This window comes from Saccostrea echinata, unplaced genomic scaffold (assembly GCF_033153115.1).
Source record: "Saccostrea echinata isolate AGI-Se365-2 ecotype Australia unplaced genomic scaffold, CSIRO_AGI_Sech_v1 ptg000005l, whole genome shotgun sequence".
Lineage (NCBI taxonomy): Eukaryota > Metazoa > Mollusca > Bivalvia > Ostreida > Ostreidae > Saccostrea > Saccostrea echinata.
Window position 1 is genome coordinate 11,516,667 of NW_026889754.1, and position 72,089 is coordinate 11,588,755.

Here is a 72,089-nt window from a genome sequence, read left to right on the forward strand (position 1 = left end):
TGTGTGGCTTTATAGGCCATTGGGCTACAAAGGGATGCAACAAATGCATAAAAAAGTTTAAGGGTGGAGTAGGGGAGAAGAATTATGAGGGTTTTGATATCTCATCTTGGAAATTGAGAGATTTACAATCCCATAAAGAAATTGTCAACAAGATAGTTAAATGTAAAGCTAAAACAAGATTGAAAGAGAGTATATGGTAAGCTATTCTGAACAAGAGTATTTTGACCCAGTTAGAATGACCGTCATAGATCCCATGCATAACCTTTTTTAGCAAAAAAAATTTGACTCTGGAAAGATCACAAAATATTGATGCCTGATCATTTTGATGATATTCAAAACCAAATAGAAAAAGTACAGTGTCCATCTGATGTGGGAAAGTTTCCTAAAAAATTTTCTAGCAGTTTTGGATCTTTTAATGCTAACTAATTCAAAAATTGGACAATATTTTTTTCTATTTTGGCAGTGAATGGAATTTTACCTATTGATCATTTAGAGTACTGGAGGAAGTTTGTAATTGCTTGTAAATTACAAAGTTGGACTTCTTTGAAGAAAATCTATCGATCTTAATGTCTTCATCTGACACACAAATGTGAGATTGAAAAACTGGACCAACTGTGTCCTTACAAACAACATTCAATGAATTCAAATACCACAGTATTTTCATTACATAATCATCACTAATAATGTTTCGCAAACAGCATTTTTAATAAGAAAAGTAGCAGACATTCTACCAAATCTGATATTTGGAACAATTTTTTCCCCAAGTTTCTAAAACGTTTATTTATCCACTTTACTGTTAACAAAAAAGCTTCTCCTCATGAATACACAATGTATTTTGTTAAAACAGCAAATTAATCAAATCTATTGGATGCTGACAAAACATTTCATTTGCAGGACTCTTGGACAAAATGTTTCTGGCAAATTTGTCAATGTATGACAATGTGATAGCACAACATTTTTCAACCCAAATTTGTGTGCAATGTGTAAAACAATCAAAGCTTTATCAAAACATATGTACTGCTGGAGAAAATCTAAGGATTTCTTAGACAAATACAAAACATATATGAATATGTGAAATTGAGCTGCCTGTAACATATCCTCGACATTCAACCTCATGTTTGTACAGAAATTATATCAAGAAGGCAAGAAACCATGACAAAAAACTGCCGTTTGTGATTGGTTGGGATCCCAGTTTTCATTCGAACATGTTCTAAACCAATGGCTGTCCAGTATGAACAATGTCCTGTGTGCAGCCATGGTAAGTAAATCTAATAAGGGCATTTCTAAATCACACACCTCTTCCTTTACAAATGATACATTTTTGAAGAATATGGTGACTAAGAGAGATTAACAAAAATTCATCAAATTATTTTGCTGGAAATGTGTGAATTCTATGTAATATTTTTCTAAATTACATTTTATTTCACAAAAGCTAATAGTTATCTCCTAGACACATATTGCACTGATTTACCTTTTTGCACATACTTTCAAAAGAGGAACTATTTTCATATTAAAAAAAGGCTTTGATTGATTTAGTATACATATGACCTTTGGATGAATTATCAATATATGTTAGTCATTTCCGTACAAATATAAACTAGTCTTTAAAGCTTTGTTTGACAACAGAGTTTTAAATTCACCTTTCATTACCAATTTCTTTTTCATTCCAAATACAAGAAAACCCAGTGAATATGAAGTAACAGAATCAATCCACGGGTTCTTAAAAGTTAGAGGAACATCTCATCTCATCATAATATATGACGGTGTATAACTTTTAAACCCAAGATATAGTTCAACAAAATAAAGTGAATACATTCAATAATATACAAGTTTTTCTTGGAGTCCAAACTCTTCAAGTAATTTCAATAAAATTGGAATGTCATATGATACAATATTGTGACCAACAAGAACAAGGCGCTTATTTGATTTAAGAAAATTACCACTCGTCCAAAACGAATTCCTAATGGATCATCCGCAAGAGCAGTATGCACCTCATCTTTACGCATTTTCAAGAAAACTGTTTCTTTCAGTTCTTTAGGTAAACATTCTTAAAAATTTTCTTTTTCTGCACAGAAGTCTGAAACATTCTAAGAATTCTTCAGTTGATATTTATGGTTCAAAAGATAAAGTGGCAGCAGCTCCAGTGATTGACAAAAGTGAATCAAACATTTTCAATAAATTTTAAAACTTACTACGATTCTACACAGTTCTAGTATGGCAACAACTGCACAAGAAATCGCAAGAACTGAATACAGATACCGAGCGCTCTGGGGAAAGCTGGGTCAAGCCCAAGCTTAGCCAGATCGGTCATTGCTATAAAGAATGGAAAGCTGGGTCAAGCCGAAGCTTAGCCAGAGCGGTCATTGCTATAAAGAATCAATTCTTCACCAACTACCCTCTGAGCGTAGTAAAAATGAAATAAGAATAAATAAATATTGAAACGTAAGGAAAACCCTTAAATTCTCTGCTTTGGCAACTCAAGTACATTTTTCGGTTTCAAAGCATATAACAATGACACATTTATTAACGTATTTTTTCAAATACTTTACTAGAAACATGATTTCCAGGGTTGTCCTAAAAGGGAAAAAATATAACTTTCTTGGTCATTTTTAACTAACCGAAGGCTCAAGTGAGCTTTTCTGATCACTTTTTGTCCAGCGTCCGTCTTTCTGTAAACTTTTAACATTTTTGACTTCTCAAGAACCAAAGGGCCAATATCAACCAAACTTGCCACAAAGTATCCTAGGGTGAAGGGGGTTCAAGTTTGTTTAAATGAAGGGCCATGCCCTCTTCAAGGGGAGATAATAACGAATAAGTGAAAAATTAATAGCATCTTTAAAAATCTTCTCAAGAACTACAGGACCAGGAAAGATGAAACTCATGTGGAAGCATCCTCAGGTACTGTAGATTCAAGTGTGTTCAAATGATGACCTTTGGGGGTAGGACGGGGCCACAATGAAGAATCAAAGTTTTACGTAGAAATATAAAGGAAAGGTCTTTAAACATCTTCTTCTCAAGAACAGCAAAGCCATGATGTCATATTTATATGGAAGCATCCTCAGGTAGGGTAGATTTAAGTTTGTTCAAATCATGACCCCGGGGGTAGGGCGGGGTCACAACGGAGGATCAAGGTTTAAATAGATATATATAGGAAAAATCTTCTCAAGAACAGCAAGGTCATGATAAGTCATATTTATATGGAAGCATCCACAGGTAGTGTAGATCCAAGTTTGTTCAAATCATAACCCCGGGGGAAGGGTGGGGCCACAATGGAGGATCAAAGTTTTACATAGATATATATATAGGACAAATCTTTAAAAATCTTCTTCTCCAGAACAGCAAAACCATGATGAGTCATATTTTTATGAAAGCATCCTCAGGGTAGTGTAGATTCATGTTTTTTTTTTTAAATCACGACTCCAAGGGGTAGGGTGGGGCCACAATGGAGAATCAGTTTTACATAGAAAGATTAAGGAACATCTTTAAAAATCTTCTTCTCAAGAGCAGCAAAGCAATGATGAGTCATATTTATATGGAAGCATCCCTAGGTAGTGAAAATTCAAGTTTGTTCAAATCATGACCCCCTAGGGTAGGGCGGGGCAACAATGGAGGATCAAAGTTTTACAAAGAAATATATAGGAAAAATCTTCTCAAGAACAGCAAAGCCCTGATTGGTCATATTTATGGAAGCATCCGAAGGTAGTGTAGATTCAAATGTATTCAAATCTGGACCCCAAGGGGTTGCGCGGCTATGTTAAGGCTGTCCGAAGGCTTGATATGCATTGAAAATACGCTATTATATTTTGAGCTAGATTTTGATTTCAATTTGTAATCTATGTATACATGTGCAGTAAATTTGTGAAGAGAGTTTAATAACGTATTGAGAAAAAGCATATTTGTGATGTCACATGACTGTGTTGATCACGTGACGGACACTTACAAAATTTCCTAATTGTTGCACAAAAATCCCATCGGCACAAGTGAAAAACAAAATTATTGAGAATAGTTTGTTACATAAATCAATTAAACGTATTCTTGGGTATATATAAAATGCTGGGGGCAAGTCTGAGTTTTACTTCTTAAGAAAATATTTCACGAGAAATTCAACTTACCCACATACAAGGGGGCATTTTCCACTCTTCATCTCAATTTATACAAAATAGGATAAATTACATACGATCCCCCAGCAAAATTCAGTTAGAAGACACACTTCTCCAGTAGATTCACATAGAACATCTTCAGTTTATCTTTATTAATCACTTGTGCCAGTCTCATATATGCATGATTTATAAATTCTAACTCTGTTTACGGACGTTTAAGGGGGAGCGTTTCATATTCATTTTTTGTTATTGTCTTTATACGTAAATTATCAGAAAGAGAAATGAATAACGATATTGTATTGCAAATAATTACCATCATAACAGCACATAGAAACTTTAAACAACAATTCAGACACCTGATTAAACATCAACGTCGAAATAAAATCTACATGCCATGGGAAGGAATGTAAAAGTTATGACACTTTCCCCGTCATGACTGCTCAAGTTTGTAGTGACTTGACGTCATATTCTATTATGACGTCATATCTAGGTAGTTCAGAGAAGTAACAACGGCTGGTACACTGTGATATTTATCGGACAGCCTTATCCTAACCGCGTGGGTGGGGAAACGACTGTTGAACAACGTTTTACATAGAAATACATAACAAAAATTTTAAAAATCTTCTCAGGAACAGCAAAGCCCTGATTGATCATATTAATGTGGAAGCATCCTCAGGTAGTGTAGATTCTATTTTGTTCAAAACATGACCCCCGGGGTTAGGGTGTGGCCACAATGGAGGATCAAATTTTTAAATAGAAACATATAGGAAAATATCTTCTGATGAAGAACTGCAAAGCCATGGTTAGTCATTTTGATATGGAAGCATCATCAGGTAGTGTAGATTCAAGTTTTTTTTTTTAAATGATGACCCCTGGGGATAGGGTCGGGTTACAATGGGGGATCGAAAATTTTACATAGGAACATATAGGAAAATATCTTCTCAAGAACTGAAAATCATGTTCAGTTATTTTGATATGGAAGCATCCTCAGGAAGGAAGTGTAAATTCAATTTTGTTCAAATGATGACCCCTGGGATAGGGAGGAGCCACAATGGGGGATCTAATTTTTACAAAGGAATAAATGGGAATTTTTTTTTTATTTTCCCAAGTACAACAAAGCCTTTTGTTATATTGACATGGAGGCATCATCAGGTAGTCTAAAATTCAAGCCCCCCCCCCCCCGTAATCTTTTCATACTGAACTGATTTGTTCTTTTGCCTATCCAATGTGCTCAGGTGAGCGATGTGGCCCATGGGCCTCTTGTTCTTCAAGTCTTCTTCAGGGGGTTTTCTTTTTTCAGATGGAGTCCAGATCATACATCTGTCTGTGCCTAACAGATATGAAATATCATCCACATATACTTGAAGTAACCGAAGACAAAAAAAAAATATGCTAATAACAATAATTAAATCTGATCTCGACCTTGGTCTGAAACTCTGAATTGCCACATATATGGAGACTCTACTGTGTACAGCTCATAAATGAAGAAGTGCCAAATGTTATCCTCGGGTACAGACTGTCTACCAGTTGTTAAAATGAAATATGGAGTCTATATTATTTCTATTCAAGAACTTAGATAAAATAAGTGAAAAATCCAGTCTTGTTGACTCTCTTTAAGAATTAAAACAACAATTTTAAACGAACACAAGAGGGTTGAAACAGGAAATTGGACAAATTCTAAAAGCATAAGGGATTTCCAGAACTTAATTCCAAGATGAGAAGGTTTTGAAAACATAATGATTATAATTAGAAATTAGAATGTTTATTGCATTAGGGAATGAACAGTAAAATTTTATATAATGATATTGCTCTACTTAATGCCCCCCCCCCCCCCCCAACTGCTATGTCTGCCTACTCTGAACTTAAAACTACCTGGCACATTATTTTTTCGAGATCTGCTAACCCAGTCCTCTTCCTCAAGTATCTGGTTTCTCAGGCCCTGTAAATTCTAATGGCTCATCCTCTTTTGTCATTCCTTCAATGTACTCGGACCATGAGGTTTGTTTGAATTGAAGGGGATCATTAATTCCCCCGTGATCGTAGATTTAGGGGGTATTTTGGAATCAGTATATCCGTCTGTTTATAGACATAGTTTTGTCCCGAACTGTTCTCGGAGAGAGAAACATTCTGACCTGTTTAACTGATGTGCCCATTAGGACATCCCCTCTATGATTCTTTGTTTGTCTTTCTCTGAGTGTGACATATTCTCTTCCTGTCGAATCTGTGGAAACCGAGAAGTCCTCTTCCTGTAATTCTCTAATATTCTCACGTCCCGTTACAAAAATAATACATGTATTCAAATATTGTCTTTTTCTGTAGTCCTGCAGGGTTTTCTGTTGAAAATACTTTGTCATATAGCTTGGATAAATCTTCTGGTGTAATTAGCTCCTTCTGTTTTGATTCACCGAAAACATCTTTCTTCAGTTTAACGAGAACAGCCTTAAACATTTCATTGGAAGTTTTGTAAGCTTCGTCATTGATAATATCTTCTCTAATTGTTTTCAAAAAATGTTTCTGTAGTCCATAACGATGCGAAATATGGATTTCTTTGCATAAACTTCTCCGTAAACTCTCTTAGTTTCTAGGTAATTTTTTTTAGGTGACAGTTCAATGCATGATCTTTTTACAAACATTAACCTTTGTACAATTATACAATACCTAAAATAAACTGATTTTTACAACAAGATTTAATGTACATATTTTTATTAGTATTTTTTAACTGTTTTCATTTATTTTTAAATTTCAAGTCCGTCGGATGGGACGTTAAATGGTGGCCCAATTCAAGAATTGCAACCCCCTTGGCACGCTAAAGATCGTTTCTCTGGTTTTCGAAAAAGAGTAGGCTCATTGGGGGGGGGGGGGGCAGAGAAATCCTGAAACTTTCAAACCGTTCCTAGAATATTTAAATTCATACGCTGAAATATTGCCGACTCTGCGTAAAACAAAAATAATCAATAATTTCTTCCGATGAGAATGACATATTCATCAAAATTCATCTCTTTCTCAGCCACGTATGCCTTAAAAACTTCCAACGACGCTTTGATAATTCTTTTGGTTGTTAGCACTGTTACGAATATCCAATAATGTATCTAAATTTTTATCTGCTAGTGCCCCAAATCTAGAAATCGCCATTTTCAGATCTGATTCTGTTGTCATTTGCTAATAGTTAAGTGGTTCTTTTTCATTGATACGGTACCAGTTGACTCGTGTTCAGTCTCACTCGTGATTCATTTAAATTCAATAATGAATATTCATGAGTTTATTTGGAACATTTCTAAGTTTGTCCTAAGCTAAAAGAAAATAAGTGTGTATCTTTTCATCAAACCGACGAACTTTTTATCAGGGAATTGGCCTGCTTTGCAGGGAATCGGTCTTTTCACGGTGATTTTCAGGGAATCGGCAAAATATATCGATTTACTCTTATAAAACAGTAGAGGTATAACAAGAAGTCTGAGAGCCAATGCTCACTAGTAACACCCCCGCTTTGATGTGAATGTACACAAGTACAGTTAAGGACAGACACAAGGTTGAACAAGAAGTTGACATCAGATTCGTACAAAAATGAATCCCACCTTATTGCAGGCCCAAACGAGGAGTGTGCTAAAATTTCAAGCATCTGCAATTAGTAGTTCCTGAGAAAACTGCGACCAAAATTTGTTCTGGATGGTACGGACAGACACACGTACGGATAAACAGGAAGTTGACAGCGGATTCGTACTAAAATGAATCCCACCATATGGCATGCTTAAACAAAGAGTGTGCTAAAATTTCAAGCATCTGCAATTAGTAGTTCCTGAGAAAACTGCGACCAAAATTTGTTCTGGATGGTACGGACAGACACACGGATAAACAGAAAGTTGACAGCGGATTCGTACTAAAATTAATCCCACCATATGGCATGCTTAAACAAAGAGTGTGCTAAAATTTCAAGCATCTGCAATCGGTAGTTGCTGAGAAAACTGCAACCAAAATTTGTACGGACAGACACGCAGATAAACAGGAAGTTGAAATTTGTTGCTGAGAAAACTGTGACGAAAATTTTGTTACAAACAGACAGATACACAGACGGACGGACAGACAGAATGACAGACAGATACACAAGGGTAAAACAGTACACCCCCTTCTCCTTCGGAGCGGGGGTATAATAATATCCTTTAAACAATCTTAACTTTCACTTAATTTAGCAAAATAGTGATCATATTTTCAATGACTTTTTTGGACTTTGTCACACGGACAGATGATTTATACTTTTCCTAGCACAAGACAAATAAACCCTCTGTTTGATTTCTTTTGAAAGCTTGGGGGATATGTTCGTATTTCAGTCCACTTCCAGCAATCTTTGCTATTCCAACACTGATAATTCTCTGACTGATCAGAATTTGCAGGAGTGGTAAATTGGCATTTACTTCCTTGGATTATGCATGGGAATTCATTGCATACTGGAATGTGAAAGAGGATGATTTGGCCTCTGTACTATCGAACCTCACATCTTGCTGTTCCACTAGTGTTTGAAGTGCAACAACATCGCCCTTTGCATCATGACAAGCTGATTAAGGAAGGAACACAAAGATTCCTGCTTATATGATGACAAACCTGGTTTGGTTAATTTTAACAATGTTAAGTGTCCAGGAATCTGTCAACATTTTTTTTGGATTGTCTGATGTTGTTTAACCCTTTCTCTACCGGCACTTTTTTCAGACTAAATGATAATATTTTTAAAACTGATTTTAATATGTATTTACTATGATTATAGGTAGGTGTATGACATATCATTTTGTCAGGAATTTTTTAAAGAAAATTTTCTTACATATTTTGTCATGGTACCCCTTGACCTTAAAGACGTGTATGGGGTCAATGGTCAAATAAGTGCAGATTTTTCCCCTATTTTTTCTCTTAAATGTATATGTCAGGATCCTTCTCACTGGACTAGAGTCTAAAAAAGGAAATTCTAAGTGTATGTACTTATGTGCCTTCTAAAATACTACAAAAACATCACAATCAAATAATTCAATTTTATAGACAAATAGATAATTTTGGTTGCTAAGTAACAAAACTCTAGTACCAATTTAGAGCATAATTTGCCTTTCTGTCCCCATTCAACACAATTCAAACAAAATTACATAGCATATGGCTCGGCTTCATACCAAATAATTTCAAACATTATTTTTTAGACAGTTTTGGTACATTTTAACAACAAATATTATGGACATCTTTGAGAGAATTTGAAGGTCAAAGGTCATCAAGTGCAAAAAGTTTTTTTTTATATTTTCATCATTTTTAACCAATATATTCTATATCAATCATTACCATTTAATGGAAAAAATATTACAATAGAAAAGAGATTTCCCTAATATTGTTAATTTAGAATTAAGATAATTTAATCTCATATGAGTTAAAAGTTTTTGGTTGCTAAGCAGAACACTTTGGCAAACTTTATGTTTACTTACAAGAACAGTTGTAAAAAGAGTAGTCAGTTGGAAAGTTTTGAAAAATTACAGGATTGTCATTAAAACCCAGCATCAAATTTTTCCAGCACTAAAAAATCAATTGTTCAATCTCTTTTGGACAATATTTAGTTCTGTATTTACTCATTAACAAGACTGAATGAATGTATACATTTGCATTCACTTGTAATACAGTAACATCAGAAATATGTACATATTTTGTGTCGTGAAAAATATTATTATTAACTTTCTTTATATACATGACACACTGCTACAACAATGTTCATTGTACAGTGGAATACATCAGCAAGAAAATAATTGTTTACAATTTTCTTTTTCTACAAAATGTATCAGCACAGTTCCTTACAGGTTTCCCATCATTGCTGTGCCATTTTTTAAAACAATTTCTTTCCCTTGTCAAGCATTAAGGAACCTCAGAAGATGGACAGTAAATATAAGTTTTATAACTTGTACATTTCTTTTTCAAATAAATGGCTTCTGCATTACAATAAACACAATCCTTTCTTTTATCAAATACTTGTGGAATACATTCGTTGGTTGTATTTGACACAGAAACATTAGGTTTGTCCTTTAACCCCATAAGAGACAATGCAAGTACTTCACGAAACTCAAGCTGCCCAAAATTTGATGTACAATTTGAAAACTGATTTTCATGTGTTTTTCTAAATTCTTGAAATAGGATGAAATATATGGAGATAACGAACAGCATTCAAGCTCAAAAGTCCATTAATCAATACAAAATAGGAGCAGAGCAAACACGGACCTCCAAACATCAGAGGTGGGATCAGGTACCATGGAGGAGAGAGCATCCCCTGCCGACCGGTCACACCCGCCGTGTGCTCCTTGCCATGATCGGGAAATAACGGAAAAATCTGTCGACAATTCAGTGTGTAAATAATGGCCAAATTAGTGTGAAAAACGTCCGTCAGCATTTGACTCAATGATAAATTGTATTTGCTGACAAGGTCATTGTATCGACCATAGAACTTACGAAATGATGACTTTAAACGAGACAGCTGATATTCTTGTTTCATCAACTTATTTGTCAATAATTTACCTCGTTTTAGAAAAAAGACATACGTAGAGCATGCTCTTGCGTATCGAATCAACTGAGAGATATATACCCCGTATGCAGGTGATGAAGGTATATTGCTGCATAAGTAAGGGAAGTTGACGATTGAAAAGTTAAAAGTCATCACGTTTATCATAAAGCTTGGTTGTTAGATTACCATTAACGTCTTTTTCAAGTAAAATATCCAAATATGAAACAAATGTGTCAGACTCTGTGGTATCTTTTATCTCAAGTTCACAAGGATATATCGTATCGACATAAGAATGGAAATAGCCATTGTTAATTGACAATACGTCGTCGATATATCTAAATGTCGAGTTGAAGGCCACAGCAAGTGTTTTCTTCTTTTCACGTACAAGATTTTGGACAAATTCTGCTTCATATGAATACAAAAAAAGGTCTGCTAATAACGGGGCGCAATTGGTACCCATGGGAATTCCAATAGATTGTTGGAAGACCTGCCATAATATCAAGTAAATGAAAGAACAGTACTTTCCACCAGTGCAATTGCGTTCTAATATAAGAAGGATATTTACTAGTAAATTGATTTGACAAATCTACAGCTCCCATACATTTGTTATAATCTCTAGCTACAACAGGTTGTACAAGTTCTTTCTTAGCCCATGTTAATCTAGATTTCAATGTTCTATCACAAACAGTTGTGGCTGAACCTTGATGTAAAGATGACATAAATGTAACTACAATCTTTCCATTGAACAAAAACAAATTCATTTTCTCGATGCCATCTAAAATCACCTTGTCTTGCAACTTCTTCCCAACTTTTAACATCTTTCAATTCACTAGGAATAGATAAACTATTTGATTTTAACACACCAACAAGATAAACTTTCTTCTGTAACAGTTCTTTGCCAAGTGCAAATGAAGTGTAAAAACAATCTGTAAAAACTTTGTAACCTTGATCAAAAAAGATTTACAAAATGTCATAGTAACATTGAATGCAAGACCTTTTGTTTTATCCATAAATACTGTATTCTTCTTCCCCAAATATACAAAAAAAAATCAAAAGTATAACCGGTCATATTACAAGCAACAACCCAAAGCTTAATCCCAAATCGGACTGGCTTGTCTTTCACAAACTGTCTTATTCCGGAGTACTTGTGTTTTGAGGCCACCATTCTTTCGTCAACTGCTACTTCTCGAAAAGGCTGGAATAATTCTTTCAAAGTGTCTCGAACATGGTTAATTAGTGCCTGTATTCTAGTTAGTTTCTCTCCTGTTGTAAGGAAATATTTCTGAATGTGTTATCAAATTGAATGGGTAATTAAAAAAAAATAGTAAGGGAAGTTGAACATTTTGAAATTATACTGATTTTTTTTTTTTTTTTTTTTTTTTTTTTTTAATAAAATATGCACATCCACATCAAATGTAAGAATACCTTTGTCAATATCTGCTGGTGGGGTTACTTGGAGGAAGGACAAGATGGCCTAAAATCTGTTACGGGATATAATATCTTAAACGGGGTTGTTCATATACATTGGAGATGTTGACCAATACCTGTCTAGTGACTGGAACTTTACAACGGACATGTACATAATGATGCCAAAGAATCTGAGAAAGAGGATAATGAAATTCTAACATAATGCATCACCAGATTCCATCACATCCATTTTCTTCAAACTGAATTAGATCAATTATTTTCCAGCAAGTACTACATATGTTTACTTATTTATTTTCCATTGATCTTAGATTTTACTGAAATTTTGGTCAATGTAAACTACACAAAATCTGAATCATGAAACTTTTCTCAGACCTTTGGATATTGTTTGAAAGTGCACTGAAATAAATGAATTGTTGCACATACTAATCTTCACATACAATCACATAACCATATAATTTTTCTGAAGTAAGAGGATCCCAAGTCCCATGAGGAGAATTAGATGATCTCCCTCCTTTGTCTATAAGCATTTGGGAATGGTGGTTTGTTGCAACGCAGATTGAAAACACAATTGCCTCCGTTAAAAACAGTTTAAAAAAATCAGCAGGCTCCTTTAACATTCTGGCTCCAAATCTAAAATCAATAAAAATCAACATTAGTAAAAATAGTGAATGTACATGCAATAATCATGGTTCTAAATATGTTTCAGAAAAGCAAATGATTTTTCACAACTTTTGTAAATTTTAATTACTATAAACTTACTAAAATTACAATAGGTTCCTTTTTTAGCTCTACTGGTCAGAGACCAGAAGAGCTTATGCGATAGTAAGGTGTCCGTCGTCCGTGCGTCTGTCTGTCTGTCTGTCTGTCTGTCTGTCTGTCCGTCTGTCTGTAAACAATTTTTCAAAACGCTACTCCTCCTACAGTTTTGGTCCGATTTCAATATAACTTGGCACACAAGTAGACTACACTAAGATACATAATTTAGTGCATCGGTTTTTGATTTCGATGGACGGTGTTGCCATGGTTACTAAAAATAGAAATTTCTGTGAAATTCCTTTAAAACGCTACTCCTCCTACAGTTTTGGTCCGATTTCAATATAACTTGGCACACAAGTAGACTACACTAAGATACATAATTTAGTGCATCGGTTTTTGATTTCGATGGACGGTGTTGCCATGGTTACTAAAAATAGAAATTTCTGTGAAATTCCTTTAAAACGCTACTCCTCCTACAGTTTTGGTCCGATTTCAATATAACTTGGCACACAAGTAGACTACACTAAGATACACAATTTAGTGCATCGGTTTTTGATTTCGATGGACGGTGTTGCCATGGTTACTAAAAATAGAAATTTCTGTGAAATTCCTTTAAAACGCTACTCCTCCTACAGTTTTAGTCCGATTTCAGTATAACTTGGCACACAAGTAGACTACACTAAGATACATAACTTAGTGCATCGGTTTTTGATTTCGATGGACGGTGTTGCCATGGTTACTAAAAATAGAAATTTCTGTGAAATTCCTTTAAAACGCTACCCCCCCTACAGTTTTGGTCCGATTTCAATATAACTTGGCACACAAGTAGACTACACTTAGATACATAATTTAGTGCATCGGTTTTTGATTTCGATGGACGGTGTTGCCATGGTTACTAAAAATAGAAATTTCTGTGAAATTCCTTCAAAACGCTACTCCTCCTACAGTTTTGGTACGATTTCAATATAACTTGGCACACAAGTAGACTACACTAAGATACATAATTTAGTGCATCGGTTTTTGATTTCGATGGACGGTGTTGCCATGGTTACTAAAAATAGAAATTTCTGTGAAATTCCTTTAAAACGCTACTCCTCCTACAGTTTTGGTACGATTTCAATATAACTTGGCACACAAGTAGACTACACTAAGATACATAATTTAGTGCATCGGTTTTTGATTTCGATGGACGGTGTTGCCATGGTTACTAAAAATAGAAATTTCTGTGAAATTCCTTTAAAACGCTACTCCTCCTACAGTTTTGGTCCGATTTCAGTATAACTTGGCACACAAGTAGACTACACTAAGATACATAATTTAGTGCATCGGTTTTTTCAATTTCGATGGACGGTGTTGCCATGGTTACTAAAAATAGAAATTTCTGTGAAATTCCTTTAAAACGCTACTCCCCCTACAGTTTTGGTCCGATTTCAATATAACTTGGCACACAAGTAGACTACACTAAGATACATAATTTAGTGCATCGGTTTTTGATTTCGATGGACGGTGTTGCCATGGTTACTAAAAATAGAAATTTCTGTGAAATTCCTTTAAAACGCTACTCCCCCTACAGTTTTGGTCCGATTTCAATATAACTTGGCACACAAGTAGACTACACTAAGATACATAATTTAGTGCATCGGTTTTTGATTTCGATGGACGGTGTTGCCATGGTTACTAAAAATAGAAATTTCTGTGAAATTCCTTTAAAACGCTATTCCTCCTACAGTTTTAGTCCGATTCAATATAACTTGGCACACAAGTAGACTACACTAAGATACACAATTTAGTGCATCGGTTTTTGATTTCGATGGACGGTGTTGCCATGGTTACTAAAAATAGAAATTTCTGTGAAATTTCTTTAAAACGCTACTCCTGCTACAGTTTTAGTCTGCTTCTAATATAATTAGGCATACAAGAAGACTATACTAAGATACATAATTTATTGCATTGGTTTTTGAATTCGATGAACAGTGTTGCCATGGTTACTTAAAATAGAAATTTTTGTGAAATTCCCATTAAACGTTACTCCTCCTACAATTTTGGTCTGATTTCAATCTAATTTGGCACACAGTTAGAATACACTACGATACATAATATGTATTTCTGTTTTTTTTTATTTGGGTGAATGGTGTTGTCATGGTTACTAAAAATAGAAATTTCCGTGAAATACTTTCAAAAGGCTACTACTCCTAGTTTTCATTTGATTTCAGTATAACTTGTCACAAAAGTAGACTACATTAAGATACATAATTCTATTTATTGTTGCATGTTGCAATGTTTCAAATCCAAGTGCTACTTTTCTTTTGTTATACAAACAGACCAGTAGAGCTACAGTCTCATCAGAGACTTCTGGTTTACTTGAGTGCTTAATATTGCCAATTGACTCATTGGGTTCAAATTGGGAGAATATAAATTCTTGAGTGGATTGTAGCGCTCAAGTTTTCTTATGTGTTTAATTAATAAAAATAAAAGAGCGTTATAACATAATCTCTGCTTCTTACGAAATTACATGAAAATAAATTCCACCCTTTAATAAGAATCTACAGTTGTAGAAATTACAGAAATCTTTGAAATAAACTTGATAGAGTAATATTTATATTATAAAATACTAGGGATAAATATCATACACAAAGTAGAAACATGCAGCATGAAATATCTGTGTATCACATGTGGCCAGCAGTACTAATTACCCTGTCTGAGGATACAATCATAAAGCTGGGAGCCTCAGATGTGTATAATTTTTATTTTCTGAATTTCCAGTACTCTGGTAATCATACCATTAGCAGATAGATCACAGTAAAGCAATCGATTATTTCACCCCTTTGTTAATACCTCAGTAAACGTCCCAGCTGGACACCTGGCTCCCGTGCAGGGTGGAAAGAGGTGGTTCTTGGGTCAGGAGCACCTGTATCCTCCACGTCCTGGTCTTTCCAATTCATGTTGGGATTGGCAAGGGGTCATCACTTGCTGAGGAAGGTTGTGAGCTTTCAGCTGAAGACTGTGATGCTGACATCCTAAAATATTTATATTCCACATTTATTTTGCTTACAAACTACATATTTCAAAAAAATAATCAATTTTTTGGTTTTGTTAAGAGTGCGAGTTAATGTAATGTTCCGTTTTCATTTTATACATTGTTTGACCCCATACAAGATTCCCTCAACTCACATACTGTTATACACCAATGAAATATTAAGAGACTTCACACAAGAAACCTCATATATGGACAGATGGAGAAGGTGCAACCCAGTTCTTAGTTCAAAGATAAGGATTTTAATTATGTTTAAAAATTGCACAACCATTTTTCCTGAAAAAAAAAAACAAGAGGGGACTATTCTCTCTCAGAAGAGACCCATTTATGTTTGTTCTAGGGTCAGTTTACATTTTAAATTTCAAAATGATTTTATATGTTTAACACTTTAACTATGTTAACAGTGATTCATTTTGGTGTGCGTCATGCGTAAATTACGCATGAATTTTGCTCAGGACGCATTATTTCAATATATGTGCATCCCAATGGAAGCATTACCCAGATAGAAGGATGTTATTGGACCTTTGTTGGGCCAACAATGCTCCTTATGTTGGGCCACCGTATGCATTCAACATTGGGCCATCGGTAATTTGCTCATCGGCCCTTTATCAAACCAACTTGTTGGCTTATTGTTGGGCCAATGTAACAGTTAATATTGGGCCACTGTTGGGCCAATGTATTCTTTCAATATTGGGCAAACGTCATTTTTGTACAGTTGGGCCATTGTAAGCAATTAATGTTGGGCCAACGGTAATTTGCTCATCGGCCCTTAATCAAACCAACTTGTTGGCTTATTGTTGGGCCAATGTAACAGTTAATATTGGGCCACTGTTGGGCCAATGTATTCTTTCAATATTGGGCAAACGTCATTTTTGTACAGTTGGGCCATTGTAAGCAATTAATGTTGGGCCAACGGTAATTTGCTCATCGGCCCTTAATCAGACCAACTTGTTGGCTTATTGTTGGACCAACGAACGGATATTATTTAGCCATTGTTGGGCCACTTATTCTTTCAATATTGGGCAAACATCATTTTTGGGCCAACGTTGGTTTGTATCTTATTGGCTCTCCTACAGGACAACTCATTTGCTCTTCACTGGTTGGCCATTTGTCCTCAAAATTGAATAACAAACTATATATAATAAGGTTATACTAGTTTTGTAGTACAGTTTAATGGTAAAAGCCCTTTAATACTATATATGCTAGATTAATAGTTTAATACATATTCACAATATCTCATAGATGTTGATTGATTGATTGTATATTGTTTTACGTCCCATTCGAGAATTTTTCACTCATATAGAGACGTCACCATATACCGGTGAAGGGCTTCAAATTTTGACCTTTACTCGGCACTCAGGGCCATTGAGCAGTGAGGGATCTTTATCGTGCCAACGCCTGCCGTGACACGGGGCCTCGGTTTTTAAGGTCTCATCCGAAAGACCCGCAACTTTCACTTCAAAGTGCCGAGCGCATGGCGAAGGAACAGTTGCTACCTATTTTTTATCGACTTAGGTCTGTCGCGGCCGAGATTCGAACTCACGACCTCCCGATCACGAAGCGAGCGCTCTACCGACTGAGCTACCGTGAACGGTCAATATCTCATAGAATTACCATCACAAAGTATTGCATTGTACGTAGCTCTACATTAATTTAAAAAAAAACTGAGGAAAAAGAAGTCAAAATATAAAATTAAATTATAACATACTAGTATTTTATTGCTCAGTGCATGAAGAAAACATTAATAAAGAACAAAAATTTGATGCTCACTTGAAGCGATACATGTAGGGTTACATGACTGTATACTCCCTCTCTGATGTAAATTATGCACAAGTTCAGTAAATTGCAGGTATCAATAAGCACGTCTAAAAAATAAACAAAGCCCTCCTGTTCTTAAAATAATACTAAAATGAATCCCGCCACTTTGTTTACTTACACAAAAAAATGTTTCTGGCATCTGCATCGTGTTTGTTACCGACAAACAGACACAGAAAAGGGTAGATCTACTGGTATGTCACAGTATATAACAGAAAAAAGTTAGGCACTGCCACTTTCCATCTGATCCCTCTCCTAAGTCTCCTCTTCTCTCTCCCGAGTCTCCTCCTCCGCCTTCTTTTCTTCTCTGTCCGTTTCTTCCTCCCCCATCCCTGTCCTAGGCATACCTTAGCCATTCTTTGATTGTGTTCTCAATGTCTTTTTAGAATCTCCAGTAGCACTAAAATTGTAGTATTTGGTACTTACGATTACATTTACAAGTATTTACAAGTATATCACTATATGTTTAAGCTGTCAATTAAGGAATAACCGTCTTTTTTGTTTCATGGTGTGATTAAGCGATTAGCTTGCGTGATGAAGGCATTTATGCATAAAATTTCTACGCTTGACCATCATCATCACACCGATTTTGATTCAATGTTGCCCCATATAAATCATTATTCAAAGTAAAATACATGTATAGAAAATTTGTCGGTACACTGAACAAATTTTAAATGAAAGAACCCAATTTATGTTTTAGTACTGAATAATTTTTTTTTTTTAACTTCAACATGTTCAACATGTTTGATCATGTGCTCGACGTTAAGTGTATATAAGTAAAATGAGTGGTAGATTTCGGAAATTTATTCTACTAGACACAAATTTCAATCTAAATAAGGGGCAAATTATTTATTGTTTTAACTGTATCAAAACACATTTGTTATTTTATACTTTCATTTATTTTTCTTGTATAGAAACAATAAATTTAATCACTGATTATTTTGTTTTGACAAATTATAAGAATTTTAACAAGCCTTGTAAATTTATTTTAGCTAACTTGTATTTTCAAGTAGGATTGGTGGTAGATTTATTTCTGATTGTAGAGACGATCGGATTTGTCAATATACAGATTTGTAACAATTAAATGGTTATACACATTGACCCAATGTTGGTCCAATATATCGGGCCAACATTGGGCCAATGAGCAAAATGACACTGGGCCAACGTCATTTGCAAACATCGGCCCAATGTTCTTGTTGACGTTGGGCCAACATTGGCACAATGTCGCATTCATTGGACCAAATAGAAAATAGAGAAATAACACTCTACATTGGGCCAACGTTGGCCCAACATATCGGGCCAACATTTGGCCGATGAGCAAACTTACATTGGGCCAATGTCATTTGCCAACATTGGCCCAATGTAACCGATGACATTGGCCAAACGTTAGCATGCTATCTGGGACAGTGTTGACCCAACAGCACCTGGCCTCTGCACTTCCCCGTGTCTGATTTACACAGATTTGTACTCGACATCGTTTAAACTATAAACGTTAATTAAGCTGTGTCAAAGCAAACATATTATAAATACTTACAAAGTGGATGCAGATATGCAAGGTATCAGTCTCATTACGTTCGTGTCAGATTAAAAATGGCGCGGATATTACAAGTAGCCCGGATGTTGTCTGCCCATGATGCTCAGCCAGATTCATGGTATATTGGGCCAACTTGGGGCCGATACCAATCCCCCAACAAATGTTTTCTCTCATAATAATAGTTTAATGATATAACGCCAACAGTTAGCCCAACATTGGCCCCATTATACATAACCAACTATCAATATTCCATGTTGGACCACCGTTGGCCCAATAAAGGTAACCCAACAGCGATAATACAACCATAATGTAAGATTGGGCCAACGATGTTCTGCTATCTGGGTAAATTTATAAAATGTAAGGTATTATTTTAAATATTATTTCGGTGTAGTATGCTTCAAAACTTGGCCGATTGCATCATATATGCGATATGCATGAGCGATTTTAACAGGTACAAGGTTGCGAACAATAGGTCCGATTTCACACTTCACTGTTAAATTGCAGTTAACAATGTAACAATTGTTAGAAAAAGAAAGTTCAATTTAATCTGCTGTGGAACATTTCAGATGCGTATATTGTATTTTAGCTGTAATTTCATTAATTACAGTACCGACCGGACACAACCTAACACCAGAGCGAACCCAAAGCGCACCCCGGGTTCGCTTCCTGGGTTCGCTCGGGGTCCGCTGCGGGTCCGCTTTCAGAAAATTTGGGACCGCTCTGGGTGCGCTTCGGGTTCGCTTTGCGTTCGCTCGGGGTCAGCTCTGGGTCCGCTAGAGCGAACCCGGCGTTCGCTTTCCGGGTTCGCTTTACGCACTCATGCGTGAAGCGGACCCCGCTTCAATCTTGCCGCCAGTAAGCCCCGCCCCTTGTATATTCCAAATACAGTAGTGAAATCGATCATTACTGTTTTGATGGCGATCGAAACATGTACAAGTTTGTAAGTGATAATATGGAGAACGTTGATAAATTTTCAAGAATTTCACCGTACATTCGACGTAGAATTATCACTTTTATTTTTCTTAACTTACAAGCCAAGTATATCTCGAAAGAAGAAGAAGAAAAGGTGTTAAATTTATTTTCGATATATCGGACGGAGTGAAATTGATAAGATTATCTTAATAAAAAAAAGCGTTCAAATTCATTTGTTGACATTATTCATGCGTTTTAAAATAAGTTGGAACTTCCAATTGTAATTGCAATTGCTAAATCGTAATTTAAATGTTTGAAAGACAAACAACTGAATTATGATCTTATCTATGAAATAGCTGAGACATACTGTACACCTAAAATGCTAAGTTTTCATATTTAGCAGTTTACATTTAACGTAGCTACGGATAGTGATCACGTGACATAACACGTGAATTCTAAAATTAAAAAATATTCGGTCCGTTTATTCCGGAAGTGCGTCGTTCAACATGGCGGACTGTAAACAACGTCAAGACAGGTTGCCGGGAAAAGTTAAAGGGAAGTTTTGCAGCAAAGGCAGATCAAGGAAATCAGCGCATATGAGACAATTAAACAGTGTTAGCAAACAGGACAATGAGATAGTTTCTTACGAAGTTGACCATTCCTACATGGCAAACAACTTAACCTCTAATCCTGAAGCAGACGACATAGCTGGAGATGATCTTGGTGTTGGCCTATGCATCGAAACGTGTGGAACGGAGGAAGACGTCAGATGGAACGAGGGGCGGCGGATTGTGGAGCTCAAGTTCTTGGCAGACCAGCTGGTATGTAAACGGTGTAACAATCGTTTGCATTTATGTAACATCGTAAATGAAAAGCGGTATGGGCTCGGCAGTTTACTTTACATCAAGTGCGACAGTAGTATTTGTGAATTTACCAACACAGTGTGTACAGGAAAGAGGAACGAAAAAGGTGCCTTTGACATCAACTCAAAAGTAGCTCTGGGTAAGTCAAATTGTAACATGATGTACTTGTTTATCACTTGACATGAATATTTCAAACTTATTCCATCATAATTGCAATTTTCATAAATTCGAGTTTTTTTAAAATATTGATTATACATGTTTTCTAAATTATATCATAGATATGTTTTAATGTCTCTGATTATATTCAATTTATTTAATTACAAATTTAAAAAAAAAAAAGTAATTATTATAGAGAAATACCCTCCATTTTTTGCTATCTGTATTATAAATTGATTGCATGTATACATGTATTTTCTTCTTCTTCCCTTTGTGGAGTGTTACTCAAATTGAGTGTCAATACTCCATCATTTTGGGGGAGGGGCAGCAAGTAGTTAATATCCAGTATTGCTTATCTATTTTTCATGTAATTTATGCAACAATGCAACTGATAGGTAATATATATCATTAGTTAACTGTACAGGCACAATCAAAGATGTGCACCTTAAATTGGGGAATAATTCGATAGATCTAGATTGGAAGGATGGTACAAAGTACTACAAACTCAGGATAAGTGAGTTATGGCCCCAGCTGTCTTCCTACAGATTTCTTTATGCCATTTATTAATAATATGAATAGAGCACTTTCAAAGGTCCATTAGGGTTAGTCAGGAGTAATAAATGGCAGCGTTCAACTCCAAGTATGGGCCATACCAAAATTTACGAAAAATGTTATTTAGTGTTGCTCATACAATTGAAATTTAAAGTTGGTATGGATTGAATCTGCATGCAAGGTTTAAACAATGATCCTATGGATATCAATCCTTTATATGACCTTAAAAGTGCTGTAAAGATAATTAAAAAGTAAAATTGTTGAGCTGTTCAAACCGTATATATTGGGTCTTTATATATGAAAAGCTGGTAAAAATTAGATTTTTCAATCAGCTATAAATTTGGTTTTGCCTATTTTTTTTCAGCCATGATACATTCTGGTATGGGACCAACCCATGTTGTAAATTTTCTTAGCACCTGCAACATTCCACCTATTGATGCCACCACTTTGAGGAAGAAGGAAAAAGAGATCTCAGCTTCTATTGTTTGCCAGGCCAAGGAGTCGTGTCAAAGAGCAAGAGAAGAAGAAATGAATGCTACAGCAGACCAACTGGAATGTAGCTTTGATGCTGGTTGGCAGACCAGGGGGTCTGGCTGTCAGTATAATAGTAATACTGGTAATGTCATCATCTAAATTATGCTGATTAATGTTGAAAAGTGTAAAAAAAAAAATAAAATTTAGCAATTTATGGAGTGTAAACTACCCAAGCTATACACACATAAATTTATGCAATATTTTAATTAAAATACACACTTTGGAAAACATATTTTGATATCCATGGACTCCAGTTATATTTTTTGATATTATATGTTAGATAATATATTTCATCATGTATAGGTACAGTGATTAATTGTGTAATGACGTTGTTCCCCTATTCCATTGTATCGATCAGTTTAGAAATTAATCTCATTAATTAATATAACAGGTCATGCGAGCCTTATTGGTGTTCACAGTGGAAAAGTTCTTGAATATGATGTGAGATCAAAGATATGTCGAGTCTGTCAATACCATTTTGGTAGGAATGAAACGGTTCCAAATCATGACTGCAGCAGTAATTGGTCAGGTTTGTATGTTTTGAAACATTTTTGTATGTAAATGTCTTGTATGATATATTTATCAATAGAGGATATCTATATAGTGTGTTTTGATACTTTGCTTTATACAACTTGTTGAATGGTGTTTATTCGCGAGGCTTGCCGAGTGAATATTCACAATTTCAACGAGTTGGATAAGGCAAATATCAAAACACACAATTATAGATGTTCTATTTATCTCATACAATTTTCGTTTTTAACAAACTTTGAGATAATCCCTGTGAATCTATTGGGGGGGGGGGGGGTTAATATCATCCATCGCTGTAGCCTGTACATTGATAAATTTTGACATTTCACTGAAGTGTTACGAGTTTTTTTCTTGTTTTTAACGAAAACTTTTGCTTATTAGCATTCATTTGATAACAGAACTTTCACAATTAGAAGTTTTGATAAATTTACATCTTGAAGCGAGGCTGAGGGATTATGTCAAAACCGGAAGTGCCATTGATAAAGCATAGGTTTATCTTATGGGTAGTATCCACCACACGTATGAGATAAAATGAGCTATCCACTGTAATATTTATTAGGAATCACCAGTTATCTGTCTCTTAGTTTTTATTAATCATATTGATGATCGACACAAACATTGAAAGTTGGGCAAGCTAGTTCACCTTCTTAAGAAGCAAAAACCAAATTTCACTCTCACATTGAACAGTTTAAGAGTAAGTAGCTGTTTGAACGGCTTTTCCATTAATAATAACTTACCCGAAAGATAATGGGGTATTTTGAAATACAATGTACATGTATGTATAACATTTTGCAGATAAGGCAATGAGTGAAAAAAATGTAAATATAAGCATTGAATTAGTCTTTGATAGATGTATAAGTCTCAAAACTGCTTCAGTGCATGCAAACAAATTTTTATAATGAACAAACCTGCCTTAACTCATTATACCCCCGCTCCGAAAGATAGGGGGGTGTACTGTTTTACCCTTGTGTGTCTGTGTCTGTGTTTCTGTCCGTAGCAAATTTTTGTCACTGTTTTCTCAGAAACTTCTTATAACACTTGAAATTTTAGCACATTCTTTGTTTAGGCATGTTATATGGTGGGATTCATATTTGTACGAGTCTGATATCAACTTCCTGTTTATCCATGTGTCTGTCTCTATATATATATTAGGAATGGCAATTTCTAATCGGTTAACAGGTTACTCGAACCTGTAATTTTCTGAGAATTGAACAAAATTTGCATTTGATTTGATTGATGTTTCTTGATTTATAGGTTCTAGTAAGGCAATGGAACCAGATATGGCCTCAGCAATGTTAAATAGGATGAGGGAAGATGGATGTGAGGTCCAGACAATCCACGCAGACAATGATTCGACGACTGCTGCTCGGTTAAAGAATATGTTCCCATCTCTTCAAAAAAAAGCAGGATAAGAATCGCTTAAAGAAAAACTTGACCAAACAGCTTTATAAGCTCGCCAAGCTTTATAAACAACTCAAACCGGCTGGTACAATTTCCTATGTGGTCAGATGCTTTATGTATGCCATATCCACCAAACATACATCTGAAGAAGAACTGATGTCAAAATTGGAGATGGTTGTTCCTCATATGTTTGGAGACCATAGTCTATGTGAAGGGGCTACATGGTGTACATATCACAAAAATCCATTGACATTTAGGTAATTCTGAAATTTCCTGTAAATGTTACTTATAATATGGATAGTTTTTATTAATTAACACAGACTGGGGTATGTTTTGGATTTAATACATATAGCTGTCTAATTTATACTGTATAACCTGGAGTGGGGTAGTTAAGCTCTATAAACCATGAAGTGTGAATGTTGGAACCCAGGATATTATACAGTATAACTTGCATTGCTTGTAATAAAAACTCAATCCAAGAGGGCATGCAAAGTGAAATTTATTGAATTTAAATGGGGTATGGCATGAGTTATGATAAATAAAAACAAGGAGTCAACCCAGTACTAGCATGGCTCATATTTCTTAGTTTTAAGGAAAATGTGGCTATGCTGGAGGTCAGCTAGTAAATACTGCACAGTACTAGTGTGTAGATCTAATGCAAAATATTTATCATCACAGAATCTAAGGAGAAACCAGATAATATAGACCTATGTTGAAATATTATGCATTATTTTCTATCAAAATATTTTAGTTTCAAGCACCTATCTAAAGGCCAACCACTGTCTGGTGACCAGCTTAGAACTGAACTGGATAACATTACTGAAAACTATAAAAAGATGGCCTCACAGCTGCTGAAGCTGGGATCAACACAAAGTAATGAAAACTTTAACAATGTTGTGGCAAGCAAGGCACCAAAAAATAGGTATCTTGTAGTTATCTTTTTGTTTTTGTTTTTTTAAGTGTAACATCCATTACAATAAAGCTTAAATTTACATTAAAAATAATTACCGTATAATAATGTTAATACATTGTATTAGCAAATTGCCAAACACATGCATATAATATATATATACTATATTGACTTGTGACATATTATATCAAGTAAAAGAGGTCAAAGACCTGGATCCCAAAGCTATTAAATTTTAATAGTTTTAGTTCATATTTGAAAATAAAGATCATATGGAGGCACAGCATCACTGGCTACTAGAGTCTCTGCAGCAGTTTTACAGAAGAATATCGGGTACAGATACATTGAGGAGGTAATTGTTTTATGTTAAAAGTCCTCTGAGAGATTCATTTTTTTTTCTTTTTACAAAAAAGCAAGAATGTGTCTAAAGTTTTAATTATTGGGCTGTCATTAAAAATATACTTGTTTCTCGTAACCTGACCCACAAAATCTCAAGTTGGGTAGATAGGTAGGCAAATACCGTACTAGTAATTCTTTTTGACAGCAGTTTTGAAAATACATTTCTAAAATTAAATGGAATGATACATTTATAAATAAGTTAAGTACAAAAGAAAGCAATTTGTAAACGGCTAGAATACCATACAAATGCCGTTTAGACTCAACATTTAAGGTAAATTAATTCACAACTATTATTCAATCGACCTTGTGAAATATCTCATACCAGAGTAAATTTGTTGAAATTGAATACATTGTACATCTGTTTAAAAGTATCAGTATACAAAGACTGGACATCAGAGTATACTAGTATTTTTCATACAGGTCTACTGTCGGCTTCCAGTGCTTACATATGCAGTGTCCTTTTTCAAGGCAGTGGTTCTAGAGCATTTCATTTTGGAGTCTCGAAGTACGGAGCTATTTCTAAGTTGCAGGTTCAAATCCCAATGCGAGACGCTCTTCTATTGAGACCAAAAAAACTTCAGTCCAGTGTCGCAGTAGATACTGGCACGACAAAGATTCTTTACTGCTCAATGGCCTAAAGTGTTGTGTACAAGTCTAAATTTGGAGCCCTTTACCAGACAAATGTTCAAATAAATGTTATTGTTCCAGTAATTATCAAAAATATAAAATAAAAATAAATATTGGAATAATCTTATGAAAAAAACTTTCCAGTTGGCGCGTTTTTATTGGGTCGGTCGCGTTAGGGGAAAAAAAAAGATATTTTTTATTTTGGCCTTGGCAAATGCATGTATTGATAAACACAAATACATAAATATTAAACTGAAACAAGTTGCATCATAGCTTCCTTAAATTTTGTACAGAAATAGCTTAATTATACTTTTGTGTCAACCTCCTTGTGCACTGTTTATTTATTCCAAACATTATCGTAAAATGTTTAAAGTTGTCACTTTTCTACGATGAGCAGCCCTGCACAGGACTGTCAGTTTAAAAGTTATTGATCTAGTTTACTGAATTTTCTCTAAAGTGTAATTACAATCTTGTTTCAGGTAAACAGACAAAGTTTATTGTCTCCAGGAAAAGTTTCTAAGAGACATGGGATTACTATGGATAAAAAGAAGTTGTGGCACAAAAAAGACATGCATCTATCTCATTCAAAAGAAAACGCCTGTCATTAAAGGTATGTCTTTGTGTACAATTTATTCAAAGAGTAGGAGATGGTTGCTTGTGTGTTTAGTTCTGACACCTAATTTTTAAGCTGTAGTGAGTCTTTATCTTCAAAATATGTTTGCCATATATTATAGTTTTCAAAAGTAATGCATTATTTTTCAACTTTTCAAGAAGCAACAATCTTTTTATGCCATGACTTTAGACCAAAGCTTGTTTATACTGGATTATGCATAGAATGTCAATATATAACATGTAATTTCATATACTGTTATATAACTTTTTATGGTCTGCTGGTGGTCTGCTGGTGCCCTAATAATAATCACTGTCTTTCCTCCTGTCTCTCTTGTGTCGCATTTCAGAGAATTTTTATCTCCCCTTTGTCAAATGTGGATCAGCCTTCAGCTTGTCTCCAATAGAGAGCTCATGTATTATGGGTGTGCCACACTCTAGATCTTGAACCATGTTTAAATGTCAAGGTCAAAGCAGATCTCTCTATATCTATTTATTTACTTATCTTCTTTTCCCATGGCCCAATCTGGTTCATACTTTACCCAAAGTGTGTACATTAATTAGAGTGCAATTGAAAGGTCAAACTCCAAATAAAGTCATGGTAATTATCTTGAATAAAAGTTGTTCTTTTTGAGATGGTCATCAAATCAATGATATGTATAGTTATGATCATAAATGTACACATCAACATCAGATAATCCTTAATGTTTGCAAATAAGTGTATATATGTTCAAGATCACAGTCGGGATTTTTCAAAGGGGGAAAAGGACATATCTTCTAGAATCATTTCTTGTATACTTTTTTTTCCTCTTTAAGAAAAGAAAACACGAGAGAGAATCAAAAAATTGCCTGAAGGAAGGAAAAACATATGAGCCATGCATCAGTACATCAGAAGTCAACTCTTGTGACCTTGAAACTATACCCGGTAAGCGTGAATTCAATGGTGAAGAAAATATTGTGGCCTTTGATCTGGAAACTACAGGACTGTCTCGCAGCAGTGATATTATCCAGCTAGCAGCTTTTGATGGGAAAGAAGAGTTCAATATTTATATTTCTCCTTCTCAGCAAATTACAAAGAAAGCAAGTGAAATCACAGGACTGAAGTATGACTTTGACCTTGGATGCATGTTCTCCTTAGGAAGAGAAGTAGAATGCGTAGATATTAGACTTGGTCTCCTAAAAATGATAGAGTATCTCAGTAAGCGTGAGAAAACAATTCTTGTGGGACATAACATATTGTCATTTGACATTCCAATTCTCTGCAAGACACTCCAAGTTCACAATCTTTTGCAGGAATTTCTTCTCCATGTCGATGCCTGTTTAGACACACTTAGACTTGCACGTAAATTGTTCAGTAAGGAGACTGTGGGAAATTACAAACAGCAGACCCTGGTGCAGGTTCTTTTAGGGAAATCCTATCAAGCGCATGATGCTCTTGCTGATGTTAAAACTCTTCATGAGCTTTTTGTATCAAAGTTTACATTCAGAGAAACAGATGCCTTTCCTTTCAATTTCCATGCTCTGCAGAAATCATTTGGGCCAGTTGTTGAAAGAAAGCTGATTTCAAATGCCAATTCTAGAAAACTTGCCAATTCTGGTCTTGGACTTGGACACCTCTACCTGGCATACCACAGAGACAATGATACAGGAGTAAAGTCTGTGTTATCAGAACATGGTTTTAATGCAAAAACGTCAAAACGCATTAATGCATACTTTGAGAAACAGGAAGAGTAACACAGTGAAAAAGTGTTCAGTGGTTTGACATAAAGTTCAGTGGTATAATATTGTGAAACTAGTCTAATTGGAACCTCATGCAATTTGCAATTCTTTGTTTCCTCATGGAAAATGTAATATTTAAAACTGTGAGAGAAAATTTGCATGTATAATCCATAAATTTTTCTGATTATTAACATGTAAATACATAGCTACCCAGATCAAATCAGGTGTATAAAGATATTTGTGATTGTTACTTCAATAGATTATAACTGTTTAAACAAATTTTGTTTTTTCCGTTTTTTTTTTTTGTTTTGTTTTTTTGTGCTGTGTGAGTGTTAAGTCGGGTGCGGCAATGGGCCGCTCCACATGTAGACCTTAATTTTTAAAATTTCATGTTTAATTTGATGTGCTAGCGTTCAGTCAGATGTGTCATTGGGCCTCTCCACATGTAGAACTTTGTTATTTTTTTTTCTAATTTCATGTTTAATTTTTTGTGGGTGTTTAGTCGGATGAGGCAATGGGCTGCTCCACATGTAGACCTTATTTTCTTTTATCAAATGTCATGTTTAATTTGTTGGGTGAGTTTTCAGTCGGATGCGGCAATGGGCCGCTCCACATGTAGACATTATTTTTTTCAAATTTCATGTTTATATTGTTGTGTGAGTGTTCAGTCGGATGCGGCAATGGGCCGCTCCACATGTAGAAATGTATAAATTTTTTTTTTTTTAAATTTCATGTTTCATTTCCTGTGTGAGTTACCTTGACTTTATATTGTTATCAAACCAGCTCAGTAATGCGTATAATAGTAAAATTACATTTGAATTACTTTTGTTCAATTTAAAAGATTTCTCAATGATATTCATGCAACAGAATTAAGTATGTGTGTTGTGCAATGATATGTCAAATAGCTTGCTTTTGTTTTGACTAAGAAACGAGCACATATATTTAATATATTTTTACATAATAATTATTTTTTTATGTGGCAATAAAATAAGATAAATGTTGAAAATGTGGGTATTTAGAGTTTAATCATTATTTGTATCTTCAGGAGTGAAAAGCAAGGAATTGGTGGATGGGTGGGTTGGGGGACAATGTGCTGTCTTTATTTGCCCTCAATGTGGAAATAAATCAAATAAAGTGAAATTTTCCATTGCATACTAATGTTTTCTCTTAATTAACAACCAAGAAAATGTAATGAATAATGATAAATTTTTATTGAGTACATTTTATGTTGGAAAATAAATTTTAGATTGAGAGGAAAGGGGAGGTAACTCTTAACCCCATGGCTTGATAATTACCTGGTAATCATCATTGCCAAGTTCATATTTTCACTTATCATTATTACACATTGCTTTGAACTAATAATTACTTCCATCAATTATATTTTTCATAAAATCACTTTGATTTGTGATAAATAGCAAGTCAATCATTATTCTTCTTTTTCAAGACTGGAAAACAAGGAAAGGGGGGGGGGGGTGTCAGTGGACCATGTGCTGTCTTTATTTACCCTCAATGTGGTCAAGATTTTTTGAGTGAGGAACTGTATTGGACTTATCTTTCATGTAATAATAAAAAATTAAAAATCTATTGGACAGATATTTTTTTATGTCTGAAAAATGGTATAATTTGTATGGATGAAAATAGTCGGATTTGTTCAATCTAAACATTATAATGTGCACCGTTCTCTTATTATATTTCTGTTCAAGCAATCTATTGTTGAAATAAGTTTATAATATCACTTTTGTTTGGAAATAATTTTAAATTATGCTTGCATATTGTATAATAAATTTTTTATGGGTCTTTTTATGTTGGATACTGAATTTTAGATTGAGGGGAAAGGGGAGGTAACTCATCACCCCGTAGCTCGATAATTTACCCTCAATGCCATGTTCATATTTCCACTAAATGTCCATTACATATTCCTTTATGCCATGTGAAAATTTCAGCAAAATCTATTGGAAGGTTTTTTTTTGGGTCAGGTGTCCTTAGCTACCTTAAGCTAGGTTGTCGTAAATTACATGTATATGTAGGTCGTGATAATCACTAAAAATTCTCATACAGTGTAACTTAAGTTTCGTTTTACAGATCATTTATAATTTACTTCCATGCTATAAATCATTGTTTTATAAGGCGAGATTAACGGAAGACTTATAAAAAAAACAACAACAACAGTCAAAAAACCAAAACAAACAAACAAAAACTAATAACTGGTCCACTGATAAGAATATATTATTTTTTGATGAAGTTGTTTTCAAATACATGTAAATGATTATTTGAATAGTTTGTGTTCCTTACTGGTTCATGACACCCCCCCCCCCCCCGCCCCACTACATACATGTACATACTGGAGCGGCATGTTAACAAACAAAATTCTTAATGTTTAAAAATAAATAAAAACAAGATAGAAAACAAACAAAACAAGAATTTAATAACTGTAAACTCACATGATTAAGTAGATGAAATTAAGATAATAACGCCCGATGTTTTGTTTTCTTTTTAAATTATTATTCTTTTATTTCGATGAGCCCCCCACCCCTCTCCGTACTTGGATTGTTTTCTATGGGCCGGTTGTAACGATTTTAATTTCAAATAATATACAGTGTTCTCTCTCTCTTTCTCTCTCGTAAAACTATTTTACTGATTTTCAGCATTCAGGTGGCAGCAAATTGCATGAACATGTACTATGTAATGAAAAAATATATGTACGTATTAAGGAATCTTTGCAAGTTCAATTTACTAATGTTGGAATTACGTGTACTTTTCATGCACAAGTACAAAACGTACCCGTCTGGTATTTTTTTTTATATCCATACAAAGTATTTCGAAAATTACATGTAGTACATGTAAGAGGTTCGCGAACATGTAAACCTGTATAATTATATATATCGACGCGAAGTAAAGTGATAAGCATTTTTGCGTTTTTTAGTTTTTTTTTTTTTTTTTTTTTTTTTTTTTTTTTTTTTTTACTGACTTGCAAGTAGTTACAAAAATTCAAAATCATACAATGTAAGGCCTACATGTAGGATAATTAGAATTGACAAAATAATCTTTCCCTATATACATGTATTTAAATCAAGTTATTTATTAAACTTTGGTAAAAGATAAATTAAAAAAAATATATATCATAGTAGTTAAAAAAATGGGATTTTTTTCTCCAATTTACGTATTGAAATACTGCACATTTATACTGTATACAATGTACATTTAATTTTTTTTTTCATGATCACTTATTTAGATCGATAATTTCGATGTTGATCTGGATAAATTAAAACGTGCATGTAAATTGAAATAATAAATAAAAAATAATTAAATTAAAGCACGTACATGTTCTTAAACTGTATCTTGAGATAATAAAATTCTATATTTTATCGAAGACCAGGTTTTTTTTTCATTCTTTTTTCTTTAGTAACAATTGTTCTAACCATTAATATCTTCTTTTTTCTATTAGGAATTTAAGAATTTATTGTCTGATAAATTTATGCAATGTATATTTATATATTAATGGATTTTAAAATTATAAAGAAAATAAATATGTAACTATACATGTAACATGCTACCTGGATAGTAAAAATATATAATGTATTAATAGATTTTAAAAATAAAAAATAATGAAAATAGATCTGTAAATATTGCATGTTGTCTGGAGAATTAAAATATATAAATGTAAAATCATGTTTAAAAATCATATTAATAATATTTTTACATTCTACATTCACACGCTTTGCTTGTACAATGTTTACAAACTGGCATGTTGACTGGTCGATGCTCTGATGGTCAACGCATTTTATCACTTATCCTGATTGACAGACCTGTTCGGCATGTTGATTGGTGGACGCACTGATGAGTTAATCGCAAAATCCTGATTGACAGCTCTGTTAGCAACACCGAACGCGCGTTCGCTTTCTGGGACCGCTACTGAATTTGGGGTTCGCTTTCTGCGTTCGCTATGGGTCCGCTCTGGGTTCGCTACGGGTGCGCTCCGGGTTCGCTCGGGGTCAGCACTAGCGGACACCAAGCGAACCCGAAGCGAACCCAGAGAGCGAACCCGGGGTGCGCTCTGGGTTAGCTTTCTGTTAGGTTGTGTCTGGTCGGTACTGTAAATGTAATGTTATTTTCATTTTTTCATTAGAAGCTAACAAGTATTTGATCATTCTTCTTTCTGGCTATTTTTCTTTATTTACTTCATTCAAAGGAACAACTGGTCTGCTTCTGTGCATTTTATGACAGATACAAATTATGTGTGAAATTGTATGCAAGATCTAAAAATATAGAACCAAGGTGCACAGTTGACAATATATTATTTACATGCCACAAAATTATTTATTCTTACTTCCAATTGATGGTAATTATAGTATAAACCACTCACAGCTTCAATAAAACAATTGCACTTACGGACAAGAGTGTTGGTAAAATGGGTAGGCAAACCCAGGCCGGGGCAAATTAAAACCCGGGGCTATTCGAGTTTTTTTTTAATTTTCTTCGCTAATATTGCACCAATTGTTTGGAAATTTTCAGATTATGTTTCTTAAAGGTTCTTGGGTATTCGTTGTAAATATCACCTTGAAATACACAGGATTTTGGATTTTCTAGGCGATTGTTTATTTCCTAGTTGGTAAAATGGGTACAGTATACGGTTTACGGTATTTTTAACTTATGGGTCAATAAGTCAATATTTGTGTGGGTTTTTCCGATGATTAACACGGCATATTAACTATAACTAATGAGTTTTACATCGCAAACTGCTATAACTATGCAAAATTTACACATTTTCAGAAAAACTGGGACATTAAAACCGGATCCGATCACCCAGGGCAAACCCCAGCTCTAACCACATGGAGGTATCCTCACATTAATATTCATATAATTATGTGAACTTTCCTTAAATGATTTTTTATATCAATAAAAATGAAATAAAAGCTGTCTACAAATAATTGGGATTAAATATATTTATAAATGGTATCGGAAACACGTGGTGTTGTTTGTTTACGTGTTTAGGAAGTATTTATAGTATCTAAGATTTGATTGGGTTTTAACGATTGATATGAGTTCAAATGAAATCGTGCGGAACAGGTAGTTACCTGTGTCCAGGTATTAAGAACTAGAGGTTATTCGAGGTTTCGCTGCGCTTAGTGCAACAAGTAAAAAGTCGAATAGATGTCTCGGCAAAAAACAGATTTCTTGGCCCAATACCGGGAGGAAGATGAGTCTCTAGACGAAACTCTACTACAAGAAACCGCTGGTGAACAGAAAACCACTCGCAGAACGGCAAATTCTGCGGAGACCTCTGGACACTCTAGCCCCCGTGTAAGTGCGGACTTGGCCGATACCTTCAACCTGTTCAAGTCATACCTGGACAACAAACTAGATACTCTCAAGGAGGAACTCTCTACGGGTAACGACATTGAAAATTTAACAAAAACCATTAAAAAAGAGGGCTGTAAAATTCAAGAGTGAAGGGAACAAAATTCAGTTTAACTTTAATTCTGAAATATTGGGTGATTTGAATAAACTTAAAAAGCGCATTTCAGATTCTTCCACTTTGAGCATCGTTAGAGAGCTCATTTCCAAGATTACTAAGCGTAACAAGCTCATCAGGATTGCCGATAAATCTCCGGCCGGGTGGTCGACAGTCCGTGAGTATGAAAGTGATGATTTGGCGTCCGACTCTGAGGACGAAAAACGTCTACGTCAAGCTGAAAACCGAGCATTACGAGCTATCAAGGAAAAACGCCGTTTTCAGCCATACTCCAAGTCTGGTTCTGCAACAACTTCGCTACCTGATGGTAGGTCTGGTGGTTCTGGCCGTAATTTTCGTCCCTACAAGCGTAAGGAGGCCTCTCCATACGACGTGTGCTACAACTGCCATAAGCTCGGCCATTGGAAATCCGCATGCACTGCCCCAGCCAGAACCAACAACCCAAGCACAAGCTCGTCAACCCAGTGATTATGAAAATCAGTATGTATATTTCGTTGATGAATCTATTTTTACTGATCAGTTTGAATCATTCGTATAGCAAGTAAATTATTTTGAAAATTTACCTGATATTGGTAAAGGGGTGAAGGCAGTTTACGCAAACATTTTGAGTTTTGGAAGTCCATAAGCACTAATGAGTTCATATTAGATACTATCAAAAATGGTTATGTTATTCCTTTTGTTACAGTACCACCACGCATGAGACTGAATAATAACAAATCTGCAATGAAAAACCAACAATTTGTTGATCAGTCTGTTTCAGATCTTCTTGAGAGCGGCTGCGTACAAGAGGTTCCCTTTCAGCCACATGTGGTCAGTCCACTAAGTGTTGCAGAAAATAAAGGGTCTGGTAAAAAGAGACTTATTCTGGATTTGAGTCAATTGAATTATTTTGTAGACAAAAGAAAAGTAAAGTTTGAAGACTGGCGTATTGCTTTGAATTTTTTCAATAAAGATTGTTTTCTGTTTAAATTTGATCTAAAGTCAGGCTATCACCACATAGATATTTGTAAAAGTCAGATTACTTTCCTTTCATTCAGTTGGAAAGATAAGTTTTATTGTTTCAATGTTTTACCTTTTGGTCTAACGTCTGCGCCTTATATTTTTACCAAGTGTCTAAGACCCATCGTGAAGTACTGGAGAAGCTGCGGAATTGACATTGTTTTGTATCTGGACGACGGTCTTGGTTTTGGTAAAGATTTACAAACGTGTGTTAAAGCATCAAATTTAGTTCAAGAGACTTTAGAAAAAGCAGGTTTGCAAATTAATATTGAAAAGTCTATTTTTCAGCCTGTCCAGTGTTTGGAGTGGTTAGGGTTGGTATGGGATACCAGTGTATTTTCTCTACGTATACCTGAAAGACGACTTTCTGATGCTCAGAACTCGATAGAATTTCTTATTGATAGATTTCCCAACTTTACAGCTCGAGATCTCGCAAAAGCGGCTGGGAAAGTTATTTCCATGTCACCAGTTGTTGGTAATGTAACAAGTTTGATGACCAGACACATTTATTTAGCTATAGAGAGCAGAAGTCATTGGGATTGTTTAATCTTTTTTTTTTTATTTTCCAGAAGCAGTAAAATCAGAGTTGCAGTTCTGGAAGGAAAATCTTAATAAGTTGAATCAGAAACTGTTAGTTAAAGACTCGTTACCAATAACGCTTGTGTTTTCAGATGCCAGGGACGTTGCAGCTGGTGCATATACTGTAGAAGCTGACGAAAAGGTTTTTCATAAAACTTGGTCATTGAATGAATCTGTTATGAGCTCCACGTGGAGAGAACTTAAAGCTATACAGTTAGCTTTAGAGTCATTTGCCAGTTCATTTATTGGAAAGAGTTTACTTTGGCATACTGACAATAAAAATTGTGTTAAAATTGTACAACGAGGTAGCACTAAATTACATTTACAAGATTTAGCTTTAGACATTTTTTCTAAATGTGTTGAAAATTCTATTTCGTTGAAAATTTGTTGGATACCTAGATACAAAAACACAAAAGCAGATTATTTGTCTAATTTAGTCGATTATGAAGATTGGCAAACAACTCAAGAGTTTTTTTAGTTTTGTTGACCAAATGTGGGGTCCTCATACTATTGATAGATTTGCAAGTGTGTATAACACAAAGTTAACGAGGTTTAACTCCCTTTTTTGGTACCCGGAGACTGAAGCAGTTGATGCTTTTACCCAAAACTGGTGTTTTGAAAATAATTGGTTAGTACCACCTATTTGTCTTGTGAGTAAAGTTATAAAACATGTAATAGCGTGTAAATGTGTGGGTACATTAATTGTTCCAAAATGGCCGTCTGCAGCATTTTGGACGTTACTGTTTGATGAAAATATGAAGTATAAACAGTGTGTAGTTGATGTTCTGGAATTTTCTCCATATCAGAATATTTTTATGCATGGCAAAAATCTGTACAGCCTGTTTGGCTCTGACAGCTTTAATTCCAGAGAATTAGTTGTAAGACTCAGTGGAGTCTGATAGACATGGCCTTAGAAGGCATGGTCTGTGTACATATTAATGTTTGAATTTATTTTGTGTTTATTATGACAAGGCCAAGTTTATGGCAAGGTCAAGTTTTATTATTAGATTGACATGGCCCTTAATTAGAATGCATTTCTTTTTAAGCTGGCACGGTCAGGAATGGAAAGACAAGGTCGTGCTTATCGACAAGGTCTACTGCGACAAGGCTTGGGTTTCCAAGCATGGTCGGTAATATGACTTTTATTTTAGTTTTGCAGATGTTTTCAAAACTGGAAATTGGATTTCGTTACGGAGGACCTCTCATCCCTCCTTACAATCGCTGACAAAGAAACTTCCGGATTTAATCATGAATTCCAAGGCTGAAAACACAAGAAAAACGTACGGATATGCTTTCAATAAATTTCGTAAGTGGTGTTTTACACATAATATTTCATATCTTCCTGCAACGGATTTCCATGTATCGTTATACTTAACAAGTCTCAGTAATACATGTAGCAGTGCAGGGACAATTGACGAGGCTTTTTATGCAATTAGTTGGGCGCATAAATTGGCGGGATTTCCTGATCCCTGTTCATCCGAACTTACCATTTCAGCCAGAGAGGGATGCCATAGAACTATCGGAAAACAGTTGATAAATAAAAAAGAACCTATTACCTCCAATATACTGAAACAATTGTGTGCTGTTTACGGAGGTGAATCGTGTTCTTTGTTAGATATTAAAATATGTTGTATGTGCTTATTAAGTTATGCTGGTTTTTTAAGATTTTCAGAACTTGTTCATTTGAAGAGATCAGATATATGTTTTTATGACAATTATATGACTCTTACTATTCAGAAAAGCAAAACAGATCGTTATAAAGAGGGGAGCAATGTAGTTGTGTCATGTACGAATGAAATTACATGTCCTGTGAGAATGACCAGAAGATATCTCAGTCTAGCAAACATTAACGACCAATCTAATGAATATTTGTTTAGATCTATCACTTATTGTAAAAGTTCTAACACATACAAATTAAGAGGAGAAAAGTGCTTGTCATATACAAGGGCTACAGAGATTCTTCTGGACGCGCTCGCATCATTGGGTTTAGATAGAACTAAGTTTGGTCTGCATAGTCTTCGCGCTGGCGGGGCTACTGCAGCGGCCAACCATGGTGTTTGTGATAGACTATTTAAAAACATGGCCGGTGGAAATCTGATACTGCTAAAGACGGATATGTGTCAGGAAATCTTAGACAGCAACTGTCAGTTACGAAAAATTTGGGTATATAAAGTGTGGGTTTTTGCTTCTGTCTTTATTGGTCGAGGTCTGTTGCACAGACGCAGGCGATGCCGTTCCTAAAGATGTGTTGGAGTTTTGAATTTATAAATAATTTATGTTCGGTTGAACTGGTGAATTAGAACATAAATATATTTATAAATGGTATCGGAAACACGTGGTGTTGTTTGTTTACGTGTTTAGGAAGTATTTATAGTATCTAAGATTTGATTGGGTTTTAACGATTGATTCAAATGAGTTCAAATGAAATCGTGCGGAACAGGTAGTTACCTGTCTCCAGGTATTAAGAATTTGAGGTTATTCGAGGTTTCGCTGCGCTTAGTGCAACAAGTCCCCGCCCACCCACCCTTCTTTCTAATGTATATATCTGATATGATTTAATATTTTCGTTTTTTATTTTGTAGAATGTTGTTTCAAAGAAGAATATTTAAAATATTGTAACATTTATGTGTAATAAATATCTGTTGCACAGACGCAGGCGATGCCGTTCCTAAACATGTGTTGGAGTTTTGAATTTATAAATAATTTATGTTCGGTTGAACTGGTGAATTAGAACATAAGTTCACTTTTTTTCGGGTGACAAATAGTAATGTTACTGGTACAATTATTCCGGATTTTTCAGGTTTGTCCCGGGTGATCGGATTCCGTTTTAATGACCCGGTTTTTCTTAAAACGTGTAATTTTACGAAGCAATAACAATTACCAATGAAGAAATACTAATTTATAGTTAATATATAATCCTGAACATCAGAATGATTCATAACTTTATTGATGTCAGAAAACGTAAAATGTTGACTTTGGTAACAGCCTACTTATTTTACCAACTTGGAAATCAACAATCGACAAGGAAATCTAAAATACTGAGTATTTCAAGGCAATTTTCATACCGAATACAAATAAACCTCTAACAAACATAATCTGAAATTTTCAGCTGGATTGATAAAGTATTACAACAGAAAATTAAAAAATCTCGAATAGCCCCGGTTTTTAATTTGCCCCGGCCCGGGTTCGCCTACCCATTTTACCAACACTCCGGACAAAACCCCTTTCTATTTCACCAGAATTTCCTCTATAATATCTAATATACGGTACTATTGAGTATACCCTTGGAATTGGACGCATTGGTTTTGGCACGGGACTCATTGTTGTCATCAAGAGGGGTCCTTTGGACCCATGATAACCATTTTCAAAATGAATCACTATGTTAAACATGTTAAAATGTCAATAAAAATACTTAATTGTTAAGAAACACACAGTCCACACTCATTTGAACACAAAATACAACATTCTTTTTTATGCTAGGTTTTTGTTATAAATAGGCCTGTCAACATGCGAGCTTCTTAGGACTTACAGACAGGGTCCCAAACATGAGTTTGGCCTAGACGCACTGAGGGCCCCCAAATACCTAGTTTACTAAATTCAAACATCGCCCCGTAGCTCCAATTCCTGGAACTGCCCCTGGTGTGTTTGTTTAATGTTAATTGGTTATACGGGGCATGCAGATAATCATGATAATACCCTCTCCCCCCCCCCTTTTTTAACACACACTAACTCCAACACAGATCAATGCTTTGCTTGAAGCGATTCATGTAAGCCTAAGTAAATTATGTCTCGTGTGTATAATCTGTGTTTTTTTTTTTTTTTTTTTTTTTTTTTTTTTTTTTTTTTTTTTGGTTTTGTTTCGTTTTTTCCAATTATTTCAAACTTGGCGCATTCCTAGAATGCGCGGGAAACGTGGAAATTCAATTCATTACTTATGTAATAGAGAGAAATTTTATATGTTTTAAAATATTATTTTCAGGAATTTTGTTTGACTTCAAATATTAATTATTTTCAGAGTTTTAAATTGAAATGTGTTAATAAAGATTTATTTTATTTCATTCAAACTATAAAGGTAAGTGATTTGTTATTCTATTATTTATTAAGTCAGACAGGTAAAGTACTAGTTATCCTTCTTTAGGATTTACCTGTAGCTGTATTACTATTTATAGATCTTTTCAGTAAGTGGTCATTCTGGACTGGTCACATGATTTTTAGGAGGGAATTTTTATTGTTCAATATTACTGGTTTTCATGCCCAAGCGTACAGATGGGTGTGAGGGTGTTCTTAGAGCTTTGAAGTTTCTTTGAGCTGATTTTAATGTTCTTAAAATTGAAAATATTTTTGGATCAAGTGATTTTCTACAATCAGGTTAGTGTTTAATTCAGGTTTTCACTATTTCTATATTTTCCCTACTTTACCTACTTTGAGTGAATGTTTGAATGTTAGGCAGTATGAGGGAGTGAATGTCTTCTGTGAGATTTGTATGAAAGCTGTAAATAATTTATGTAAATATAATAGTATTAAATATAGAGTTTATTTTATTCCTAAATAATATATAATGAAATTAGAAAGGAGAATATGTGTGCATTGAAGTTATAAAGTTTTGAAGTATACAAATTCCTAAAGTATTCATTTTTATAAATAATTCCTTACTTTGAACAACATATCATTTCTTTTACATTTAGAACACCATGTATTACTCTGAAATCTAGGCAGGTTATTTTCATACCAGACCTTTGCACCTCATGGGAGGTAAGGTTAATTGTGTGTTGGTAGAAAAATAAATTATCCGTTACATTTCAATATTGATGTCTTACAAAATTATTTTTCAAGTATTTAAACTCAATTTTTCTTATTTGTTTAATTCATGTAACTTGAAAGTTTTGCATGAGTAACTGGTTATTTTAAATTTATTTAGTTTGTGTTCATCAGAAACTAAGAATATTATAAGCTTATGTATAATTAGTTTATGGGAAATATTGTTGTATGAAAGGATTATAGTTATTTTGGTAAATTTTGGTTTTATTCGATTTCATGACTTCTTTGCTTGTTAAAAATCTGCATGCAGAGTTATTGTTCTTGTATTTATAACTTTTAAACGCATTGCAGGGTCATTGAATGAATGAATGAATGTCATGGTAAACACCAACACTACAATAAAACCCACTTAACCAGGAATGGTTTTTTGTTGTTTCATTTCCACCCCGGTTTCACTTACTCATCTCCAATATTAAACAGGGGGTCATCTGGTTCCTCGCCCAGTGCATCTTGCAGCAAAAGATCTAAAGCATCTTCTTCATCTGATGAGATGAGGTCATTCGCCATCATAAATTATATCAAAGGAATGTTACGAGCAAGTTGTTTACAAACAAATGCAGCGTCGTTTCAGCGGAAACACGGTATTTTTTTTCTCTTGATATGCACCATAGTGCAATCGGCCACATAGTTATGCAACATGCATCTTTTCATTTTAATAACACTTAATTAACTTTTAAAAGTAATATTATTTGTTTTTGTATACAACATAGAAATTTTCACATAAATTTTCACATAAACTGAGAAAAGACAATTTATGGCATGAGCTTCATGTTCAAGGTTTGACATCCAACGAAATCGGCTCTGTGATCGAAGCGATCCCGATTTTCGTCGTGAAATTATGCGGAAGTCATTTTTTTAAATTACCATAATTCAGACAATATTTAGAGTTATAAGATTAATGAAGACTTGCTGGAAAGGAAATTTCCTCTACTTTTCTGGGCTATTTTTTGTCTTCACTATTTCAATAAAGAAATGTAATGTGACGTTTATCGGGATTGATTTGGACGGTAGCTCTAAGAACCAGTCCTTAAGAAGTGACTGTATTCACAACGTCCCTGCGTCACAAAATATTGTGGATCCTGTGTTTAAGTTAGGAACTATACATCTTTATAGATCTAATAAAAAAAAAACAACAGCAGAGTTTTGCTTCAACGAGTATAATAATATCCAATCGCAGTTTACATATCAAGTACAAGCTATCTGTTTTTTTTCACTCTCTCTCTCTCTCCTTATATATACTCTGACACCTAACGTCATTAGGGCACCCGTTAGGGCCTTAGGCTCCATAGTTAGGGTACCTGTTAGGGCGTTAGGCTCCATTATTAGGGCACCCGTTAGGGCATTAGGCTCCAAGTATTAGGGCCGCTGCACCACTGTTAGGTGTCAAGACACCTAATACATTTAGAACATCTATTAGGCACCATTATTAGGGCGCTAATTAGGCTCCAAGATTAGGGCACTAATCAGGCTCCATGGTTAGGACCTTTCATATAACAAAAATTCAATTCATCTTTTATTTATAACAATAACGTATTAACATATTAAAAACAAAAACATTACATTGGTCCCTCCTTTTTAAACATGTCTTCCGCTGTCATCAATATTTAAACATGAACATGCATCATATGTAAAATTGAGTAACAAAAATATAGTAAAAATATTTGGCAAGAAAATTACCTAAAAACAGGTAATAATATCACTTCTTATTTCAAACACATAAAAAAACACTTTATACGACCATACAAGTTTACAAAAATAAACAAAAATTTAACAACACATGTAGATTTAAGAAAACAATCCGAAATTGACTAGAGAAAAATGTTGTACACAAAATCCAAACAAAATCAAGTAACATAAACAAAATGAAATTATATCAAAGAAAACTAGTATTAATTGTAACGGGGACCGTTACAGATGTTCCCCAAACGCTCCCCAACTTCCTTTTGGTGTCATTCCCTGTAAGCTTCATTAAATAAGGCAATCAAGTATATTGGGGTTTTTTTACGCATTACACGCGCGCGCACAGGCATGCATGTACAAAATGACCATGTTAACTTGTCTACACTTTTAATACATCTTTATATTCAAATTTCATCAAAAGATAAAAAAAAAAAATCGGCCATATTAAGTACATCTGTCATTTTACGCATTGCACGCGGGCGCACGTGCATGCATGTCCACAATGACCGTGTCATCTTATCAACACTATGAATATATCTACATATTTTGAGTATCAAAACATTTCATTAGAAAGTATAAAAGTTACAGCTATATCAAGTATATTGGTCATTTTAGCATTGCATGCGCGCGCACGTGCATGCATCTGCATGTTGACAATGACGTCTTGTCTACATTTATAATATGTCTATATATTCTGAGTATCAAAGCATTACATCAAAAAATGTAAAAGTTATGGTTATATCAATTATATTGGTTATTTAACTCATTGCACGCTTACGCACGTGCATGCATGTGTGCGCTGACCATGTCATCTTGTCTACACTTCTAATATATCTTTATATTCTGAGTTTCAAAGCAAATCATCAAAAAATGTACAAGCTAAGTATATATCAATTGTATTGGTTACTTCAATCATTGCGCACGCGCGCACGTGCATGCATGTGCATGCTGACCATGTCATCTTGTCTACACTATAAATATATCCTTATATTCTGAGTATCAAAGTATTTCATCAAAAGATATGAAAGTTTTGGCTATATCAAGTATATTGGTCATTTTACTCATTGCACGCGCACGCACGTGCACGAACGTGCATGCATGTGTGAGCTGATCATGTCATCTTGTGTACACTTCTAATATATATTTATATTCTGACTTTCAAAGCAATTCATCAAAAAATGTACAAGTTAAGTCTATATTATTTGTATTGGTTATTTCAATCAATGCGCATGCGCGCACGTGCATGCATGTGCATTTTGACCATGTCTTCTTGTCTACACTTTTAATATATCCAGATATCCTGAGTATCAAAGCATTTCATCAAACGATACGAAAGTTATGGCTATATCAAGTATATTGGTCATTTTACTCATTGCACGCACACGCACGTGCACGAACGTGCATGCATGTGTGCGCTGATCAAGTCTTCTTGTCTACACTTCTTATATGTATTTATATTCAGAGTTTCAAAGCAATTCATCAAAAAATGTACATGTTAAGTCTATATCAATTTTACTGGTTATTTCAATCAATGCGCATGCGCGCACGTGCATGCATGTGCATTCTGACTATGTCATCTTGTCTACACTATTAATATATCCTTATATTCTGAGTATCAAAGTATTTCATCAAAAGATATGAAAGTTATGGCTATATCAATTATATTGGTCATTTTACTCATTGCACGCGCACGCACGTGCATGCACGTGCGCGCAAAATGACCTTCGTTCCGCAAATCTACATAACATTCCTATTAACCCTAAAAAGGTTTCACCTCAATCGGATGTGTAGTTTCGGAGATCACTCACGGACAAAAAAGTACCCAGGAAGAAAAATAATAATAATAATAATAATAATAATAATAATAATAAGAAACAGAGTAAAAACAATATGTTCCCAAACTTCGTTTGGGGAACATAATTTCACTAGATCAAATCAAAAGTTCAACTCTTTTACACTGGTGTAATTTGGACACTGGGTCTTCATGTCTCAAAAGATTCGGCATCCAGGTCTTCCCTCTCATGATCAGCTCGAGCGTGCGCCGTAATCTCACTTTGAAGATACTCTAAAAAATTTGTCCAATCGATTTCGTCTGGGGTATAATGCAGAGAGGTTGATATGTTGTCTGCGGACTGAAGTTATGCCATTCACAGTTCTCCTTGTTGCTACGAGACTGATTGTAATTGTTTCAACAGTTTCTGTCATATCTCTGGTCTCGTCTGGCTGCGGACTTTCAGTCAGATCTCTGGTCTCATCGGGTTGCAGATTTGTTGGTTCTGTTGTTATGTCTTCATTCAATGGCTCTTCTTCAACAGACATCTGTGGTGGTATTTTGCTATTTTCTGACTCTTGACTGTCCATTTCTTCAATGTACCGGTCCAAAAATTCTAGATCGAAATCCAATGTCTCTTGATCATTTTCATTTACTTCTATCTCTAAAATGTCTTATAGAGTTGTTATATTTTCTTCTTTCACGGAACGGTTGCTGCTATTGTTGTTGATTTCTTTACTTTCTCTTCTCTGTTTAATATTTTCTCTGTTCTTAGCACCATTTATTTCAGTTCTCTTCTTAACTTCTACAGGAACGGTTCTTGCAACTTCTTTCACTTATTCCATGAAATTTCTGTAAGTGTGATGCGAGATATTCCATTCGGAAGGAGAACACGCCACATCCTTCTACAGGACATCTCCTCACCTTAACTTCCTCTTTATGCCTCTGGTTTTCATGCCTCCGTAAGTTTCTTGCGTTTGCAAAAACTTTTCCGCATTCAGTACAATGTACTGTTCCTTCTTTGTTCATGATATTCCTAACGTAGTCTTCCCGTTCTTGTTTTGAAGTTTGTAATATGAGCCCGATTGTTTACTGCGCCCGATCTTAATTTGGCGTCTGCGCCCGATCTTAATTCGGCGTCTGTGCCCGATCTTAAATCGGCTTCTGTGCCCCATCTTAAATCGGTGTCTGTGCCCGATGTGAACCCCCTCAGCGATTTTCTGGCTTATCGGCATCATCCAACAAGCTTTCATTATTTCCAGGACTATTTCTTTCAAAACTTATTTCTGGTGGTATTTCTGAATTGACCTTATTTTGGAAAATATCCAGGCGAGGTAATTCTACAGGTACTTCATTTCCTTCAGATTCTGGGTGAAACCAATTAATTTTCTTTTCTCCTTTGTATGGTTTTAGATTATCTCCATGTACAACTACGCCTGGAAAATTTTTCTTATGTTGAATTTTGAAAAGTATGTCTCTTGGTGATGATCCACGGGCCATTCCAATTTCTAATTATTTTCCGTTTTCTTCCTGGAGCGTTTATTTTCTGATTTCGCCATACTAAATCTCCAACTTGATAATTTACTCCTTTAACATTTAGATCATATTGTTGTTTTTGTCTTTCAGAGGACTTTTGTAGGCATTTACGTGCAAAGTCATGTGCTTTACACAAATTGATTTTCAAATTTTCAGCAAAATCTGTATGAAATGTCTCTCTCTCTCTCTCTCTGTGACACTGTCTGACAAAACATCTAACGGTAATTTCATTTCTCTGCCAAACAACATTCTGTGAGGCGTTACTCCAGTACTTTCATGCGGGGTGGTGTTGTACGCCATGGTGAAGTAGTCTAAATGGAGATCCCAGCTGATTTGTTTTGATGAATTTGAACAGCATGTCTTGAATAGTCTTATTCATTCTTTCTATCACACCATCAGATCGTGGATGAAGGGGTGTTGTCCTAGTTTTGTTCATCTGTAAAAGATGACATGCTTCTGTAAACAATTCGCTCTCATATTGTCTTCCTTGGTCGGAATGTATCTCGGCGGGACAACCATAGCGTTTTATCCAAGCTCTAAAGAGTATATCAGCTACAGTCTCGGCGAGCATGTTTTCCATAGGATAGGCCTCTGTCAGTTTAGTGAAATAATCGTCAATTACTAGAATATAGCGATTTTTCCTGTCTGTTGTTGGGAAAGGTCCTGCAATATCTGTTGCGACTCTTTCAAATGGGCCTCCGACAATGTATTTCTTCAGTAAATGACGCTTCCTGTGTGGCGGATTTTTGCTTTTCACATATTTCACATTTTTGTACATATTCTTTGGCATCTTGTGTCATTCCCCACCAGTAAAATGGACATAATTTGGCTTCTTCGATGGTTTTCTTGATACCAAGGTGACCGGATATCTTTGAGTCATGCAAATGCCACATTATGGTGTTTACAATTGATTTAGGAGCACAGATTCTCCATCTTCGTGTTTGCTCTTCCCACAAAATGCAAAGAACACCATTTTTAATTTCCAGAATCTCCCACCTTGCAATCCAAAACTTGTATTCTGGGCTTTCTGCAGTAATTTCGGTGTTTTGTGGTTTTGCCGCTTCATCTTCTTTCAACTTTAAAATTTTTTCTAAGGCACTATCATCTTCTTGCTCTTTTCGAAGTGTTGCGTAATTTATATTTAGTTTAGGTTTTGGTCTTGGTTTTGCGGGTTGAGGCCTGTTTACCTTCCTCCCCCTTTTCAATGGTATTTCTCCTAGAATACTGGAATTCATTAGCCCAAAATCGTCTCCATTATTTGGTGAAATGATAGGACTTTCGAATTCAGTATCATCCTCTGAGGTATCTTCATCACTAATGGTCTGAATTTGATCATCATCCTTACCTTCTTTCATGAATTCAATGATTACTTCTTTAGGTCCATTGTACTGGTAATCTCGCGGCATCTTGCATTGCTTACAGACTTCTGAATCTGGTTCTGTAAGTCTTGACATTGCGTCAGGATTTCCATGCCTACTTCCTGGTCTGTGGACAATTTTCATGTAGAACTGACTTAATTGTTGTATCCAACGATGTATTTGACCATCGGGTTCCTTAAAATTCTTTAGCCATGTCAGAGAACCATGATCGGTCCTAAGAGTGAATCGCCTCCCAAGCAAATAGTGTTTGAAGTACTTCGTGAAATATACTACTGACAACATTTCTCTTCTGGTTACGCAATAGTTCCTTTCCGGTTTATCCAATGTTCTGCTCCCATAGGCTATCACCCTTTCCTTTCCATTTTGCATCAGTATCGAGTATAAATTCTCCTCCATCTACTTCAGGGTAAGCTAAAATCGGTGCAGCCATTAACTTGCTTTTAAGCTCTTCAAATGCCCTCTGACATTCCGTGTTCCAAAACCATTTCTTGTCTTTTTTTGTTAGGTCATACAAAGGTTTGGCTATCTTGGAGTAGTCCTTTACGAATTTCCTGTAATAGCATGTTAGTCCCAGGAAACTCCGTAAGTCTTTCACGCAGGATGGAGTTTGAACTTGTTTTACAGCTTTGGTTTTATCAGGATCTGTTTTTATTCCATCTTTTGAGACTATGTGTCCAAGGAAACTTATTTCCTTTTGTAGAAAACAGCATTTCTTTGGTTTCAGCAACAGTCCAGCATCTGACAATCTACCCAGATTTCTACCTTCTCCAGATTTTCAAAGTGTTCCTCAAACGTTTTGCCGAATACAACAATATCATCTAGATATAGGACAGCTGCATGCCACTGTACATTTGTTAGAGCCTTTTCAATTATTCTTTGGAATGTTCCGGCCGCATTACATAGACCAAAAGGCATTGTGGTATATTGATAGAGACCTCCCCTCGGCGTAGCAAAAGCTGTTTTGCTTTGTCTTTCTCGGCCAATGGAACCTGATGGTATGCCATATCCAAGTCGAGGGAAGTAAACCACTCAGCTCCATTAAGGGACTCTAAATTGTCTTCTATTCTTGTCAGAGGATATGCGTCTTTAATTGTTTGGTCGTTAAGTTTTCGATAGTCAACGCACATTCTCCATGACTTGTCCTTTTTCTGAACCATAACTATCTGGGATGACCATGGACTGGTACTCTTTTCAATTAAACCCTGCTTTTCTAATTTCTTGACTTCTTCTTCTAATGCTTGTCTTTTATGTAAAGGGATCCTTCTAGGCGGTTCTCTAATTGGTTTCTCATTATGTAGGTTGATTTCATGATCTCCAAGATTAGTTCTCCCTACTTCTCCAGGTCTAGCAAAACAGTGTTGTTTCCTGATAATAAACTCCTTAAACTTCTTCTTTTGTTCTACATCAAGTTTTTCGCAACCTCTCTTGAAAACATCTTGTAAATGTTCAAGTATTTCTCCTTTTGATTCATTCTCTGCATCAATTTCTCCTACACAGGTTTCAATGTCATCCATTTTTATTACAGGTCCGACCTTATATATTGGGGTAAAGAAGGCCATATGCGTATGTCGGTAAACAATCCTATCTTGCGCCCCTGGATTGGATAGTCTGGTATAGATGACAGCATTTTTAGTATCTACTAATGTCCTTGCAATTGCGAGTCCATGACGTTCCATGAAAGGTCTCTCGGGCGTTAAAAATCCAAGAAGATTTCTAGGGGTTTTGTCATTACGCCCTATGAGTCCACAAGGAACAAGGACTTCGCGACCAGCTGGGACAAGGGTTGTTTCTAAAGCAACAACACGTGCAGGCCCTGCACTTCCTTTCGCTTGTAATGGGATCCTACTTCCTTTTATGATAAAACTGGATTCGTCGTGGTCCCAATTACATCGAAATTTCATTATAAAATCTTCTCCAAGGAGGTTATTGTTGACACCTCCTACTATGACTGGGTGCTCATAAACCATTTCTTCCATCAGCAACAACATAAATTACACTAACAGGATCTAGTCGAGGTTTATCCAAGATTCTTTCATAAGTTTCTCTGGATATAAATGTTCACTTAGCCCCTGTATCTATCTTCCATTCAACAGGTGTTCCCTCGAGCATTCCGCATACTTTCATACTATGCGTCTCTTTAATTATATTATGTCCTAAATTCTGTTGGACATCAGTGTCAGTCCTATCACTGACAATATCTTTTTCATCCTCATCTTTATTTGTACTACTTCGAACTTGTTTTAATTGTCTCCTCTTCCATCTCCTTCGTTTTCGATTTTGAGCTTCTTTACTCTTTGTTTTAGGCTACTTAGAGTTGACTGACACTTGGCCTCTGCTATCAATCATCTCTAGTTTAAATCTTTCCCTTCGGTCCTCTTTCCGACACAATTGCTCTGGTCTCGAGGACTTACTCTAGGTCGAAATTTTCCTCTTTCGCTATGGTATCTGGGGTCATAAGGGCGTCCCCTCCTCCCTGGTCCTGCATATCGAATTGAACTTGGGGTTCTCACATTTTTATAGATACTGTTGAATCCGTCACCCGCGCTTGGCAGTATCCGCAGCTGCTAGTTTATTATTTACTTCTCCATTCACAACCTCATACACAGGCCTGTAGCCCGGTTTAGTCTCTTTTGACAATTCTTTTTCCCCAATCCGTAAGCATTCTTCTTGCATTGCATTAAGAACTGCTTCTTGGAGTGTCCTGGGTCTGGTCCTCTTCACTGCAAGACGGAATTCCTCAGACTGCCCACACTTATTTAAGAAGGACTTTGTAGCATTTTCCTCTACTATATCTGGGTTTCCTGGATAGGCCCTTCGATACAGATCTTCGATAGCCTGTCCAAAATCTCGCAGGGACTCACCAGGTAGTCTTTTTCTCAATTTGGCGTCTGCAATATACTTTCTTCCATTGCAGAATGGCCGAATCTTTGATTCATTTTATCTTTCAGTTGTTCATAATTTTTTTGTACAGTAAGAGGCATTCCATAAGCATAGCTCTTAGCTTGTCCTCGCAAGGTGCTAAGCAAAACTCTGCGAGATTTCTCAGGTCCCCATGAGTTTAATTCTGAGATGTTTTCAAAATATTGTACAAACTCATCCCAAACATCATCGTTGGTCCCGGAGAACGTTCCTCTTACTGGATATTCATTGGTTCGTTGACCAGCATTTGATGTCATAGGACTATTTCTAGGTGTCCCGTCAGCCATGGGAAATTCAAAATTGTACCCCAGTCCCTGGGGAGACTGATTACCCAAATAAGGGGTAGTACGTCCAGATTGCCCAAAAGGTTTAGGTTCCTGATAGGTACCTGTAGGGGCATTAGGCGTACTACCACCAATATAGGGTGTGTCATTAGGTATCAAAGAAACTTCCCTGTCTTTACTGGCATTAGCAGACCTGATCCTCCATACTTCCATAAAATTCTGATTACAATAACAAGTAATATCATACTCGTTACAGATACCAGAGAAATTACTGCATTTTCATGAGATTTCTGTACAATCTCATTCTCTGGACATCACTATCAGACAACATCCTATCAAGGCAAAGAGTACCCAGATAAATAGGATTCTCTTTAAGCTTGGCTTTGGATTATACTCAGTACGAACAGAAAGGCCCTGCGAGTTTTGCCCGAACTCCTGAAAGTTAGGACTGTCTGGCATTACTCGACTTGTGGGCTGGAAACTTGTTCTACACCCCGTATCGACCCCTATTCCAGAGTCATTCAGAGGGACTGGACTTTTAAAGTACTCTCCTACCTTTCTAGGTGTAATCCTCCTTCTTACGATGGGTGTCTCCATTTCCAACTCTGTGCTCTCTCGTTCCTGTTTAACACGTAGAATAATTTCTTAGGATCCCACCGCTGCCACCAATTGCGACGTTTTTCGGGTTGATTTGGACGATAGCTCTAAGAACCAGTCCTTAAGAAGTGACTGTATTCACAACGTCCGTGCGTCACAAAATATTGTGGATCCTGTGGAACTATAGATCTTTATAGATCCAATAAAAAAAAAAACAACAGCAGAGTTTTGCTTCAACGAGTATAATAATATCCAATCGCAGTTTACAGATCAAGAACAAGCTATCTGTTTTTTCATTCTCTCTCTCTCTCTCCTTATATATACTCTGACACCTAACTTCATTAGGGCACCCGTTAGGGCATTAGGCTCCATAGTTAGGGCACCTGTTAGGGCGTTAGGCTCCATGATTTGGGCACCTGTTAGGGCATTAGGCTCCATGATTAGGGCACCCGTTAGGGCATTAGGCTCCACGTATTAGGGCCGCTGCACCATTGTTAGGTGTCAAGACACCTAATACATTTAGAACATCTATTAGGCACCATTATTAGGGCGCTAATTAGGCTCCAAGATTAGGGCACTAATCAGGCTCCATGGTTAGGGCCTTTCATATAGCAAAAATTCAATTCATCTTTTATTTATCACATATTAAAAACAAAAACATTACAGTAAGTTAAAAGGGGTTTTGCGTTAAAATAACAAATGAAAACGAGAAAAAACGCATATATGTAAGAAAAAGCTTGATTTTAAGAAATATATTAAAGTAAAATTGATAAATTTTACATATTTTAAAAGCAGAGAAAATTTTCTTTCAAAATATATAAATATTTCTGCATTTGATTGAAAGGGGAAAATATCCCTATCGTAGGGAAAATTTCCCTTTCTCTGGAGCGTTACGTAATTTTAAAACTTTTAAACTTTTTTTTCAAAATATAATATGTATTTAATACCAACAAAGAAAAAGTAAATTTTTACATTTTCAAATACGAGAGAAAATTTCCTAAAAAATGGTTTGTAATTTTTGGACTTTTCTGCCAAGGCGAAGAAGATACGTAAACATTAATTTTGCGAAGTCCAGTTTTTTAACGCTATCGGTCATATTGACAGATGCGGTAGAGAAGGGGTTAATGTCCTCTCGAGAATTTTTCACTCATTTGGAGACACTACCACTTGCAGGTGGAGAGCTTCATATTTTGATTAGAACTCAAAGGACCGGACTCCAGGACCCATAGTGGGATTCGACCCCGCGACACAAGGATCAACTCCTTACTCTAGAGGAAACGCTGTATCCACTGCGCCACGATAGAGATTGTTGGATTTTGTAACAAATATTGTCCATTCTTATGTCGACACGATATATCCCAGTGAGCTTGAAATAAAAGATACCACAGAGTCTGATATCTCTGTTTCAGATTTGGATATTTTACTAGAAAAAGATATTAATGGTAATCTAACAACAAAGCTTTATGATAAACGTGATAACTTTAACATTTCAATCGTCAACTTCCCTTACTTATGCAGCAGTATACCGAGTTTATATCTGTCAGTTGATTCGATACGGAAGAGCATGTTCTACGTATGAACAATTTCTAAAACGAGGTAAGTTATTGACAAACAAGTTCATGAAACAAGAATATCAGCAGTTTCGATAGAAGTCATCATTTCGTAAGTTCTATAGTTGATACAATGACCTTGTCAGTAAATACAGTCTATCATTGAGTCAAATGCTGACTGACTTTTCTCATACTAATCGTTAGGCCATTACAGTAATCACTCCTCTGTCTGTCATTCTTCCGTCCACAATTTGTTGGATTTTTTTCTCATAACTTTTTTAGGGTTGACCAATTAAGTTCAAATTTGGTATGATGGTTGAATAGACAGTAAGACATATTTTGATAATAAGTTCTCTATGTCATCCGGTTTGAAGCTGGGGTGGTGGGGTAGATTCCTTAACTTTTTATAAGAGTGAATCGGCAAAGAGAGATAACTGCTGAGAATGTTCCTATTGTAAACTATGAAAGGCTGCAATGAGTCTCTTGAGATTAATTAACATTCCTCTTGAAGAAAATCCAAAAGCATTTATCGTTATCTGTCACATTGAGATTAATTAACACCTCTGTCTGCAAATGAAGTTTGTTTTGAAGTTAAGGTCAATTCTGAATGATGTTTACATTCTCTGAAATGTGGATTTAAATAATGTTCATACTTCATTTCGGTAAAATGCATAATGAGTTATGATTTTATTAAATTCTAAAAACAAGATATAGATAAAGATTTATTTTATATATATTTTTTTCTTTTTTCTGCCTTATGTAATTTCAACAATACTAATTATTTTAACAAGTATTCAGATAATAACCTCATTCTATCATTGCTGAAAAAGTTCTTATTGTAAACTTAGAAATAAAGGTTGAGAGAGCAGTGTAATTAATCCCCTGGGATTGATTATTTTGCTGGTTGCAGAAAATTTTAGAGGGTTATCTTTCTGTCATTTTAAGATTAAAATGCAACCGATAAACGGCTGCTTTCCCTTGCAAAAATTAGTGATTTTTTCCCCTAATTATCAATTCTTTTTACCCAATTTCAAATGTAAAGAAATAATGGTGAAAATTTACACACTGCTGACAAACAGAAAATACGTTTTTCTTTTCAATTTTATTCTCCAAACCCATGCGCACACTAAAGATTATATGATAAATGCGTAAAACAATCTAGGTGTCCATATAAGGTGATAGGTAACTAATATTCAAAATTAGTATATCGTTTCAAGCCTCCTTGATATCAAGGAGGCTTGAAACGATATACTATATATTTTTAGTTTGACTGCCATTTTAGAATACATGGTCAGGCTAATAACAGGAAAAGGACAAAACAATAGGATTTCATCAAAATCAGAAAATCAAGAATCACAGAAGTTCTGTACAACAACGTTTACAAGATAAGGAATCGAAATGCTTAAAAATTATTATGTGTAATTATTTAAAATTAAATATAATAATTCGAGGAAAATAAATGATACTCATACAAGACGTGACTTATATAAACGCTGTTCCCATTCAATATATTAAATATTAACAATGAAAAAAAGTTTGATGCTTTTAAATTAGACCCGAAGTAAACCTCAAACAAAAACATGCTTGTTTGCATATTTTTTGCAGTTTTCATCATTCTTATTTACTATATTATGATTTTTTCAAGTTGAGAAAAATGTCTCTATTTTTGCCCAATTCAAAAGAATGGGGTGTAGTTTGTAAAACAAGAAGTAATCAATTATAAACTAGATATCATTGAGATGGTCCATCTCAAAGGGCCCCGCTTTCAGTAACAAACATGAAAATGTAAGGTAAGTGAAAAGGGATTACTTTGAAGAGGAACATTTGTGTACTATTAAAAGATGTGTGTTGGAGTCTTAAGGGCTTCTATGCCATCCTTGTTATAATGTAAAATTGCACAAAAATCACGAGTTCTCCATACCCTTTATCAAAAAAAAAAAAAAAAAAAAAAACGGCACAAAAATCACTAATTTTGCATATCCGCTATGAAAATTGTTGCATATCCTCTATCAAAATATGGAAGGAAAATCACAAATGTTCCGTACTCTAAGTCAATTGGTAAAGTTTGAGGCTGACTGGTTTTAAGGAAGAGATATTATGCACCGAACAAAGAGTTTAAACAGAGAGGCTATTTTTGACCTTGATCCTTGACCTAGAAACTTCGTTTAAGGTCACTGCACATCCATTGACCAGTGGCACTCTGTGAGTGAAGTATAAGCCACATTTGACCAAGGGGAAAGAAGATATGCTCCGGACAGGAATTTTTCATGTAATTCTGCTATGAACTTCACCTTGGATCTAAAAACATGGTTCAAGGACACTGCACACCCTTTTTTCCAAACGCATTCTGTGGGTGTAGTATGAGCCAGATTGGGCCAAGGAGAGAGAAAATATGCTGCGGACAAGAATTTAAACAGAGAGGCTATTTTTGACCTTGACCCTTTACCTGGAAACTTTTTTCAAGGTCATTGCACATCCATTGACCAGTGGCACTCTGTGAGTGATGTATGAGCCACATTGGACCAAGAGGAGAGAAAATAAGCTCCGAACAAGGATTTTTCATATAATTCTGCTTTGACCTCAACCTTAGACCTATAAATATGGTTCAAGGTCACTGCACACCCTTTACCCAAAGACACTCTGTGGGTAAGGTAAGAGCCAGATTGGGCTAAGGAGAGAGAAGATATGCTCCGGACAAGAGATCTCGGACGGACAGACAGACTGATCACTATAGGGCGCCCGCAGAGCGGGGCCCCAATAATTTCTTCAAATTAAAACTCAACAGAAATAAATTTCCATACGCTAATCTATGTCCTGAAAGTTGTAATGGACACTTCATTTCGATAAGAATTTGTCACATCACAAATTTCAAAATAATCTCCAGGACGAACGTTTTTCTTCAGTATTTTCTCTCCACAAGGCGACTTTAAATTTCGATGATGAATCTTCAGAATGGATGTTATTTATGGACTCGGTCCTCGTCCGCAAGGTACTCCCCGTCTCTACGATATATAATTCTCCGCAACAAAAACATGTTTTACCGTATATGACATTTCTAGTTTGAAATATGCTATTATTAACAGTAAACTTTCCCGCTAGAATTGAAATGCTGTCCTTGTATGTATAGAAAGCGCGGCTAGGATAAGGCTGTCCGTAAAATATCAAACTGTTCCAACTGTAGTAACTTTTCTGAACTACCTAGATATGACGTTATAATAGCATATGACGTTAAGTCACTGCTTACTTGAGCTTACATGACGGGGAAAGTGTCATAACTTTTACATTCCTTTCACATGACTTGTAAAGATTTTTTAACGTTGTTGTTTGATTCAAGTGTCTGGATTGTTCTTTAAGCTTATGTGTGCTGTAATGATGTTGAACATTAGCAATTTAATATCGTTATTCTTTTAACTTGTCCGATATACATATATTCAAACAATAAAAAAAAGACTGAAACGCTCCCACTTACACGCCAGAGTTAGAATGTATAAATCGTGTATATATTTGACTGGCATAAGTGATTAATAAGGATAAACTGAAAATATTCTGTGTGAATCTACTAGAGAAGTATGTCCAGACATCACAATTGAAAAGCCGAATTTCACGAATTGTACTTTCTGATCCACGAATAACGACGCATTTGGAGAAACGTGGACTATTACAATTAAATACGCCAAACTGTCCGATACGCATTTGACAATCATGATTGTAAGTAACTACACACCCGCAAATCACAATGAACAGCACAGCTCGTAACATTTTCTGAATGCACCTTGCTCCATCGAGCTGCGGACATCTGGCGCGAATACTGCAGGAGCTTTTGGTCATGTGACGGGTAGTAAGAACAGTTCATTATATGGGAGGGGTGATTGATTATTTGTTTGTGAGGGGGGGGGGGTTAATTAATAACAACAGTAAAAATGACAGTGCGGGTATCACAATGTGTTCTTTCTGACATCATAATTATTTAATGTATGCAAAGACCCCTTTTCATGCAAAGTTCATATCAGGTCATGTGTATGTCAGATCAGGGCCCGTAGCCCTATTTTATCCTCGCATATCTTTTAATTCGCTAAACTTTGGACATGGTGTTGATGTATAATGTTCAATCCCCTTAACAAGTGTAGACGTACGTATACAGCATAATACAAAGTTTTGTTGCCGTGTGAACAATAACCTCCTTCACTCTGTATTTTAATGTACCATACAGATATCCCCCCCCCTTTTTTTCATTAACTATAAAATAATGATTATAAGTATTCTCCCTAGAATTATAAACACGGTAAAATATGTAAAGATGCATTTAATTTTTTTATATAAAAAGTCATTCGTCATGGTTACCATCAGGTAAATTCTGATCAGCCTGACAGGCCATGTTGTCTTATTTTACTTTCACAATTCATTGACATATGGACACCTGACCATTCTAATTGTGTTTAAGGACCCTCTCTATACAAGTGAATTTTTTTTTTTGACATTGAAAAAATATATTGTATAAAGGAGTTAATATTCAGCTTATTTATTTAACTTTCACTGTATGATGCGTGGTATTTACTCCCGGGAAAAATGTTCAAAGGCAACACAGTATCAGTGAATAGAAATCACTGTTAATTACTTCAATAGAGAAAATACATGTAATTATTATAGTCTGGATAATACTTATATACGAGTAGTTAAAAGACGTGTTGACCATTAATTAAAGTACCAATACCAGGTCATGCCAGGATACGTTACGTACTGTGTTCCTATTCTCAAATTGTTATCATTGTAACTTATTGATGTCGTTTCATTGATGTTCATATTGTAAGATATGTTTTTTTTTGTATCGTATAAGCTATACTGCTCTTGGAAATGTGTGAGATACAAAATCAGAATTTTTGAATCAATGTGCCGAATTAAAGTATGCAGCACTCTACACTTACTCAGTATAACTAGGTCAGATTATGTTGAAATGCTTACAGGTGTGCGTGAACTAACCACGCAGGTATGTCACGATTTAGAGCGGTATTTTTAAAAGGACATTTCTGCACCATTAATTGTCTGATCAACAGACACATGACGTAAACCTCATTATTTATCCCAAGTCTCAAGCTTTCACACCCAAATATAGAATTGAGGTGTTTTTAGAAGGGTGGGACTGATCCTCTATCTCCGTAAAATCGTGATGTTCCATCTTTTTATGTCTAAATACCCTACCCCACGTGTATTCCTTCTCAGGGTATATATAAAAAAAAGGTAGTTACAAAGTGAATTATCTTTGACAGAAAATTGACAACATGGCAGAAGAATTCCTTGACTTTCTGTAAGTAAAAAAAGTTTAAATATTTTTAAATATTGATTAAAATTATACATAACTTTAGTTATTCACCGAAGAAAAAATTATTTAAAATCATATCACTGCCAAATTTAATATATATATTTCATAACATAGAAATTTCCCAGAAATTTCTTGTCTGACGATTGAATATTCAAAAAGTATAACCATAAAAAAATCTTTGAAATACAGCTCTTTTTTTAAGTTAATTAGTATTCTTTTAATTCTATATGTAAATATTTTTTAAAAATTGCGATTTTAAGAATAAAATATTTGAATTATATTTTTACCCTTTCCCTTAAAGTTTTAATAGAACTTTTACAATTTGGTATGAGAAATCTTTGCTTTGAAATTATTATTATTTCAATGCCAACACAAAGTATGTTTTTTTCATTTTTTAATATTTGTGTTAGAAACTTATTCAAAGGTTCTGAATGAAACAAAATTACATTGTTTAATAAGGTTGTACAAAATACGAGATGCACAATTTGTGTAATATAATTTTAACTAGTAAATTTCTGATCTGGATTCATAATAATAATTTAAAAAGAAAAACAAATGTTTGCTCGTAGAGTTGAATTGTACATTTTTATCACAGTGACGCAACAAAATCAGCAGACTCCTTTGAGGAGTTTGAGGAATTGTGGGTTAAAATGGGGGAGGAGTTGGAAAAGACTGCGTTTCCACCTCCGTAAGTGCAACTTTTCAAAACATTATCCTCAAATTACGTTATAAGTTTTTAACGACATTTACTTTTTTAACTCCTTAGATGGCATTTCTCTCTCAATCCCTTTGTAAAATATTACAATAAAATATGTTCAAATCATTCTCACTCGTTCTCCACAAGATGAAACCTATTTGTTTTAGTTAAAGACTAGTGCAACTCCACAAGATGAAACCTATTTGTTTTAGTTAAAGACTTAGTGCATTTTCTTTAATAAATAAATGTTATACGTATTTTATTTTATTTTATACATTTTTTTTCTCTCTTTATTAAAGTAACATTCCATCCCCTCCCTCTCCAAGTTACCACTCCACATTGCAACTCATAGGAGCAACAACACCTGTAGTAAATGAGTCTGAAAATTCGTCTTTGAGCGTACCATTTCAAAGGTTAAAATAATTGATTTAAATACGAACACATGTAACTGTAATTGTAAAATACGGGATATTTTACAAATGTTTTTTAATAATGCGTATATAGTCTTTCATTTAAAAAACTGCTTTCAATACAAAAAAGGAAAATTACTGCTACGACTTTTTAAAGTTGTTTAACGTAAGCAGAATGGCACTTAAATGTTATATTTTCTCTTATTTAGACCCTTAACCCCCACTCCGGAAAGTGAATTAAACTTTCATGGCAGCTTCACACCAGCAGTTGAAAGTCCAAATGGTTATTCCCCTGCCGACGACTCAAACTACCCACCAACACTGAATTCTGGATTGGTGATTGATGAGGAGCCTTTATCATTTCGTGATGTAGAGGACTCCGTTTTGACCACCTTACGGTAATAAATTAATATCTTTTTTCTTCTTCTTTTGTTTAAGCAGACACCAAGTTTATATCTTTTTTATTTTTTCATTTTTCTAATTACTTAACTATTTCCTTGATTACCATTGTATTTACACAATTGCAATGTTAATACATAGGAAAAGTAATTCCCCCGATACCATCTATGTAATTTAAAAAGTAAACTTAGTAAATAACGTTTTTATTCATGTTAATTGTAGGCTAAGAAATCCTTAGAAACATCAACAATTAGAAAAACGGATAAGGGAGCCGTTAAAATCTGTCCAGAACTATGAAGAGCAGATGATATTGATGAATACACTTCTGGAAAGAGTTACCAAGGATGTTACACAAATAAAAATAATCATGAATTATTTGGAGAATCAGTTGCAGAAGTCGCACCAGAAAAGAGTAACATTTATGACCTTGTAAATTGTTTTCCAAGGACCTGTGTATCAGTTTTACTTATGGGTAGATTCTTATAGACTGTGTTCAAAATATCCACGTGTGTTCAATTTACATATCATAACATACAAAATTTTTAACTGAGAATTAACACTTTTATATTTTGTTGTAGAAGATGAAGATGTATAATACATAATAAATCATGTTGTTTTATTAAATCTGTAAGAGGGTTTATTGAAAAAAAGCTTACAACTACCAATATCTACAATTTACTTACTACATAAGGTTGTTGAATGGTTGTTCTTCTGACGAAAGAAGTGACTGTACAAATACTAACAGATTTTGGACTTTTTATACTTTGTATAGGGTGTGACCCTATTGAGAAGGATTCTTAGTTACGGTTGGTAAATCTAAATTTAGTTATACCCTTATACTGTTACTGTGGATACAGCTGGTAATTCTAAATTTAGTTATACCCTTATACTGTTACTGTGGATACAGCTGGTAATTCTAAATTTAGTTATACCCTTATACTGTTACTGTGGATACAGCTGTTGCGTTTGAACCAATCTATCATCTTAAAATTGGATTTCATTTTACACTGTCTCTAGGTAAACCTATAGCTCTTGGATCACCAACAGACTGCAGATGGTAAATTTAGTCTGAACTGCTGACTGTTGTTAGGTGTATGGTAGTTAATATATTCCAAAAATAAAATTAGCTGTTACTGGGTGAAAAGTTATGAACTTTATGAGTGTAGCCTTGATAATCCAGTAATAGCATCGATGAATAAAGACTCCTCTTGACTGTGAATTATCCTATCCAGTCAGTGACTGTATACCCCCCCTCCCTTGACTGTGTACTCACCCCTTGACTGTGTACTCACCCCTTGACTGTGTACTCACCCCTTTACTATGACCTCAATTATGACCTATGTGGGTGGGGTCTGGAAAACCCCATGACGTCATCTTGACTGTATACTGACTGTGTACTGTCCCCCTTACTACTTATGAACATCCACAAGCAACATTATTGTCAAACATCTGATATTCTAGAGAGAGTAGAAGTTACCAAATTACTTCTGATTCAAGATTTAAACATGGTACACAGGTTCAAGGGAAAACAGTTGAAAGACAATCAGATTAATGGTTAGTACATGTAATAAATGCCCACAGAATCAAAACAGCATTATTATTACACAATGAATTAAAAACATAACCTTTGAAAAAAAAATCAGCATTTTCATTTGGAAAATAATATATTGTACAGATTTCTTTTTTACAGATATAGTAGGAGTGGAAAATTCAAAGGACACCCTTCCACCAGATCCACCCTTGCCCTTGTCATTGCCATTGCCTTCCCCTAATAATGAGGTGGAGATACCAGAATTAGAGTTCTTCTCAGAGGACGAAGAAGGATCGGATTCAGAAAGCCGAGCTAAAAAAGGTAAACAAAGTTGGAATTTTGTTTGGGATCTTACTTTATTTTATTCAGTTCAAGTAGGGAAACAAAATACAAATTTTCTGCATGCACATACTGTAGAAGTACTTTTTTCCACGTGATATTAATTTATGCTATGTACGTGGTCAAAAATTTTCCGTGGAAATATGTCCCATTTTACACAAAATAGTGGAGTCTAAGAAATCCGTGTAATTTTGTTCCCTCGGATTAAAAAGAAATGGAGATTCCGCAAAATTATAATCCCGTGGAAAATAGTATGTCTACAGTAATCAAATAACTTCTCTTGTAATTAATTAATGTTAGCAACATAGATTTGGTTGCAAAAATAAGTTGATGTTACACATTTACAGATTTGTTATTTAGTTGAACATCATGTGTAAGGTAATGTTTGAATAGGCTGAATTTGTTTATTTATAACGGTAATTTATCCTTTTGTGCACATTCAGCACCAAAGAAAAAGAGTTCATTGCGGCAGAGATGGTCCAAGGAGGAGGAAGGAGAATTGCTGTCCTTATTCAGCAGGTGTTTTACAGAGGACAGATGTCCGGGACAAAAAGAAATAGAAGAGCAGATGAAAAGAAGCAAAAGGAAAGATGGTTTAATTCACAAAAGACCTAGAGACAACATCAAAAAGAAAGTTTCAGGAATGCGTGTTAAAAAGCGGAAAGAAAAGGTCAAATTAATTTGCAGTTAATAAGTATGAAAAAGTTTTGAAGAGGAGTAGACAAGTCAAGATGAAATCTACCATTATATGGTAGAGTTCAGAGGTGTATCATTGTATAAGTTAATGAAAATGATAAAAGCGTTAACCAATTTTTTCTTATTTTGATCACTGAAAAAGATTCGGTGAAAATGAGTTTTTGTATTATGTGCATTGTTCTGCTTAGTATATCATTTAAGGTAGTCCGATCCTCAGGTTTATAAAATTAGCAGTTAAGTAATCAAAACTACTCATAAAAGTATCTCTGAATCCACAAAATTATATAAATTTATCCACAGTATTTCATTAGAGTAAAAGGTTAAAGTTAATCATATTATATAGGGAAAAGTGTCAAATCTCCAATATTTTTGCAGAAAAAGCGAATTGGAATATCGGCAATGCATTTTCTAATTGCAAATTGATCAACAGATATATTTCAGGTTAAAAAACGATAGGTATCCAGTCATTCAGAAAAATTGTCATGATTATTATACTGTGTAAAAGGCTTTTGCTATCATTGCAAGACACCACAAATCACTTCTTATATCATATCATGCTAATAAGCATTGGTATCTAAGGCTGGATTTAAGAAAATCTTATTTCTCTAAAACTGTATTGATTTTTTTTCCTTTTGTTGGGTACAAATGTCAACATTTATAAGACCTTTTTCTAAGACTTCCAAAACCCTTTAATCTTTTAAAGATGAATAAAATGAAAATTGTTGCATGAAAAATATTCATTTTCAAGCTTCATTTTGATGCATTTCAAATTGATTATTAATTTTTGGAGTTATCCTTCCTGGCTGAGGATAGGATATCCTTAATATGCAAATTATATATGATCTTAATTGTTTAAGCTGAACACTTTTCATAAATAGGCACCATAAGACAGGTATATAAACCCTTTGATTTCCTTACACCAATTAGTACACTTCATGACTTGAAAGTCATGGCCAACATGTAGTATTTCTTGTGTGGCCTTAGATTTTTTGCTTTTATTCTTTGTTTTTATGTGCATTTTCTGTTTGTAAATAATGTATTGACTTATAATTTTCATGATAATTTTCTCCTGTTTTGGAAAAAAATTCCTAAAATTTGATAATTTCATAGGTTTAAGCTCTATGTTGAGCAAACTTGCACGGATGATACATGTAAGGATGCACATAAATGGACTTGCTTTGAATGCTGAATCCAGATTTTCCAGATAATGGACCAGGCTAAAGTAACGGGTGCAGTCTATTACCAAAAAACTATAAGGCCTTTCTTAACCAAACTTGCTCAAATGATGCATCAAGGGATAAAAATTTTCAAACTTGCTTCAGGTCCTGGATTTGAATTACATTTTGACTAGTTTCAAGTATTTGGATGTCTATTCTCAAGTTACTGCAAACCTTATCACATCAAAATTGCATAAATTTTGTAATTTGGTATGTAAACTTCTAGATTATTAGTGGGACCTTGTCTTGCTTAGACAATATTTTTTTAAGTTTGAGCTCTGTAATCTCTGATTACTTATGTTTATGAAAAGTGTTCAGCTTTAAGACAAAAGTATCTTTTATGAACATTGCATTCTGCATGGTGAATTTCTATACATTGACAGTCATAGTTTTTGTCTTTTTTAATTGGCAATCTCATTTTAAATGTCAGTGATATAAATAACTGATATGTACATTTATTTTGTTTAATTTTTATTTTTCTAAAAATTATAAATCAATTGTTGTTTTTTTTTAATTTCTTGAGGGATTGGGTGGGTGGCATTTTCAGAATTAGACTGCATTTTAACTAGTAATCATGTAAATTCTCTTGTATTTATAGACTTTATCTTAACTGTGGGTTTGAGTTAATTGTTTAAGATCAATTTAAAATGCAAAATGCTCAGATATTGGAATACACATTTTCTTTACTTCATTTGAATTCATACATTTTGCTTACGGCTGCAAAACGTGGGCTTTTTCATCCAAATTTACCCAATATGTCATTAAGAAATAAGGTATAAAGTTGATGTAAGCAGTTTGAGAAACAGAAATATTCTCTACAAATTTAACGTAATTAGAATCTGCCGGAAAATCAAGGGTCGTACGAACTGGAGCAATCTTAGATCTGTTTATTTGTACCACGTGAATTCTAAAACGGCACGTGCTTACATTGTAGAGTTTACAGTTATAATGAATATTAGGTGAAAACAATTTTCAAAAAGACAAATTATCATAACTTTCTGATAAAATAATATAAAATAATAATCGTAAAGATTTTAGTCTGCATTCAGGCGAATTTAACAGAATTAAAAGTACAAATGTTTACGTTTTGTGTATTGGGGTCCGAGAAAGGAAAAACCAACTAATCATACGTCATCGCGGCAAATGTCAAACAAAATATTTTTCTGTCAAATGGCAACAATGTTTATAAGTCAAAGATGTATTTTTATGTTGAATTTACACTATTTTTTTCTTTGAAAGCGACGGAAAAATGAGAAATGATAACAAGTATCAACAAACCTGTCGAATAGAACCTTCGAGAGCCCTGCGTTAGTGTCGCCGAGTTCCCGTTTCTTCCTTATCCAGCGATTATATTAATCCCCAAACTAAATTTTAGTCAGGGAAGTTGCTTTTTCAAGTTCTATTTTCAGTTTCTTTTTGGTCGAATGTAGCAGGCCTACAGGGATTCCCTCTCTAACCATGCTGTTTTGTTTATGAAAACTACGCATGCGTGCATAGCATGGAATGTGGAACCCCGAACACGTTGCGATGTATATATTTACGTCCCATAAATAACTATCAATTCTAATGAAATAATCCAAATTATTTAATTGTAAAAGTTGTAATTTTCTGAAAGTTTATAAATTTATGAGTAGTAAAAAAAATTCCAAATCTTGTCGGAAAATTTTATCTAGTCAGTTTTTTGATGAGATGCGCCGTACTGTCACTTTAAAATAAGTACCAATAACATGCAAGATTAAGAGTTATTTGACAACGCACTATTTAATTGCTTTTTAAATTTGCAGGTAGTTGTTTTATTTTATTTTTTACAGCTATGAATATTGTCTCAAATTTTGATGTTTTTTTTTTTGTGTTCTACATTTATTGACATGTTTCTTGTTTGTGTTCAACTTTTCAAGTAACTGAAAAGTTTAAATAAATTCTTTTTAAAAATCGGGATCATGTCATTTTTTGTTATTATTATTATTTAACAATGAAATTATGTATGCTTTTGATGCATAATGCATACTTAAAATTCATGCACCAGGAGTTTCAAAGGAACTACATGTATATTCATTTGAAATAAGTAGTAGAGATAAAGAGATTGTTCAATTAAAAATAGTTAGAAAAATGTTTTAAACAAATTTTGGAGTATGCTTGTTATCAAAATAGGAAAAAGGATCATGAGTATTGCTGGTATTTTTAAAAGTCAAAAAATGATATAATATAGTGGCAATCGTATCATCTCAGAGTCTCTCCGTCAGAGGTCGGAAAAACAACCTCGAATGTATTAACATCACCTGATGTTGATTAGCTGTACATTTCCTGTTTATTCAAATATAGGATAGACGGAGTTAGAGGTCCATTCTATAGTATATTTTAGTAATATCATTACATTGAATAAAGATAAACTCCATATTCCACAGATAAAAGGTCTTCATGCATTTATTTCAAAGATTGTGAAAAGGGGGTTGTTGTCATGGCGTCTACCTAATACATTCGAGGTGGTTTTTTTGCTAGTTGGAAAGGCCCGAGTAGTTGCGATTGAACATAGTGGGGGTACTTGTGCTTTTAATGCCAGTCCCTGGTGGAGTATTCTAAAATTATAACATACTGGGGTTGTCAAACTCTTAAATTCATATGGTTACTGGTATCTGTTACATGAGAACACAGCGGGGTTGTTTGTTTAACACTCTGAGGTTACTAAGATGTCTGATATTTTCTATCAGAACGTATTGGGGTTCTTGTCTAACACTGTGGGGTTAGTGTTGTCTATTATCTTTATATAAGAACATAATGGGGTTGTTGCACTTTATGGGGTTAGTGTTGTCTATTATCTTTATAAGATTACATAGTGGGGTTTTTGTCCTAACACTTTATGGTGTTAGTGTTGTCTATTTTCTTTATGAGAGTACATAGTGGGGTTGCTTTCCAAATACTTTATGGGGTTAATGTTATCTATTATATTTATGAGAGTACATGGTGGGGTTGTTGTCCTAACACTTAATGGGGTTAGTGTTGTCTATTATCTTTATAAGAGTACATAGTGGGGTTGTTGTCCTAACATTTTATGGGGTTAATGTTGTCCATTATCTTTATGAGAGTACATAGTGGGGTTGCTGTCCAAACACTCTATAGGGTTAATGTTGTCCATTATATTTATGAGAGTACATAGTGGGGTTGCTGTCTAAACACTTTATGGGGTTAGTGTTGTCTATTATCTTTATGAGAGTACATAGTGGGGTTGTTGTCCTAACACTTTATGGGGTTAGTGTTGTCTATTATCTTTATAAGAGTACATTGTGGGGTTGTTGTCCTAACACTTTATGAGATTAATGTTGTCTATTATCTTCATAAGAGAACATAGTGGGGTTGTTACACTTTATGGGGTTAGTGTTGTCTATTATCTTTCTAAGAGTACATAGTGGGGTTGTTGTCGAAACACTTTAAGGGGTTAGTGTTGCCTATTATCTTTCTAAGAGTACATAGTGGGGTTGTTGTCCTAACACTTTATGGGGTTAGTGTTATCTATTATCTTTATAAGAGTACATACTGGGGTTGTTTGTCTTATACTTTATGGGGTTAGTGTTGTCTGTTATACCTATATAACATAGTGGGGTTGTTTGTTTAACACTTTTGGGGGTATTCTTGTATATCATCTTTTTGTGAAAACATGATGGGTTAGTTTACTTTGGTGCAGCGTTTATCCTCAAATAAAAACATTTTTTGCATTGTTACTGCTATGTAGTAGTCAAAAAATGTTATTGCTATTTCCGTTCTAAGTTCTTCAGATAAACAGTAACAATTTTAAGTACTTATAATTAGTTGCTTGTAAAGTTGACTTGATATTAAATAATTAATCTTTAACCCCACAAACATAGATCTTTAACCTCACAAATATAGATCTTTAACCCCACAAATATAGATCTTTAACCCCACAATATACTATTTGTTTGAATTCCTAATGTAACCTCTCAAGTCACCACTGTACTAGTAATAACCCCACAAAGCAAAATGATAACCCCGCACCTTCCGTAAAATGCACAATGTACCTCTCAACTGTATAGGACGGACGACGGACAACGGGTGATCAGAAAAGCTCACTTGAGCTTTCAGCTCAGGTGAGCTAAAAACGCGTGGACTTCTGATGTGAAATTGCTAAAGGTATTTGGAGACGGGAAAGAGAATGACGATAATTCGAGATCGGACGTATCATTTACTGTTTAAGGATACGCGGAGAAAACATACAGGAACAATATAGGAAGCGAACATCGACAAGCTTATGATAGTATTTTTGAAATTAAAAATGTTGACTTAATTCATTCATCAGCCATTGCCAAGGTCTGGAAATTAACATCATGCATTCATCAGTCAAGGTCTTGTCACAGTATGGCTTGATGCCAAAAGGTGGGTGTGACTTAAAAAAACTGTGATTCTTCTGGCAAATACACCACAGCAACATCAAAGCAAAATCTAAATTTACCGCCAGTCCTATGGTACAAATATCGGAGAACACATAGAAGAAAGGAATGACTTGCGGAAAGCCCTTGAGTTCAATCGAACACAGAACTTGCTGGGTTTCTCATCAGTTATCAGTAAGTGGAGTTTGTCATTTTTCAAGCCGCAAAAAAAATATTGTGGGCTAGCTCAAGCGTATTTATTATAATATAATATAATAATATTTTTATGCCCCCGGATCGAAAGATCCCGGAGGTATATTGTTTTTGTCCTGTCTGTCTGTTGTCAACTTTAACCTTGCCCATAACTTTCGATTGGTTGGAGCTACGACTCATATTTCACATGTGTATTCCTTGTGACAAGACCTTTCTTTGGGTACCATCATATTTGACCTTGGAGTTTGACCCACTTTTCCAAAATTTAATGAGACTTTACCCTTGGCCATAACTTCTGAACAGTTGGGGCTTGGGGTTTCAAACTTCACATGTGTATTCTTTGTGACAAGGCCTTCCTGTGGATACCAACAACTTTGACCTTTTGGAGTTTGACCTACTTTTGAAAAACTTTAACCTTGGCCATAACTTCTGAACAGTTGTTACTTTGGGTTTCAAACTTCACTTGTGTATTCCTTTAGGAGTTTGACCTACTTTTAAAACTTTAACCTTGGCCATAACTTTTGAACGGTTAGAGCTAGGGCTTTCATACTTCACATATGTTATCCTTGTGACAAAACCTTCCTTTGGATACCAAGCACTTTGACGTTTTGACCTTGACCTAGGAGTTTGACCTACTTTCGAAAAACTTTAACCTTGGCCATAACTTTTGAATGGTTGATGCTACGGCTTTCATACTTCACATATGTAATCCTTGTGACATCTCCTTCCTTTGGATACCAACCACTTAAACCTTTGACCTTGACATAGGAGTTTGACCTACTTTCGGAAAACTTTAACCTTGGCCATAACTTTTGAATGGTTGGTGCTTAGGGCTTTCATACTTCACATATGTAATCCTTGTGACAAGACCTTTCTTTGGATACCAACAATTTTGACCTTGACCTTGATGTTTTACTTACTTTTAAAAAACTAACCTTCCTCATAACTTTTAACAGTTGCAGCTAGGGCTTTCAAATTTAACATTTTTTATCTTTTGGTCTGGATTTTGACTTGCATTTGAGAAACTTTAACCTTCGCCATAAGCTGCCATACGGGGGCATCAGTATTTCACAAACACATCTTGTTTTCTTATTCAAAACTCACAATATTGTAGGCCAGTCAAGAAAAAGAGTTTCAAGGAACTTTTGCTGTGGAGTACCGACATTGTGAACCATTTTTGGCATTGTTGCAAGTATATATGAGGAATTTCTGGTAAGTGTTTCCATTTAGATTTAAGAAATAGATGAGCACAGTGGATGTCTCTTGTGTAATGGATTGTTGTTTCTTTTTATTTATGGTAACTGCAGTAATTAATATTTTAATTAATCCTACTCAAAAATTTAGTTCTAATGAGATCCATAGAACTAAATAGTTTAAAATCTGTCCCTAAGTAATGCACCTTTTCATGACTTACAAGGATATATGTTCTTACAGGATGTGTGGGTCGGAGTGCTCCATCATGTCCGATATGAACATGAATGGGCATTATCTTATGGAAGGATGGCACCAGGTGTTTGTTCCCATGAGGAATTGAATGATGACAGAGACAAGCCCTGGATTGAGAAAGGAAGTCCTGCACACTCTGCATTGACCATGATTGTCCTAGACAGGCGATTAATGAACAACAACCACTATTACCTTAATTCTAGGTGTAAATATATTCAATTGAAACAAGTTTTACAAACTGCATATAACTTCAACTGCCAAACTGATGATCCATATTCTTCTTTTAAAGGAGTACAGCAAATTTGGAGATTTTCAATAATCACATCCTCATGTATGCATCCAAGGGAATTTCTTATTCATCCCCAATGTACCGAGCCAGGAATATTTTGGCAGCGTTGGACTACAATCAAGCAGTTGATTTGCCTGCAGTAACCCATACGTGAAGATGGGGCTCCCAAGAAAACTTAAGAAACAAATTTAAGATCTTGAGATTGTTATTTAACGTCAATGAGCTGACATACAGACACTTGTTAAGCAAGATATATATCTTGTTTATTAATTTTTGAAAAGGAAAATAAAAAAAATACATCTTCTTAACATTAGTGCATAATTAACAATGATGTAAAGAATTGCAGTTTGTAAGGTGCCAGATGTCATCTTTCATAATGCAAATACAACCCAAAAACAACCATTAAATATTGAAACAGATGGTCCAAACAATTCAAAGCATAAACAAGAGGCCCATGGGCCACATCGCTCACCTGAGTAACTTTGGCCATGCTGTTCATTACCAGACTTTCCCCCTTGTAATACCTATTGTGGTCCCACCCTACCCCCAGGGGCCATGATTTGAACAATTTAGAATCTACACTACCCCAGGATGCTTCCACATAAGTTTCAGTTTTTCTGGTCCAGTGGTTCTTGAGAAGAAGATTTTAAAAGATTTTTCCTATATATTTCAATGTAAAACTTGGGATTCCCCCTATCGTGGCCCTGCCCTACCCCCGGGGGTCATGATTTTAACAATTTAGAATCTGCACTATCCCAGGATGCTTCCACATAAGTTTCAGCTTTTCTGGCCCAGTGGTTCTTGAGAAGAAGATTTTTAAAGATTTTTCCTATATATTTCAATGTAAAACTTGTATTTCTTATTGTGGCCCCGCCCTACCCCCGGGGGTCATGATTTGAACAATTTAGAATCTACACTACCCCAGGATGCTTCCACATAAGTTTCAGCTTTTCTGGCCCAGTGGTTCTTGAAAAGAAGATTTTTAAAGATTTTTCCTATATATTTCAATGTAAAACTTGTATTTCCTATTGTGGCCCCGCCCTACCCCCAGGGGTCATGATTTTAACAATTTAGAATCTACACTACCCCAGGATGCTTCCACTTAAGTTTCAGCTTTTCTGGCTCAGTGGTTCTTGAGAAGAAGATTTTTGTCCTATATATTTCAATGTAAAACTTGTATTTCCTATTGTGGCCCCGCCCTACCCCCGGGGGTCATGATTTGAACAATTTAGAATCTACACTACCCCAGGATGCTTCCACATAAGTTTCAGCTTTTCTGGCCCAGTGGTTCTTGAGAAGAAGATTTTTAAAGATTTTTCCTATATATTTCAATGTAAAACTTGTATTTCCTATTGTGGCCCCGCCCTACCCCCAGGGGTCATGATTTGAACAATTTAGAATCTACACTACCCCAGGATGCTTCCACTTAAGTTTCAGCTTTTCTGGCTCAGTGGTTCTTGAGAAGAAGATTTTTGTCCTATATATTTCAATGTAAAACTTGTATTTCCTATTGTGGCCCCGCCCTACTCCTGGGGGTCATGATTTGAACAATTTAGAATTTACACTACCCCAGGATGCTTCCATATAAGTTTCAGCTTTTCTGGACCAGTGGTTCTTGAGAAGAAAATTTTTAAAGATTTTTCCTATATATTTCAATGTAAAACTTGGATTCCCTATTGTGGCCCCGCCCTACCCTCGGGGGTCATGATTTTAACAATTTAGAATCTACACTACCCCAGGATGCTTCCACATAAGATTCAGCTTTTCTGGACCAGTGGTTCTTGAGAAGAAGATTTTTAAAGATTTTTCCTATATATTTCAATGTAAAACTTGTATTTCCTATTGTGGCCCCGCCCTACCCCCGGGGGTCATGATTTGAACAATTTAGAATCTACACTACCCCAGGATGCTTCCACATAAGTTTCAGCTTTTCTGGCCCAGTGGTTCTTGAGAAGAAGATTTTTAAAGATTTTTCCTATATATTTCAATGTAAAACTTGGATTCCCTATTGTGGCCCCGCCCTACCCCCGGGGGTCATGATTTTAACAATTTAAAATCTGCACTATCCTAGGATGCTTCCACATAAGTTTCAGCTTTTCTGGCCCAGTGGTTCTTGAGAAGAAGATTTTTAAATGACCCCACCCTATTTTTGTCTTTTCTTGATTATCTCCCCTTGTAAGGGGACTTGGCCCTTTATTTTAACAATTTAAACTCCCCTTCCCCCAAGGATACTTTGTACCAAGTTTGGTTAAAATTGGCCCAGTGGTTCTTGAGAAGAAGTTGAAAATGTGAAAAGTTTACAGACGGACGGACGGACAGACGGACAGACGGACGGACGGACGACGGACAACGGGTGATCAGAAAAGCTCACTTGAGCTTTCAGCTCAGGTGAGCTAAAAATGAAACAAAATGATGTTAGTAGATTTACCTTTTTTGGACATATAAGATAATCTCAGTTGTAAAAAAAGAAAAAGGGAAAGTAACATTATGTCTATAATATTTGTAGGTAATGTTGGCATGCCAAAGTATTTGTTGGTTCAATAATATCAATCCGCTTTTTGGTAAAACGTTTCACAGTGACCACTCTCCGGGATTCCAATTCAGATTGGATTTCCTGTTCAGGAATGTCATCAAGGTCGTAATCTCTTTCGAACAGTATGCCTTTGCTTTGGTTTATTCTTATTATATGTTTGTGTTGTTTCAATGGATGTTTGAGCTTGATTACTGTTCGTTATGTCATTTAGGTGTTGGCTGGCCATCGTCACTAGGATATATAAAGAATTGCCAAATGAATGGAAGTAACGATTGTAAATTGATGAAACGTCGACGAAATATCTGAATGTCGAATTGAAGGCCACAACAAATATTATTTTCTTATCATACGGAAGTTTTTGAATAAGTTCTGCTTCTTGGAAATAAAAAAGGATCCTAATTAACGCCTTTCGCAATTTAAACAGTTGGTGGAAGACCTGGTCTCCAAAGACTACCTAAATGTTGTCACAGTCACAGCTCTACTCCCCTTTGGATCCACACAATACTTATATACTTTTACATCACACAAATATATATTGGTCAGATTTTGAAATGGTTCGATGCCATTGGTTGTAAGATTTGTCATTGTTGGGTATTGAGTTTCATCTTTATTTAGCTCAAGACATGGTTTATCTAGCTGCTGACATTAATATTATT

At 35.0% G+C, this 72,089-nt stretch overlaps 1 protein-coding gene, 1 long non-coding RNA gene and 3 pseudogenes across 2 annotated transcripts; 2 read left to right on the forward strand and 3 right to left on the reverse strand.

The window, feature by feature from the left end:
* Window positions 1-478: 478 nt before the first annotated feature.
* Window positions 479-2,006, reverse strand: LOC133179655 (uncharacterized; annotated as a pseudogene).
* Window positions 2,007-12,458: 10,452 nt separating this feature from the next.
* LOC133179656 (uncharacterized) lies at window positions 12,459-15,825 on the reverse strand. The gene is made up of 2 exons (XM_061314359.1): window positions 15,628-15,825; window positions 12,459-12,666 (listed from the first exon to the last, which is right to left on the reverse strand). Exons 1-2 carry the CDS (start codon window positions 15,732-15,734, stop codon window positions 12,459-12,461), a joined length of 315 nt encoding a protein of 104 aa, XP_061170343.1. The 5' UTR covers window positions 15,735-15,825.
* A 1,928-nt stretch (window positions 15,826-17,753) lies between these two features.
* LOC133180053 (uncharacterized) lies at window positions 17,754-19,513 on the reverse strand. The gene is made up of 2 exons (XR_009720260.1): window positions 19,176-19,513; window positions 17,754-18,041 (listed from the first exon to the last, which is right to left on the reverse strand). It is a non-coding gene; the product is annotated as an uncharacterized LOC133180053 (long non-coding RNA).
* Window positions 19,514-20,593: 1,080 nt separating this feature from the next.
* Window positions 20,594-28,406, forward strand: LOC133179657 (uncharacterized; annotated as a pseudogene).
* A 4,909-nt stretch (window positions 28,407-33,315) lies between these two features.
* LOC133180054 (uncharacterized) lies at window positions 33,316-34,649 on the forward strand (annotated as a pseudogene).
* Window positions 34,650-72,089: the final 37,440 nt, after the last annotated feature.

Bases quoted from the DNA above. Each gene is read 5' to 3' on its own strand.
- LOC133179656 (XM_061314359.1), bottom strand. From the start codon at position 15,734: ATGAATTGGAAAGACCAGGACGTGGAGGATACAGGTGCTCCTGACCCA. The intron at 12,667-15,627 runs GTATTAACAAAG...TATTGATTTTAG, and splicing joins CAGCTGGGACGTTTACTGAG to ATTTGGAGCCAGAATGTTAA.